We start from the raw sequence: 72,089 nt of genomic DNA, 5'->3' as shown, positions 1-72,089 counted from the left end.
TTTTGTTTGCATTGTACGCACTTCAATTCTTAAACAATTTTCTGCGCATTTTTTCCTAACACATTTTCAATTTGTTATGTTTTTACTGCGCGCAGTGTTTGGGCCATTTTTAAATCAAGAAAAAACATTGCTTTGACCGGTACGTGAAAACGTTTTCATTTTCTGCTTTGGTTATCCCAAGGCGCAAAAGCATGTGCTCGCGGCTAACAATTTCATCATTCCATCGTGGTACGTTGTGCCTTTTCGCTGGCCAGTGCATCATGCACCGGAATTTTTGAATTTTTTTTAGGAATATTTTTTTTAATTTCAAACCATTCAAGCTCGCAGGGGCAAAAAGCATCAGTAAAATTGAAATTTCCATAAAATGCGCACATTTGAAATATTTCTGCACTTAGTATTTGAACAGGATTGTTCCGCAGTTTTTTTTCCTCGTTCTGCTCTTCCTTCGTTGTTCTTCCGTTACACTGTTTGTGTGTAATTTTCCTTTTTGATACACACTTTTGCTCTCTGCACGTTGATTGCGCTAACCACGCTTTTGTGCTGCTTTTGGTATTTGCTTTTGTGCGTTTCTTCCTCTGCTATCAGAATGACCTATCCATCGACATTTGACGGGACAAGGACACTGTGAGCACACGAAATAAATAAATGAGTGTACGCCATTTTTTTTATATAGGTTTACCTTGCACTACAAATGAGCAAAGAAAGTGGAGCGTTAAGAATAAATTCTTCATTCATATAACATATGTTTGAGGCATCCAAAACTTCAGATAAACCCATATTGGAATATAGTTACGCCGATCATTTTCACTTCTTGAAGCATTCCCTACCTCTGAGAATAATCCAATCAGTCGGCTAAATTGAAGTATCATAAAATCTCTAAAAATTTATATTTTGAATGGATTCTGTTTACAATAAAACGCGCGACATAAATGGTTAAAAGTTTGAGCCTAAAGCGCGGTACCCATATCTGAAGAAAACACTCAAGATGATATATGAGCTAAAGTTGAAGCTGCTTTATTTGAAAAAATGTATTTTCCTTTATTATTATTCACATTGTTCACAAAAACTTGTTCAAACTGCGGTCTGCATGCATCAATTAAAACTTACAAGCCTTACTTGAGCGTTTCTTGATCAGTTCCTCAATAGTCCTAGAAATGATCAAGAAATACCTCCAGGCTTGCAGCACCCATCTCGGAAGCAATTTTGTAAAGAAAATGAATAATATATTCGGAAAATAAAGATTTTTAAAAAACAATTTCAAGTGTGTTCTACAAGGCTAAATTTTTAAAAATGCCCAAAATGACCAAACCAAATTTGGTTTAAAATTTAAACTTTTTAAAAAATAATCAAAATTTAACAGCTATATCCGGTTTCAGTTTAAGACTTCATGACTTGTAATTCAAACCAAAGTCATTTCACATTTGAAAACAAAAAAGTGTAGCGTAAAACCTATCTTCAATTAACTCAAAACCATATTGTACTGAAACAAGCCTTCTTATGTTACAAAACCCAATTATTTCTATAACTTTCATGAAAATGAAATGGTTTATTAAGTGTATCAGGAATCTCAAAATTGTAAGTCCTTAAAGGAGAAGTGATAGACCCACCATTAAATATACCGAATTGATCAGGGTGACAATCTGGTTTGATTTAGCCATGTCCGTCTGTTTGTTTGAACGTAAACTAGTCCCTCAATTTTTGAGATACGTTGAAGAAGTTTCGTCAGCGGTACATTTTGGAGTCCGGTTAGAGATTTTTTGAAACCGACCGGATCAGATCACTATAGTATAAATCCCCCAACAAACCGATGTTCCAGAGAAGAGGTTTCTTTGTAATAAAAAAATAAGACAGAAGCCATTAGTATAAGACAGAAGCCATTAGTATATGGCACATATTGTTATTAAAAAAAATCTTGTCGATCGGTCATTTAAATAGCGTATATCCCATGGAACCGATTATTCCAGGGACCCAAACTGTTAATGCTTTTATAATAAAAGTTCTTCAGAAAATATTATTTCCTAAAGAAATTATTCAATCCGGACCTGAAATTCATAAGTCCGAAAGTAAAACTTAAATCCGGACTTTTATTTTCTAAAGACAGAATAAAGGTCTGGCATTACAACTATGGAACGCCTCATCCAAATGAAACAAATTTAATTAGCTAGGTCCTAGGTACTAGTCATCACACTCCTCATCAATTTAGGGCGTTGATCAGACAATTAAAAAAAAAGCGCGTGAAATTTCTAAAAATGTGAGGCGTAGCATAAGCTGATTAAAGTTCATTTGGTCTTATTTATGACTATCAATAGAAATTTAACGGGTCGACGCTTTTATTTAATTGTGTGATCAACGCCCTAGATGGATGAGGAGTGTGAGAGGAGTAAGCGTGACTAGTACCTAGGACCTACCTAATTATTTTCTAGCTTTTAGTATGATTATTACTTAAGGTAAATATTGTTTTCAATAAAACCGTTTAATTTTTATACTCAGTTGAGCAGAGCTCACAGAGTATATTAAGTTTGATTGGATAACGGTTGGTTGTACATATATAAAGGAATCGAGATAGATATAGACTTCCATATATCAAAATAATCAGGATCGAAAAAAAATTTGATTGAGCCATGTCCGTCCGTCCGTCCGTCCGTTAACACGATAACTTGAGTAAATTTTGTGGTATCTTGATGAAATTTGGTATGTAGGTTCCTGAGCACTCATCTCAGATCGCTATTTAAAATGAACGATATCGGACTATAACCACGCCCACTTTTTCGATATCGAAAATTTCGAAAAACCGAAAAAGTGCGATAATTCATTACAAAAGACAGATAAAGCGACGAAACTTGGTAGATGAGTTGAACTTATGACGCAGAATAGAAAATTAGTAAAATTTTGGACAATGGGCGTGGAACCGCCCACTTTTAAAAGAAGGTAATTTAAAATTTTTGCAAGCTGTAATTTGGCAGTCGTTGAAGACATCATTATGAAATTTGGTAGGAACATTACTCCTATTACTATATGTACGCTTAATAAAAATTAGCAAAATCGGAGAAGGACCACGCCCACTTTAAAAAAAAAAATTTTTTTAAAGTAAAATTTTAACAAAAAATTTAATATCTTTACAGTATATAAGTAAATTATGTCAACATTCAACTACAGTAATGATGTGGTGCAACAAAATACAAAATTAAAAGAAAATTTCAAAATGGGCGTGGCTCCGCCCTTTTTCATTTAATTTGTCTAGGACACTTTTAACGCCATAAGTCGAAAAAAATTAACCAATCCTTTTGAAATTTGGTAGTGGCATAGATTTTATGACGTTAACTGTTTTCTGTGAAAACGGGCGGAATCGGTTGATGCCACGCCCAGTTTTTATACACAGTCGTCCGTCTCTCCTTCCGCATGGCCGTTAATACGATAACTTGAGCAAAAATCGACATATCTTTAATGAACTTAGTTCACGTGCTTACTTGAACTCACTTTATCTTGGTATACAAAATGAACGAAATCCGACTATGACCACGCCCACTTTTTCGATATCGAAAATTACGAAAAATGAAAAATATACCATAATTCTATACCAAATACGAAAAAAGGGATTAAACATGGTAAGGTAATTGGATTGTTCTATTGACGCGAAATATAACTTTAGAAAAAACTTTATAAAATGGTTGTGACACCTACCATATTAAGTAGAAGAAAATGAAAAATTTCTGCAGGGCGAAATAAAAAACCCTTAAAATCTTGGCAGGTATTACATATATAAATAAATTAGCGGTATCCAACAGATAATGTTCTGGGTCACCCTGGTCCACATTTTGGTCGATATCTGGAAAACGCCTTCACATATACAACTACCACCACTCCCTTTTAAAACTCTCATTAATACCTTTAATTTGATACCCATATCGTACAAACTCATTCTAGAGTCACCCCTGGTCCACCTTTATGGCGATATCTCGATAAGGCGTCCACCTATAGAACTAAGCCCCATGCCCTTTTAAAATTCTCATTAACACCTTTCTTTTGATACCCATATTGTACAAACAAATTCTAGGGTCACCCCTGGCCCACCTTTATGGCGATATCTCGATAAGGCGTCCACCTATAGAACTAAGCCCCATGCCCTTTTAAAATACTCATTAACACCTTTCTTTTGATACCCATATTGTACAAACAAATTCTAGGGTCACCCCTGCTCCACCTTTATGGCGATATCTCGAAACGGCGTCCACCTATTGAACTAAGGATTACTCCCTTTTAAAATACTCACTAACACCTTTCATTTGATACCCACATCGTACAAACGCATTCTAGAGTCACCCCTGGTCCACCTTTATGGCGATATCTCGAAAATGCGACCACCTATACAACAACCACCACTCCCTTTTAAAACCCTCATTAATACTTTTAATTTGATACCCATATCGTACAAACATATTCTAGAGTCACCCCTGGTCCACCCTTTTTCGCGTTATTTCGAAACGGCGTCCACCTATAGAACTAAGGCCCACTCCCTTTTAAAATACTCATTAACACTTTTCGTTTGATGCCCATATTGTACAAACAAATTCTAGGGTCACCCCTGATCCACCTTTATGGCGTTATCTGGAAACGGCGTCCACCTATGGCACTAGGGATTACTCCATTTTAAAATACTCATTAACACCTTTCGTTTGATGCCCATATTGTACAAACAAATTCTAGGGTCACCCCTGGTCCACTTTATGGCGATATCTCGAAACGGCGTCCACCTATGGAACTAAGGATTACTCCCTTTTAAAATACTCATTAACACCTTTCATTTGATACCCACATCGTACAAACGCATTCTAGAGTCACCCCTGGTCCACCTTTATGGCGATATCTCGAAAATGCGACCACCTATACAACAACCACCACTCCCTTTTAAAACCCTCATTAATACTTTTAATTTGATACCTATATCGTACAAACACATTCTAGAGTCACCCCTGGTCCACCCTTTTTCGCGTTATTTCGAAACGGCGTCCACCTATAGAACTAAGGCCCACTCCCTTTTAAAATACTCATTAACACCTTTCGTTTGATGCCCATATTGTACAAACAAATTCTAGAGTCAACCCTGATCCACCTTAATGGCTATATCCCTAAATGGCGTCCACCTATAGAATTATGGCCCACTCCCTCATAAAATACTCTTTAATGCCTTTCATTTGATACGCATGTCATACAAACACATTCCACGGTTTCCCTCGGTTCATTTTCCTACCTTGTTATTTTCCCTTATGTTGTCACCATAGCTCTCAACTGAGTATGTAATGTTCGGTTACACCCGAACTTAACCTTCCTTACTTGTTATAATTATTTTATTACAATTCCACTCTTCTTGTTACTGTATCCTTTTAAATCTCTCTCAATCCCCCTCTCTCGCTACGCCCTTCCATTTACCTTCACCTGTACTCCTCCCCAAACCCAACGAGAGGGGGGATTCCCCCGTGCACGAGGTGTCTCAGGGGTCCGCGATTTAGAGATACTAAAACATTTTTTTTTTTTAATTCAGGAGATTACTTAGTTGTTCCATGTGCAAATTTTAAGCCGAATTTGAAAAGCAACGAATATTGATAATGATTATTTGCCTGGGCCTGAGGAGACAATAAAAACATCAAACAAAAATGTATGTTTACATGAATGCGAAATCGTAAAGTTTTAGTGGTGACACTGGTGAAGGTTCATCTTCAAAAAGTATTCCAACAATACCACCAACTCTGTATGAAGTCCAGAATATTTAAGATCTGAAGATCTGAAGAAGTCAACGAAATAATTCGTCTACGTCATCAAAAGTGTCCTGTTATTTGTCCACGTGATTGTGATGACGAGGCATTTCCTACCTTTTTGTTAAACAGAATCTTGCCAAATGGAGAGAAAGTGGAGCGTGACTGGTTAGTGTGGAGTGCCAGTAGCAATGCTTTTTATTGCCTACCATGGCGTCTGTTAAGCACCAATACTTTAAATCGACCTAAAATTTGTTGTGCGGATATTCGGAATTCCAGGTATGGAACGCGCTATACGATAAACTCCCACCACACGAAAATGCTCCAGATCACATTAAATGTTATATTCAAATGGCGATCTTTACAAAATCTAATTCAAAAGGAGGCTACAATTGATACACTTATCAATGACCAGCTAATCACTGAAACTCAAAAGTGGAAAGAAATTTATATAGAATTTTGGATACTATTTTATTTTTGGGTGAAAGAGGTCTAGCTTTCAAGGCGAATGTATATATCTTGGTGAACGAAACGATGGACATTTTTTGTGCATCTAAGATCTCATAAGCCATTATGATCCGATACTTAGAGATCATTTGGAGAAATTTGCGATTTCACAACAGCAGCACAAACGTTTGCAAGTTCACTATCTTTCCCCAGACATTCAGAACGAAATAGAAATTTCTGCAAAGCATGTAAAGAAAACTATATTAGATCAAGGCGAGAAAGCCAAGTATTTGCTGTTATCGTTGGTGCTATTTATGCCTGATGCTAGTCACGTTGACTACGTTCATTTTTCGCTAACTCCGTTTCAATTCGAAAGCAACAAATTCTACAATTCAAGAACGGTTTTTAGCTTGCGGGAGATATCACTTGATATCAGCCTACCCCGTAGGATTCAAGTACAGTCTCGTCCCGATCTAGATGCTCCTACAAAGCGAAATTGAATTTTATTATGCTCAATGATCTGTTGGCTTCCCATGATTGGTCGGATCTCTATGCTTGCACTGATGTTGATTCGGCAATCTCTATATTTTACAGTACGCTTAATGGCTTCATTGATACGTGCATTCCTACTCGTTATACCCTATGTTCGAATAAGCCCCCTTGGTTTCAAGGCAACTTATCAGACTTAATAACATTAAATCTAGGCTTTATAAGAGATTCAAGAAATCTGGAGCATCTGCAGACCTCTCTAAATATCTAATAGCTCGTTCCAAATTTGACCGTCTTAATCAGCTTTGTTATAAAAATTACTTGAGTTGTTGTAAAGCCCAATTTTTTAAAAATCCAAAAAAGTTTTACAGTTTCGTAAATTCAAAGGGGAAAGCTTCTTGGTATCATTCCTCAATAACCTTTGGATGTTAAAAAGCTTGCACTGATGACGACGTTGCAGAATTGTTTTCTGAGTTCTTTAAGTCCACGTATTCATCCAGTGGTTTTCATTCCGGTTAATACCCCTATCGCTTATATAGCTCGAATTCCATTAGGAGTACTGCTATTGATGGTAATATTGTTTTTCAGAGTCTTCAATCTTTGAAGCCCACCTTTTCTCCGGGACCGGACGGTGTTCCTAGTTGCGTGCTTAGGTACTGCGCCGAAAACATGTATGAGCCTATTTTAAAATTATTTGAGCTATCTCTGGGATCTGCCTCATTCCCGCCACTTTGGAAACAGTCTTTTATTATACCCGTGCATAAAAAAGGTAGTAGGTCAAAAGTTGAAAGCTACAGGGGTATTGCTAAACTTTCAGTAATTCCTAAAGTCTTTGAACAGATTGTTACCAGTCAACTCCAATATCAGTGTTCTAGTCTTTAATCTCCATGCAAAACGGTTTCATTCGTCAAAGGTCAACCACTACAAATTTGCTTGTATTCACCTCTATAGTTATGGAAGGCGAACAAGCGAACAAGCAAACGGATGTCATCTACACGGACTTCAGCAAAGCATTTGATACCGCCAACCATGAGTTGCTTATTCATAAGCTTGAAGCCCAGTAACTTTCCGTTTCACCTATTAATGTGGCTGAGAAGCTATCTTTCTAACCGGACCCAAAAAGTCTTGTTCAAGGGCAATCTGTCGGAAACGTTCGCATTTTCCTCCGGTGTACCCCAGGGAAGTTATCTAGGCCCTTTGCTCTTTACCCTTTTCATTAATGATTTGCCACAGGCAATATTATATTCCCATACTATAATGTATGCGGATGATGTAAAACTTTGCTACACTTACTGTCCTACCAATTTGAATTCCTTGGATCTTCTTCAGGCCGACTTGGGCTCGCTCCAATGTTTGCAATTAGTTGAAGAGAAAGGTCGCCAAAAATTATAATTCAAATTTACTAGCTTTAAATTGCTCTAAATGTAAGCATATGACAATTCACCGAGTGAAGCCAGCATTGAAACCTCATGTAATAGATGGTACGCCTTTGGAGCGTATATATATTGCAAATGATCTAGGTGTCCTTTTTGATCCGAAATTGAATTTTAACATGCATATTTCATCTATAGCCAACAAAGCGTTGGGTTTACTTGGATTTGTTAAAAGATGGGCTAAAGAGTTCGATGATCCATACCTCACTAAGGTTCTTTACACATTGCTGGTTCGTCCAATACTAGAGTATTGCTCATGCGTTTGGTCCGCTGTTTCTCAAAAGCATATAAAGCGTCTTCAGTTAGTTCAAAAGCAATTTTTGATATTCGCATTGCGCGGCCTTAATTGGGACTCAAGTCTCCACCTTCCTCCATACAGAAGTCGACTTCTTCTTATTAACTTACCCACTCTGGAAAATCGGAGAATATTACTGGGGGTATTGTTCATCCATAAGCTCATTATTGGAGAAATTTATTCTGCGGAACTTCTCAGCCGCTTGTTTTTTGCGGTTCCCCCTAGAGTATCCAGACACTACGTTCCTTTTTATTTACCGCTTTGTCGACGAAACTTTGCTAAAAACAAGTAAGGAAGGTTAAGTTCGGGTGTAACCGAACTTTACATACTCAGTTGAGAGCTATGGTGACAACATAAGGGAAAATAACCATGTAGGAAAATGAACCGAGGGAAACCCTGGAATGTGTTTGTATGACATGTGTATCAAATGGAAGGCATTAAAGAGTATTTTATGATGGAGTGGGCCATAGTTCCATAGGTGGACGCCGTTTCGAGATATCGCCAAAAGGGTGGAACAGGGGTGACCCTAGAATTTGTTTGTACAATATGGGCATCAAACGAATGGTGTTAATGAGTATTTTAAAAGGGAGTGGGCCTTAGTTCTATAGGTGGATGCCTTTTCGAGATATCGCCATAAAGGTGGACCAGGGGTGACCCTAGAATTTGTTTGTACAATATGGGCATCAAACGAAAGGTGTTAATGAGTATTTTAAAAGCGAGTGGGCCTTAGATCTATAGGTGGACGCCGTTTCGAAATATCGCCATAAAGGTGGACCACGGTTGACTCTAGAATGCGTTTGTACGACATGGGTATCAAATTAAAGGTATTAATGAGGGTTTTAAAAGGAAGTAGTGGTTGTTGTATAGGTGGTCGCATTATCGAAATATCGCCATAAAGGTGGACCAGGGGTGACTCTAGAATTTGTTTGTACAATATGGGTATCAAAAGAAAGGTGTTAATGAGTATTTTAAAAGGGAGTAATCCTTAGTTCCATAGGTGGACGCCGTTTCGAGATATCGCCATAAAGGTGGGCCAGGGGTGACTCTAGAATTTGTTTGTACGATATGGGTATCAAATTAAAGGTATTAATGAGGGTTTTAAAAGGAAGTAGTGGTTGTTGTATAGGTGGTCGCATTATCGAAATATCGCCATAAAGGTGGGCCAGGGTTGACTCTAGAATGTGTTTGTACGATATGGGTATCAAATTAAAGGTATTAATGAGGGTTTTAAAACGAAGTAGTGGTTGTTGTATAGGTGGTCGCATTAACGAAATATCGCCATAAAGGTGGACCAGGGGTGACTCTAGAATTTGTTTGTACAATATGGGTATCAAAAGAAAGGTGTTAATGAGTACTTTAAAAGGGAGTAATCCTTAGTTCCATAGGTGGACGCCGGTTCGAGATATCGCCATAAAGGTGGGCCAGGGGTGACTCTAAAATTCGTTTGTACGATATGGGTATAAAATTAAAGGTATTAATGAGGGTTTTAAAGGGGAGTGGTGGTTGTTGTATAGGTGGTCGCATTTTCGAAATACAGCCATAAAGGTGGACCAGGGATGACTCTAGAATTTGTTTGTACAATATGGGTATCAAACGAAAGAAGTTAATGAGTATTTTAGTGGGCCTTAGTTATATAGGTGGACGCCTTTTCGAGGTATCGCAATAAAGGTGGACCAGGGGTGACACTAGAATTCGTTTGTACGATATGGGTATAAAATTAAAGGTATTAATGAGGGTTTTAAAGGGGAGTGGTGGTTGTTGTATAGGTGGTCGCATTTTCGAAATATAGCCATAAAGGTGGACCAGGGATGACTCTAGAATTTGTTTGTACAATATGGGTATCAAACGAAAGAAGTTAATGAGTATTTTAGTGGGCCTTAGTTATAGGTGGACGCCTTTTCGAGGTATCGCCATAAAGGTGGGCCAGGGGTGACTAGAATTCGTTTGTACGATATGGGTATAAAATTAAAGGTATTAATGAGGGTTTTAAAGGGGAGTGGTGGTTGTTGTATAGGTGGTCGCATATTCGAAATATAGCCATAAAGGTGGAACAGGGATGACTCTAGAATTTGTTTGTACAATATGGGTATCAAACGAAAGAAGTTAATGAGTATTTTAGTGGGCCTTAGTTATATAGGTGGACGCCTTTTCGAGGTATCGCAATAAAAGTGGACCAGGGGTGACTCTAGAATGTGTTTGTACGATATGGGTATTAAATTAAAGGTATTAATGAGGGCTTTAAAAGGGAGTAATCCTTAGTTCCATAGGTGGACGCCGTTTCGATATATCGCCATAAAGTTGGGCCAGGGGGGACTCTAGAATTCGTTTGTGCAATATGGGTATCAAACTAAAGGAGTTAATGAGTATTTTAAAACGGAGTGTGCCTTAGTTCTATAGGTGGACGCCTTTTTGAGGTATCGCAATAAGGGTGGACCAGGGGTGACTCTAGACTTTTTTAGTACGATATGGGTATCAAATGAAAGGTGTTAATGAGTATTTTTAAAAGGGAGTGGGCCTTCGTTCTATAGGTGTTCGCCTTTTCGAGACATCGCCATAAAAGTGGACCAGGGGTGACTTTAGAATATGTTTGTACGATATGGGTATCAAATGAAAGGTGTTAATGAGTATTTTAAAAGGGAGTAATCCTTAGTTCCATAGGTGGACGCCGTTTCGAGATATCGCCATAAATGTGGGCCAGGGTGACTCTAGAAATCGTTTGTACGATATGGGTATCAAATTAAAGGTATTAATGAGGGTTTTAAAAGGGAGTGGTGGTTGTTGTATAGGTGGTCGCATTATCGAAATATCGCCATAAAGGTGGACCAGGGGTGACTCTAGAATTTGTTTGTACAATATGGGTATCAAACGAAAGAAGTTAATGAGTATTTTAAAAGGGAGTGGGCCTTAGTTATATAGGAGGACGCCTTTTCGAGGTATCGCAATAAAGGTGGACCAGGGGTGACACTAGAATATGTTTGTACGATATGGGTATCAAATGAAAGGTTTTAATGAGTATTTTAAAAGGGAGTGGCCCTTAGTTCTATAGGTGGACGCCGTTTCGAGATATCGCCATAAAGGTGGACCAGGGGTGACTCTAGAATGCGTTTGTACGATATGGGTATCAAATGAAAGGTGTTGATGAGTATTTTAAAAGGGAGTAATACTTAGTTCCATAGGTGGACGGCGTTTCGAGATATCGCCATAAAGGTGGACCAGGGGTGCCCTAGAATTTGTTTGTACAATATGGGTATCAAGAGAAAGGTGTTAATAAATATTTTAAAAGGAGTAATCCTTAGACCCATAGGTGGACGCCGTTTCGAGATATCGCCATAAAGGTGGACCAGGGGTGACCCTAGAATTTGTTTGTACAATATGGGCATCAAACTAAAGGTGTTAGTGAGTATTTTAAAAGCGAGTGGGCCTTAGATCTATAGGTGGACGCCGTTTCGAAATATCGCCATAAAGGTGGACCAGGGTTGACTCTAGAATGTGTTTGTACGATATGGGTATCAAATTAAAGGTATTAATGAGGGTTTTAAAAGGAAGTAGTGGTTGTTGTATAGGTGGTCGCATTATCGAAATATCGCCATAAAGGTGGACCAGGGGTGACTCTAGAATTTGTTTGTACAATATGGGTATCAAAAGAAAGGTGTTAATGAGTATTTTAAAAGGGAGTAATCCTTAGTTCCATAGGTGGACGCCTTTTCGGGATATCGCCATAAAGGTGGGCCAGAGGTGACTCTAGAATTCGTTTGTGCAATATGGGTATCAAACGAAAGGAGTTAATGAGTATTTTAAAAGAGAGAGGGCCTTAGTTATATAGGTAAGACGCCTTTTCGAGATATCGCCATAAAGGTGGACCAGGGGTGACTCTAGAATGAGTTTTTACGATATGGGTATCAAATTAAAGGTATTAATGAGAGTTTTAAAAGGGAGTAGTGGTAGTTGTATATGTGAAGGCGTTTTCCAGATATCGACCAAAATGTGGACCAGGGTGACCCAGAACATCATCTGTTGGATACCGCTAATTTATTTATATATGTAATACCTGCCAAGATTTTAAGGGTTTTTTATTTCGCCCTGCAGAACTTTTTCATTTTCTTCTACTTAATATGGTAGGTGTCACAACCATTTTATAAAGTTTTTTCTAAAGTTATATTTCGCTTCAATAAAACAATCCAATTACCTTACCATGTGTCATCCCTTTTTTCGTATTTGGTATAGAATTATGGCATTATTTTCATTTTTCGTAATTTTCGATATCGAAGATTGGGCATGGTCATAGTCGGATTTCGTTCATTTTTCATACCAAGGTAAAGTGAGCTCAAGTAAGCACGTGAACTAAGTTCATTAAAGATATGTCGATTTTTGCTCAAGTTATCGTGTTAACGGCCATGCGGAAGGACAGAGCGACGACTGTGTGTAAAACTGGGCGTGGCATCAACCGATTTCGCCCATTTTCACAGAAAAGAGTTAACGTCATAGAATCTATGCCCCTACCAAATTTCAAAAGGATTGGTTAATTTTTGTTCAACTTATGGCGTTAAAAGTATCCTAGACAAATTAAATGAAAACGGCGGAGCCACGCCCATTTTGAAATTTTCTTTTATTTTTGTATTTTGTTGCACTATATCATTACTGGAGTTGAATGTTGACATAATTTACTTATATACTTATAATGTTGACATAATTTTACTTAAAAAAAATTTTTTTTTAAAAGTGGGCGTGGTCCTTCTCCGATTTTCCTAATTTTTATTAAGCATACATATAGTAATAGGAGTAACGTCTCTGCCAAATTTCATCATGATATATTGAACGACTGCCCAATTACAGCTTGAAAAATTTTAAATTACCTTCTTTTAAAAGTGGGCGGTGCCACGCCCATTGTCTAAAATTTTAACAATTTTCTATTCTGCATCATAAGTTCAACTCATCTACCAAGTTTCGCCGCCTTATCTGTCTTTGGTAATGAATTATCGCAATTTTTCCGTTTTTCGAAATTTTCGATATCGAAAAAGTGGGCGTGGTTATAGTCCGATATCGTTCATTTTAAATAGCGATCTGAGATGAATGCTCAGGAAGCTACATACCAAATTTCGTCAAGATACCTCAAAATTTACTCAAGTTATCGTGTTAACGGACGGACGGACGGACATGGCTCAATCAAATTTTTTTTCGATCCTGATTATTTTGATATATGGAAGTCTATATCTATCACGATTCCTTTATATATGTAGAACCAACCGTTATCCACTCATACTTAATATACTCTGTGAGCTCTGCTCAACTGAGTATAATAATCCTCTTCTTATCTGGTGCGCGCAATCCAATGACTTGTATAGCTGTATCAGTCTTGAATGTACTTTTGCCACTATACGTAATGCAGTACTTGCCTATCTAATTTAAGAGATACAATCTAATTTAATTTAATTTGCCGGCATTTATTTCTTCCGTAAAAAACAGGCAATATCTCGTTTAAGGATGGAGGAACATTTATCAACATGTATCATTAAGAAGGAACAAGACAGTGCTGTGTTGATTGGAATCTGGTGCATTCCAAAAACGTTAAAAACATGTTTTTTCATGAGTCGCTGACCGGAATTGTATGCATTCCGGCAGTATAATCTTATGTGTCAGGAATCGAGCTGATTGGAATCCGGTGCATTCCAACGACATAAGTCATGTTACTTTTTTATGGCTTGTGATGGCGTATCCTCATTACACTACTCTTAGCACTGCCGGATTCCGAAATCATGCTGAGCGGAATCTTATACATTCCGCCAGTATAAGATCTCGATATAAGATCTTATTTCTGCTCATATTTCTTATTATTATTATATTCTGAAATTAAAGTGCAATGTTCAATAATATATCTTTGTTTGTAATATAACATTTTTGAAATCTCGATATATCTTAAATTTTAAACTTTTGAGTTGTATATTTATATATCTTTTATATTATGCAGTCGACCATAATTTGTCGTCGACTTTAAATAATAAATAAATAAATACCATCACTGGAGTCAACATCCATGCCACGTTTAGGGGCTTTCTTAATTGTAGTACCAGCGTCACCATCATCACCGCTATCGTCGCTTGTGCTGCCACTGACATCGCCACCAGGTAGAGCTTTATCACTTATAATCAGTCTTCCATCTTCTTCGGGTAAATCAGAATCTGAATCTGCTAGTATGTCGTCAATGCTGCAAGGAGATTCAGAATCTTCATCATCGTTCTTATCCTTCTCATTCAACTGTTTTCTATTTTCAATTCGCATTTGCTTCCGTATTTTCTTGAGACGTCGTTGTGTTATTTTAACATCGCCTGGTACAAACGTTTGCAAGTTTTTTCAACACATAACCAATTTGTCTGCGACAAACAGCTGCTTCGGATTGTCCCCGCACTTTTTGTACCAAAAATATTAAAATCTGCTCCATAACAAATAATTGGAATGTAGCATCCCTGACGCCTTCACGCAACAACGGTAGCAACCAGGAACGTTCTAACAGCATTTCACACTTGCTATTTGTTAGTGGTATTATGCGCAAAACATTTTCCGGCCCCATTGATTGTATTGCTGCAATTATGGAGTGCCCAATTTGTATACGCATTGAGCTTTGAGTATCACGCAATTCACTCTGGTCATCCAAGAGAAGATATCCAATCTGAAAGATTACTACATCTTATTTCTTTATAATTTCTTTAATTAATTAGTAATTTACCAAATAGTTTTCCGGAGCACTCATTTTACTTTTTTATCAGCATTTTGCTCGGGGCAGCTTGAGCGCCGACCATATGGCCATAGTAGTATAGCGTCATCAGTCACAAGACGAACAGACTACATGATTCCCTACCTGCACTTTGAGGGAGATCTGAAGGCCACAATAGAGGTGGACGGTTGGCGCAAGGGTGCGCAAATGGCGGACGAGGCGATACATGTGTACACCGATGGTTCCAAAATAGTGGAAGGAGTGTGGTCTGCGGTATACTGTGCTGATTACGGTAGCGTTTTCCAAGCGGAAATATTAGCCGTAACCAAAGCAGTAGAAACCCTGGAAGAGAATAGCTTAAGCTGCAACCGTGTTAACTTTTATATTGACAGCCAAGCAGCAATTAAGGCAATAATCTCGCATAGCACAGCATCTAAATGCGTGTTAGAGTGTAAGCAGTCTCTGGAGAGAATCGGGACAGGGAGAAGCATACATCTATATTGGGTCCCAGGGCATATGGGAATAGATGGGAATGAAAAAGCGGACGAATTAGCTAAAAAGGGCGCATCCCTTGAAGCTTGCTCCGTAGACGTCCCAATTAGAATGGGCGAGATTAAGCGAAGGCGAGAGGTGCACATGATCGACCAAGCAGGTAAGGCGTGGGTTCAAGCGCGGGGCTGTAAAGTGTCGAAGATTATGTGTAGGTCTTACAACCTGAGACTAACACAGTTGCTTCTATCATTAAAAAGGGAGGACGGTAGACTCATGACGGGTATTCTGACTGGACACTGCCTTCTGACGTCACATGCCTTTAAATTAGGTTTGGTCAGTGATAGCAGGTGCAGGAAGTGCGGGTTGGAGGAGGAAACGATCGAGCACGTTCTGTGCTCGTGCCCTGCACTTGCCAGGCTAAGACTCCAGCTATTAGGAGTGATACAGCTGTCAGATCTAGAAGCAGCAAGTGGCTTAAGTCCTAGGAAGCTTCTAGTATTTACCAAGAGGACGGAGTTATTTTATAACATAGGTCCTGGTTTTTGATAGGGTTTTTCAGTTTGGTCGTTAAAACAAACTTCTGGTAACACTACGGACTCAATCAGTTTATGTGAGGTCCTCATGGACCGGCCAGTTCAACCTACCTATCTACCTTGCTCTTATTTATTGCCAGTAAGATTTCAAAAATGTTGTATTGCAAATACCACTAGTTTTACAACGAAAATACAAAAAGAAGCGCCAAGGCGTTCAAAAGACAACAAATATTGATAATTTACAAAAATGTTTTAATTTTCGCGCTTAAACAAACAAGGAAAACGTCAATTATAAACAACAGATGATTTTGACAGCTGAAATGTTACCAGTGTTTTTAAATACATGCAGGGAAATTTTAACCGAGTTGAGCGTTCTTTTCGTGCTCGCTTAGAATAGAACGCGGCTAATATAGAATCTACACAATGCATAACGATACGAATAACCAAGAGAACCTCGAAATGTCTGCAATCACATAGCTTAAACACATTACTACATACGGATATATGTATGTATAAACATTATTTTTCATAGGAGTAGCCCGATCCAAAATTGGGAGGGAAACTGCAAACAGTTTTCATCATAGTTGCCCAAAAAGGAGAAGAAGCTCGACCTATTATAATTTTTTTTTGGTTTAGGATAACGTGGAATACTTCATGCACTCTAGATGGGATAAACAATAGACCGGATCGATTTGTGGGGAGGCAAAAAAATCGCCCATTTCTCTGTGAAAATCATATTCTAGGGATCAAAATAAGAAACTTTTCCGAAGGAACCATACCTCTAAAACGAATTCTGATGTCCCCCCCTCCACCCCCCTTTGGGTCGTAGGGGCAAATTTTGAAAAATCCTACTTTTAAATGCCTATGTTTTTTTCTTTTTGGAGTTTATTTTTCTCTTTAGAAATTTATTTAGTCAGAACATATGTAAAGGAAAAAATGAATTTAACTTAGTAATAGAAAAGAAATTAAAAAAAATTATTAGAAATTAGCGTTTTTACAACCCCCTTTTAAAACCAAGGCATCACTGTGATACATTTGCATGTCGTAAGCATAGTTGTGTGGGGTTTTTTTTTTCAACCGTTTTAAAAAATGAAGGTATCACTGTGACACAATTGCAGATCGTAAAATTGCTTGTGTTGTTTCTTTTTAAGCCACCACAAGACACAGCCGGTAGAATTGAAATTGCCCCTACCCAAAAGTTCGACCCAAAGGGGGGGACATCAGAATTCGTTTTAGAGGTATGGTTCCTTCGGCAAAGTTTCTTATTTTGATCCCTAGAATACGATTTTCACAGAGCAATGAGCGATTTTTAAATCGACCCGCCCTAATAAACAATCATCCTCGCAAGGAGAATATTCCTCACGTATATGCTGACCATATCCCATCTGTCCATTTCTCAGGTCATCCAGGTCATCTTTTGGATGATATCGCTTATTGTTACATCAATCAATAAATTTCCTCTCCTCAGCGAAAAGGCTAATCGGTATATTTCAAAGACAAAGACTGCATCTGCGAAAAACGTGCGGTACCGAGGTACAAAAGTATAGAATCCGAAGCAGGTGCAAGCAGTCTTTGTTGCCATCAATCGACTTAGGTACCCTATGGTCTTCGTAGTCTTCTCGCAGGATGCTCAAAATTTTTTTGAGAAGGTTTTGTTAACTAGCCTCACCCCAGGTATATTTCGTAAAGCTGCGTTTTTATACTTGCTGGTCATATTGATTATCGTGGGAAGTCGCAAGCTGAAATCCATGACCATTGATAGATTTATTTTCACTGCGCAATACTTGGTTAATTTTAAGCCAGTTAGCAGTTCCCTGCATAGCTATGGTACCCACTTTGTCAGCGAAAGCAAAGTGCTTTCTAGGATGCGCAATCGAATGAGGCTGTTGTACGAAACATTCATGAGGCCGGTACCTAACACCGAACCCTGGGTAGCTCCGGCTGTTATCCTCACGATTTCTCTCGTACTTGAGCCAGCGATCTTTAGGCAGTCCCTTAATATGGCAAGTAGATAAGGGGTACCTTGAAAGAGTTTTTTAGTACGTCGGGCGTGCTGTTCCACCTGACAGAGTTGAAGGCGTTTTTCAAGTCAAGCGTGACCAGTAAGACAATAGGCCTTGCTTGGTGGCAAGCCGTTGCGACTTTTCTTATAACATTTTTTAACTCAGTCATGGCGTCTATTGTCGAGTGGCCGTTGCGTAAGCCATGCTGTTGATAAGACAGATCTCCTCCTCCTCCTTCAGTAGCTGCTATTAGTTGTCGTTTTTTATGAAGCTTTTCATCATTTTACCGGACTTAAAGATGAAGAAGAGTCGGCGTTTCCTGACCCTTGTGCTCTTCAGGGCTTCATACTGTGTAGGACCGTTTTTAGGTCTCCTTCACTGCACGGTTGCACGCCATGGTCTTCATGAGCGATGTGGTATTGTTTTCTGGAGTGAGCATCTATTATATTTGGCATCTTGCTCTCATACATCGTTTGATTCCGTGGTGGAGTTTTCCTATTACTACTTTGCACCTTTTTCCCCAAAGCTCCATTCTTTACAAAGCTTTCTCCAGCAATTAAACTTGCTTTGCTTTCTGCCTATATTCTCTTATGCGTAAGGCCTGCTGCTTTCACGGATTGTCAACCTTCACATTCTGAAGCATACCTTGCGTAGCTCGGCAGATATTGCAGCTTGTTTTCACACGGGGCGTTGTCCCTGTCTGACTTTGAGGGCAACCATTTCTAGCATTGATTTCCCTTTGGAGTTAGTCTGCGGCATTTTCCCATTGGACAACCCTCGCATTGGAATATCCAGCGACGACCAGGGAAACAATTTTATTACGCAGTTCGTCTTCAAGTAGTTCTAACTTATAATTAAGCCTTGAATCGGATCATTCGGGGGCAGCTAGCAGCTAACTATTATGGTGTGTGCCACACTTACCCGTACGCAGCCGTTTTTGACAGCACTTCTTACGTAGTTGTCAGCGTCTACGATTCAGACCGCAGCAGCACCGGTTACGTCTACGCATCAGTCACTTCTGACCCTATATGGTTCGCTAATGATCACATGGCTGGCTATATTATCAAGAATTAGTTAGTTCCGCATTATCATTTAAACTGCTTCGTTTAAGGTTATCTTGAATGAAGCTGGTCATTTGGTTGCCTGTTTGAACTTTGCAGCAGTAAGTGCCTCCCTGAAGGTTCTGCATGCTTCAGACCCGAAAACATGGTCAACGTGAAGTAACGATACACAACTTCCCTCTGCTTTAAACTGTATAGCAGCCAGCCGAAACAGAATTGCCCTTTGCTAATAGGGTAAAGCCATCACCTTCGTCCACTTCAACGGTCGCAATCTTCTGTTCGCGCTGGCTTGCCGAGAACATACAGATACAGAACTGTCCTACCATTTCTTCGCCAGAACCTTTCCGAACAGCCTCCTTCAGGCAGTCCAGGCCCAGCACTTCTATCCGCGTACGCGTGGAAGCTGCTCGGCTTCAACCGCTACTAAAAAGTGGTTCATATCGCTTGTATGAAAGCCGACCTATCGCCGCAGTGTGTTGTTTCGATAAGTACACTCCCTGGTTCTGTTGAATGGACGGGGTGTATGACGGTCCCTGTATTTTCACGCAGGAATTCTCTCCGGATTCCTTCTACGAACGCGGGTTGTTCTTATCTGGGTTAACCACGAAAGTTGTGGCACGTTTACTTATGGCTTCCTATTATTTTTCCAAGGACCGCTCCCTCCCTCCGCGAACGTTGCGAGAAGGCAGAAGATGGGGCTGCCTTCTCGCAACGTTCGCGATAATCTACATATATCTATATGCCAAAATCCTGCGAGCACAAAAAGGGAGATTCCATGAATGTAACAAAATATGTAGTACACATACACATTTGTATGCATGCGCATTAGGGTGGCTCTTATTTTCCAAAGTGTTCCGATTTTTGATCTCAGCCCCGATATATTGAAATTGCCTTAAAATTTCTAAGTGCAAAATTTTAGGTCAATCAAAAACTACTTGCGCTAGGAGCTTAGGTAGGTTGGGTTGAACTGGCCTGTCCATGAGGACCTCACATAGACTGAATAAGTCCGTGGTGTTGCCAGAAGTTTGTTTTAACGACAAAACTGAAAAACCCTATCATAAACCAGGACCAATGTAATAAAATAAGTCCTTCCTCTTGGCAAATACTAGAAGCTTCCTAGTATTTAAGCCACTTGCTGCTTCTAGATCTGACAGCTGTATCACTCCTAATATCTGGAGTCATAGCCTGGCAAGCGCAGGGCAAGAGCACAGAATGTGCTCGATCGTTTCCTACTCCAGCCCGCACTTCCTACATTTGCTATCACTGACCAAACCTAATTTAAAGCATGTGACGCCAGAAGGCGGTGTCCAGTCAGAATACCCGTCATGAGTCTACAGTCCTCCCTTTTTAATGATAGAAACAACTTTGTTAGTCTAAGGTTGTAAGACCTGCACATAATCTTCGACACTTTACAGAACTTCGCCTTCGCTTAATTTCGCCAGTCTAATTGGGACGTCTACGGAGCAAGCTTCAGGGGATGCGCCCTTTTTAGCTATTTCATCCGCCTTTTCATTCCCATCTATTTTCCTATGGCCTGGGGCCAATATATATGTATGCTTCTCCCTGTCCCGACTCTCTCCAGGGACTGCTTACACTCTAATACGCATTTAGATGCTGTGGTATGCGAGGTTATTGCCTTAATTGCTGCTTGACTGTCAATATAAAGGTTAACATGATTGCAGCTTGGACTATTTTCTTCCAGGGTTTCTACTGCTTTGGTTACGGCTACTATTTCCGCTTGGAAAACGCTACAGTAATCCGGCAGCCTGTAGGATATGTTTATTTCCGGATCAGCACAGTATACCGCAGACCCTACTCCTTCCACTAATTTGGAACCATCTTTGTACACATGTATCGCCTCGTCTGCCATTTGAGCACACTTGCGCCAACCGTCCACCTCTATTGTGGCCTTAAGATCGCCCTCGAAACGCAAATAGGGAATCAGGTAGTCTGTTCGTCTTGTGATTGATGACGCTATACTACTATGGCCGTTTGGTCGGCGCTCAAGCTGCCCCGAGGCACCGAGCCTGGTTGCAGTTGTTAACGCTATGTCTTTGCTACCAGGTCTACAGGTGGAATGTGCAGAATGGCATACAGTGCAGCCGTCGGGGTTGTTTTTAGGGCTCCCGTAATGCTAAGTATTGATAGTCTGCATACCCCCTCTAATTTTTTGAGGTAGGTTGCTTTTTGTGTAGCTTTCCACCAAACAAGAACTCCATAGGATAGGGCTTACAATCGCTGTAAAAACCCAATGAAAAACGGAGGGCGCTAAGCCCCACGTACACTCCAGCATTCTTTTACATGTATAAAGTGCCGTTGAAGCCTTCTTCACCCTCTCCTCCACGTTGAGCTTCCATGGCAGCTTACTGTCTACGATGATTACTAGATACCTGGTGCAAGGTTCCTCCTGTAGAGTCACCCCTACTAACCTAGGCCTGATCCAATTTGGGACCTTGTACCTCTTTGTAAACAAGACCATATCCGTCTTATCCGCGTTGACTTTCAACCCGACATTTGATGCCCAGGTATGAATATCCCGAAGCGCCCGATCCATCAAAGAGCTAATCGTTGGAAGGCACTTTCCACTTATGACAACGTCATCTGCGTAAGCCGTTAGTTTTACGGGTCAAATCGCCTGATCAGTTGGTTGAAGACCAGCGTCCACAGCAGAGGTGATGGCACCCCTCCCTGCGGCGTTCCCCTGTCCCTGTGATATAATCTTCCTGCAATGCAGCCGATCCATCTGGTTAAGGCTGGATGTACTTTAATGTAATGAAGACCATCCATAATCGTCCATTTAGAGACATTATTGAAAGCTCCGGCAATGTCTAAAAATACTCCTAGAGCATATTCCTTATATTCCAGGGCTTTCTCTACGCTTATTACCATCCTATGCAATGCGGTGTCGATAGAGATAAATCTATCGTCGCAAAATTACGTCGCATAAATTACGCTCTTCGCTTTCATGTAATTACGGGGATTCTATTTTTGCAAGGCGAAGTTCGTCGCTTTTATTTCGCGGCGTCAGGGCATTGTGTTTCAAGCATAAATTTAAGAAATTTTTTCTTGACGGGTATTGGTCATTGTCTTCTTTGCAATGAATGAAGAACAACTGTCTTCATTAATATCATATTTTATTCTGTAGCTCTGTTATTAATAGATTTCTAATATTGTAATCATTTTAAAAAAGCAAGATATTAATGACATAAAAATTGCTTTGAAAGGAGTAAACGTTTCTAGGATAAAGCAATATGAACAATTGAAATGTTTAAAATTCGTCCTTTTTCAGGACTTCAAGTTTCTTGCGAAACCTAAATATCTTTATAGATTGGAATAAAACTTTGTATATATTGGTTTTTGCGGTACTCGCATTTTTCTGTGAGGGGACATCGAAAATCCAAGCACTTTTTTTCCCCATGCAACTAAGGGCCACCTTAATGTTCATATATAAGTTTGTACCGCTGTATATGCTGAAGCACTAAATTTAAATAATAAAATGTAAACTTAAATTGATGTAATAGAAACACACATACGTTTACTACATAATTTATCAAGAGTGGTGAGAACAGTCTGCAAAAAAATAAAAAGTTTTCGAGATCCTTCCTCGCAAAGTACAAATTGTTTTATATTTTTACAAAAAAATTTTAAAAATCCGTAAAGATTTTTCGTTATCTTTGAATCTGCAGGTCCTGGTAAAAGATGTTGTATGCACAGTTTATCGGAAATTTTATTACCTTTTGAAAGCTTCAAACCAAATTCATAATGGCGTCTCTGGTGCAGAAAAAAAATTGGAATTTGTGATCCAGTGTAATTGACCGCGGAGCTGAAATACATGGAGCATATGACCGAAGAATGTAAGCAAAATTGTACTAAAACAATAGGAGCCTATGCTAACTTCATATGATATTTGTTAATTACCCCCAAGGAAAGTCAGTAACTAGTGATACAAAATTCTGGTTCAGAACTATACCTAGAGTGCCAAATAAGTATTGGTTCGTTAATAGCTAGATTTTCAGTTATACAATCGTCAAAAAACTGCTACCAGCTTTAACAAGCTGCGGCTACATATCAGTATGCCTCTTTCTCAGCACTATTCCACCAGTACGTAACTATTGAAAAATTACCAAAAAGAAATTTGTATATAGTTAGGAACTAGTGAAAGTTAAAGCAGCGGGGACAATTTCCACCGCATAGGTCATCGCCATGTTAAATTCGCCAGTTGAAGACATGTAAAAAAGATAGATGGCGAACTGTTAGTGGTTCAGAATGCAGTAGAAATGCACTCATTTTGAACTAGAGACTCTGTTTACGGGATAATTTCTGTGACTTTTTGCTTCAATTCGGTATATTATTTTTCTTGGTTATGAGACATTGTTTGACTGGAAGTCGGGGAACCGTAAAGTAACCATGCCTATCATTTACTTGTTAAACATTTTATTAAATTCAAATTGTATTTCAGCAGCTCAGTAATCCCTGTTGCTAATATATGTACACCAATTTGAACACAAATTTAAAACAAACCATGCGGATCCCTCTAATTAAGCATTTCAATTTCCAATGCAACATTCGCAGAAATCTCTACATTCACTTTTAGTATGATTATTGAAACCCAAATTCCGACGATATATGTACATATATAGAATATGTTCACACAAAACTTGAGGCTAGAGGTCAATGTAATTTTTCGCTCCCTTCAGAATTAAATATTTTGGCTCTTTTAGGTTGGTGATATAACAATTGCCGTAATATTTTAAGCAAATATTTTCTAACACGAAACCAAATATTCAACTTTTTCGGACCTCAAACAACTAACATTTTTTTAATATATTTTTTTAAATACAAAAAAGTTTCAGTGCACATACAATTTTGTACATGCATTGTGATTCGCACTTCCATATAAAACATTTTGAGCAGCTCTGATTAAATTTATTGACATTACATAAGTTCGTCCGTGAACACAATGACAATTTTGAATTTTTCATGGCAGAATAGAACTTGAAAAAATGTCTTCTCTGCATATCACGAGGAAGACTTAATTAAACGATTTTATTTAGCTTGGCTTGACAGGCTGGTTGGTTGGATGGCTGGTTGGCTGGCTGGTTGGCTGGCTGGCACGCATTTTGTAATTGAAATTTAAGTAACTTCCCGATAAGCTACAAGGTTGAAACTTGGAATATAGTTCAGGACCCGATAACAATGCAACAATAGAAAAAAATCGCCGCTAGGTGGCGCAAGGATCGAGATATTCACAAAAAGCGTGTTTGTGGTCCGATATGGCTCATATTTGGAACACATAATACATACAAGAATAGAAAGCGACCTATGAAAAAAATCGCCACTAGATGGCGTAAGGATCGAGATATTCACAAAACTTGTATTTGTGGTCCGTTTGGACTCATATTTCGAACACATAATAAATACATGAATAGAAAGCGACATATGAAAAAATCGACGCTAGGCGGCGCAAGGATCGAGATATTCAAAATAATCTTATTTGTGGGCTGATTTGGCTCATATTTGGAACACATAATACGCACGAGAATAGAAAGAGACCTATGAAAAAATTCGCCGCTAAGTGGCGCAGGGATCGAGATATTCACAAAAATCGTATTTTTGGTCCGATTTGGTCCATATGTGGAACACATAATACTTACATAAATAGAAAGCGACCTATGATGTCCGATTTGGCTCATATGAGCCGTTTATTTTGAAAGTGGCATAAGTCATTTCCAACTCATGGTCTTAAATGCATTGTTATTTTTGAACGAATGCATATATAGATTGTTCTACAATTATAAAATAATAATAAGAATTGCATCTTTTGGATATTGGACTCTAAAAAACTGGAGGCGAGGAGAGATACAAACAAATTACCACTGAACCTAAACGACATGAAATGACTTATGCCACTTTCAAAATAAACGGCTCATATTTGGAATAAATATTACATACTATGGTCCGGTAGAGGTAGAAGTGACATCAAAATATTTTGGAGTTGGTGGAGGAGGGATTATGTATTGAGGACTTACATTGTAACAAATTGTCAGGAAAGAGTCCTTGTAATAATGAGTCACTAAATGAACTAAATAGAATAAGAAATAATAGGCAATTAAATAAAGACTAAAAATTTGAAAATAAAATAATTAAAAAAAAAATGTTTACGTTAACCGCTTTTATTGAAAACAATACTAACATGAAGTAATAATAATATTAAAGCTAGAAAATAATTAGGTACGTCCAAGGTACTAATCATCACACTCCTCATCAATCTAGGGCGTTGATCAGACAATTAAATAAAAGTGTTGCAGGCGTGAAATTTTTATTTGTAGTCATACACAAGACCAACTGAACCCTAATCAGGTTATCCTACGCCTCACATTTTTGGAAATGTCACGCGCTCATCGCTTTTATTTAATTGTCTGATCAACGCCCGAGATTGATGAAGAGTGTGATTACTAGTACCTAGGACCTAACTAATTATTTTCTAGCTTTTAGTATTATTACTTCATGTAAATATTGTTTTACTCAGCGTGCTTTGCACACATAGTATATTAACTTTGATTGGAAAACGGTTGGTTGTAGAGGTATAAAGGAATCGATATAGATATAGACTTCCATATATCAAAATTATCAGGTCGAAAAAAAATTTCATTGAGCCATGTCCGTCCATCCGTCTGTCCGTTACTTGCGTAAATAATGAAATATCTTCACCAAATTTGGTACACGAGCTTATCTGGACCCAGAATAAATTGGTATTGCAAATGAGCGAAATCGGATGATAACCAACCAAGCCCACTTTTTATATATATAACAATTTGTAAAACACAAAAACCTAATTATTTAGTAAATAATACACCTAGAATGTTGAAATTTGACGTGTGGACTATAATTGTGACTCTTGATAAAAATTTGAAAAATTTTTTTAAAATGGACATGGCATCGCCGACTTGATAAAATCAATTTTACAAATATTACTAATCATAAATCAAAAATCGTTAAACCTATCGTAACAAAATTCGGCAGAGAGGTTTCCTTTACTACAAGGAATGCTTTGAAGAAAAATTAACGAAATCGGTTAAGGACCACGCCTACTTTTATATGAAAGATTTTTAAAAGGGTCGTGGACGAATAAAATAAGCTATATCTTTGCAAAAAAGAGCTTTATATCACTGGTATTTCATTTCCCATGTGGATTTATAACAATAAATAGGAAATACTTAAAATTTTTCAAGTTTTTATGACTAAGCAATTTTCTATGTTTCGGTGGCCATAACTCGAAGAAAAATTGACGGATTGTAATAAAATTGGGTACACAAGTTTTCCCTATTGCAGGAAACATTTCTAGAAAAACTGGACGAGATCGGTTAAAGACCATGCCCATTTTTATATAAAAGATTTTTAAAAGAGTCGTAGATGAAAATAATAAGCTATATCTTAGCGAAAAAGAGCTTTGTATCAATAGAATTTTACTTTTTAAATTAATTATAACAAGAAATTGGAAAAAATTCTAATTTTTGAAAATGGGCATGGCTCCGCCGATTTTATGACTAAGCGATTTTCTATGTTTCGGGAGCCATAAATCGAAGAAAAGTTAACGGACCGTAATAAAATTGGGTACACAAATTTTTCCTATAGTAGAAAATATTTCTGGTAAAAATGGACGAGATTGGTTAAAGACCACGGAAACTTGGATATAAAACAAGTTATTATTATTATTATTATAAAAGGGTCGTAGACTAGAATAATAAGCTATAACTTAGCAAAAAATAGTTTTGGATCAATGATATTTTACTTATCCAGTTTTATTGTAAGAAGAAATGGGGAGAATCTTTTTTTTAACGGGCGGTGCCACGTGTTATGTACAAAAGTAATTTTTCTGAAATGAAATGTGCAATTGAAGCTCACGCTGAGTATATAATGTTCGGTTACACCCGAACTTAGACACCTTTACTTGTTTTCAATAAAACCGTTTAACTTGAAAATTTTCTTTAATTATTTTATTTTCAAGTTTTTAGTCTTTATTTAATTCCCTATTATTTCTCATTCTATTTAGTTCATTTAGTGACTCGTTTTTACAAGGACTCTTTCCTGACTATTTGTTACAATCTAAGTCCTCCATACATACTCCTTCCAAAGACTTTACTCGACTCTGCGCCACGTATGCTTGTCCCTCCTCGAACTCTCAAATATTTTGATGTCACTTCTACCGGACTGTCTGTAATATTTGTTCCAAATATGAGCCAAATCGGACATCATAGGTTGCTTTCTATTCATGTATGTATTATGTGTTCCAAATATGAAGCAAATCCGACCACAAATACGATTTTTTGGATATCTTGATCCTTGCGCCACCTAGCGGCGAGTTTTTTTAAAAGGTCGGTTTCTATTTATGTATGTATTATGTGTTCCAAATATGAACCAAATCGGACCACAAATACAATTTTTTGAATTCATGCGCCACCTATCGGAGTTTTTTTCTTATTATTGAATTGTCATCGGATTCTGAACTATATTCCAAGTTTCAACTATATTCCAAGTCTCGGAAATTTACTTAAATTTCAATTACAAAATTCCTGCCGGCCAGCCAGCCAGCCTGTCAAGTCAAGCTAAATAAAACCGTTTAAAAAGGAGTTTACCTGCTTAAGGTTATTAAAAATAACCGTAACAAAAAAACTTATTTCACACGTAATATCAACTCGCGCACCAGGTACGCCATGGCTACCAGTTTCCGGCGGTACCAGTTTTAATAGACCATGGCAGGTCCCGCAAGAGGGCAGCTTGCGAAATGTGATAAACGTACCTTACTCTGGATGGGATATATTCGAAAACTCCATTATTCATGTATTGCTGAACTGCCAAACGAAGAACAAATCCATACCACATTTAAAATGATACATACATATGTACATGAATATCAAAGGAACAAGGACTACAAATTGCTTGTATCCTCAAATTACCTGTAGTATAGTTAGGTACAAGACCATATTTTCAGATGTTAGAGAAATTCGAAAATTTTATATATCTACAAGAACACATACATATGAGCATATATTTATATCAATGAATGTGTAAAAGCTTATAAATCAATAAACCTATCCAATTGCAAAATAAATTCTGTTAGAAGGAAATTTATCAAAATATTTTGAATTAAGAATTGCGGAAAACAAATATTGAAAACATTAACAACAAGTAAAGGTGTCTAAGTCGGGGGTGTAACCGAACATTATATACTCAGCGTGAGCTTCACTTGTACATTTCATTTCAGATAAATTACTTTTCTACATAACACGTGGCACCGCCCGTTTAAAAGAAAAATGTCTCCCCATTTCCTCTTACAGTAAAACTTGATAAGTGAAATATAATTGATTCAAAACTATTTTTTGCTAAGTTATAGCTTATTATTCTAGTCTACGACCCTTTTAAACTTATTTTATATCTAAGTTGCCGTGGTCTTTAGCCGATCCTGTTCATTTTTACTAGAAATATTTTCTGAAATAAGGAAATTATGTGTACACAATTTCATTACGATATGTTAATTTTTCTTCGAGTTATGGCTCCCGAAACATAGAGAATTGCTTAGTCATAAAAGGGGCGGTGCCACACCCATTTTTAAAATTTTTAGTGTTTTCCAATTTAATGTTATAATTCAATTTAAAAAGTAAAATTCTATTGATACAAAGCTCTTTTTCGCTAAGATATAGCTTGTTATTTTCGTCTACGACCCTTTTAAAAATCTTTTATATAAAAGTGGGCGTGGTCTTTAACAGATCTCGTCCATTTTTTCTAGAATTATTTCATGCTATAGGGAAAACCTGTAAAAATTGTTTAGTCATAAAAGGGGCGGTGCTACGCCAATTTTTTAAAATTTTAAATTTTTCCTATTTATTGTTATAAATCCACTGGGAAATGAAATACTATTGATATAAAGCTCTTTTTTTGCAAAGATATAGCTTATTTTATTCGTCCATGACCGTTTACAAATCTTTTATATAAAAGTGGGCGTGGTCCTTAACCGATTTCGTTAATTTTTCTTCAAGGCATTCCTAATAGTAAAGGCGCCTCTGTGCCGAATTTTGTTACGATAGGTTTAACGATTTTTGATTTATGATAATAATATTTGTAAAATTGATTTTATCACAAGAGGCGGTGCCACGCCCATTTTTTTAATTTTTTTCAAATTTTTATCAAGAGTCTCAATATCAGTCCACATGTAAAATTTTAACATTCTAGGTGTATTATTTACTAAATTATCAGGTTTTTTGTGTTTTTCAAAACGTTATATATATATATGCAAAGCACGCTGAGTATAAAAATATAGTGGCAAAGGCCAAACTGCAAAAATAGAAAGAGGCGCATGCTTGCATTTTGCAAAATTTTGCAAAATTTAACCGTAAATATTTGTATTTAGTCAAAACAATGCTGTGAAAATATATATACTCGTACACATAAATTTGTTGAAAAAAATTATGGTGCAAATACTTATGTAAAAGGAAAAAATTTACATATGAATGTATGTGTGTATTAGACTGGGTCGATTTATTAACCGATATCGCGCCATCGAGTTTTCGATAGGATTTGGGCTCAGGAAAAACAGTTCCACTACGCATACCCAAAAAAATAATTTTCGAGCCTGCGAAATTTCATCGATTTTTTATGCATTTGTTTTATTTTCAAGGCTCCAAATCATTATTCATGTATTTTTTTCGTGTCAATTGGCAAATACAAAATTGGTAATTGCAGTTTTTAAAAAAAAAAAATTATTTTGTGGAGATTTAGAAGAATTTTGGTCGAAAAATCGATTTTTTTCGCAGGCTCGAAAATTATTTTTTTTTTTGGTATGCGTAGTGGAACTTTTTTTCCTGTGCCCAAATCCTATCGGAAACTCGATGGTAATGATATAAAATATTGTAACGAATTTACTGCAATTCCCCTTATTTGCAATCGTCTGCCAACGTTCGTATCGCTAAACTGTTGAATAAATAAATCCAATATTGAGGAATGGAAAAATGGCCTTTATTAAAGTACTTCACAATAACACTTATACTTTGCAACGAATAGCTTGCTTAATAACCAAACTGATTGATAGCTCAAATGAAACTGATTCCTCGCCTCCACTGTTGTCGCCCTTTTATACTGTCCGACCTCCTCGTTGCATATTTCTAGGCTTTTCTAATTCCAGAAATTACTAGTTAGTTATAAATTTCTCGGCTGCAACTACAGATGTATAATTTTTATAGCTTCTCTCATACCCCATGCGCTTGTATGTGTGAGCGACACTTCCACAATCACAATTGCATACCTTTATACTGTTTTCACACAGACGGCTTATTGAATAATAAAGGCAGTTTTCTACATTAAGACGCTTATTGAGCTCAATCTTCCCTACAAAATTCGAATCTATAATTATTTCATTAGTAGCTAATCGAATGCCTAATGAAGTCAAAAGAACAATGCAAATCTGGTGGGAGCGTTCAGTTTCTTAGTTTTTGGTGTGTTCAGTGCTTAAAAATGTCATTTGTCAAAATAAATGTCATTGTCTGTCATATAGCATTGTCATTTTATTCGCTTGACATTTCATCCTTCATACTAATCGAGCAGTTACTTCTGTGTGAAAGCAAAAAATTTACGATTTCATTAGAAGGTGAAATGAGATCATTAAATTTCTGTGTGAAAACAGTACTAGGAGCATTTCAGATAAGATATCTGCATGTGCTTGTGCGTTGCTTCTCCGCCGGGTGCACGCGTATGTGTAGACATAATGATTGAATTATTGATGTGAATTCACGTCACTGCTTAGCATCGGCCTAGAGATGGCAGTACCCCTTAGTGTTGCTAATATTCGTAACAATATGAGTAAGTTGCACCAATAACTTAGGTTTCTATTTTTTCCAGTAAGCAACCATTTTTCACTTTTTACAATTTTTCAAAATCGAATGCATATTATGTAGGTCACAGCTGCAACACCCATTTTTTTCGGGACCAAACGTCGTGAGTTACGGTTCATAATATACAATCCATCGGACTAAAGAAATATGCGAACTAGTTACCACAGATATTCACTAGATTAATAATTTATTTTTATTGTAATAAGCTATTTGATAGATCCATAATTAGGGTTCGAGTGAAATTGATTTTGGATTCGTCGTCGTATATCCCGACTACGGACCGAAGGTTGTAGAAGATTGCTCACATATGCGAATTAAATCAGTTGAAAACACATTCAATGACTTAAAGTTTGAATGCATTTAATGACTAGCTTTTCGACAAACGACTTAACTCAAGGTACATAAAGTCATTGACCTTATGACCCCTTAAAATGGCCATAAGTTTCATTGAAACTTTACACTGAAAGAAAAGGACTAGTAAAATCAACTGAAATACGGGTCAATTCAACCGAAATTTCTGTAAATTTTTACCCATCGCAACAAGATGTTGAATCAACTGCGCACAATTCGTTAATTCGTAGTAGTAGTACAAATGAACAAAAAAAGTTGTTGCGACAGCTTTGTACAAAAGTACCTATGTTGCTATATACATTCATACGTAAATATGTGAGTACATAAATATGCATGCTTGCTACATATACACATATGTACGCACTTACTAAAAAAAAACAATAAATGGAAGGCGCGATAACCTCCGAAGAGATCGAAGGCCGAGCTTCTCTGATGTACGGCAATTTATACATGAATACCGCTTTTATAAAAAAAAAAACAAAATTTATGAAACTTTTTGATACCATTTTAACAAGTGGCACCATCGTCATAAGTACAAAGTAGAGAGCGCAGTTAGCGTAAAATTCTCTTTGAAATTTGCTCATGTATTGACTGTTGATCGCTGTTGAAATGACCAGTGAAATCAGTTATATTAACAAAAAAATCAGTTAGATTGATTAGGAATCTCTCAATTTTACAGAATTTTGCTAACTTAAGAGCGACAATTTCTCTTCTGTTGAAATGACTAAACTAATTTGTTCGCTTGACAGAGAACTCGGTCGAATCAACCGTAATTCGATCAATTTCACCGAATCTCTGTTAAGTCAAGAACAACAGAACATATTTGTTGATTTTACTAACACCATTTCTTTCAGTGTGGTATAGGAAAATTAGTGCCCTGTTCATCACTCATATCACCGCATTTAGGAGGAAAACAATCGAGGTGAGAATCACGAAAGTGAATTTTTAGGAACATATTGCAGCTGATACTTTTGTAGAAGATTGTTCACAAGCTCGTCTCATTTTCGATGCCCTGTGAATCAACGTTTTGGTCTTTAAGAATCTGTTGACTTTGAGATCCGAGGAAAATTCTATCTTTTATTTTGACATCACTTACATGTAGAAATTTACTTCGCAGGTATTTGACGAGTATTTGTTGAGACCCTTAACAAAATTTTTCATTTATCCCAATTTTGTACGCAATGGAAAGAGAAGGATTTTATGAGGATCGACTAGAGGAGGATATTTAACGTTATCCTCTCCAGCACACAAACTTTGTCTTAAAGTCCAAACTTTCATTATTTAATTTAGGTTATCCATATGAGATTGCAAGACTAAAACTTTAGGATGGTAGCTGTTACGCGGGCTCCCTCACTAAATTATTTGAAATCTCATAATATAAAGTGACATCTATTAAATTACCTGGTAGTGTCTTAAATAAAACCTAATAATATATAATATTGTGACGAATATTAGTATCACTAAGCGATACTACCATCACTAAGCCGATAATAAGCAGTATGTACGTAAAAAAATCAATCATCATGAATACACAAGGCAGCAGAGAGACACTCACCATCAGCTGAAGTAGTACTCATATATACACACGCATATGGCTATGCGAGAGACTATAAACTACAAACATACATGTACATAAATGGTTGATAACCAGGCGTGAAGTTCACGAAGTTACTAGAACTTAGTAGAAATGGGTGAACGAGGCAAAATAGAGTATAAAAGCAGCGAAAGCTGAGTAGACAGGAATCAGTTTGATTTAAACACGCAATTGGTTGCGAAGTACCCTCAAGGTAGTCTAATAAAGACCATTTTGCATTATTGAATATTGGAGTTATTTATTCAACAGTTTAGCGATTCGAACATTAGCAGAAGGTTGCAAATAAGCAGAATTTCCTGAAATTCGTTAAAATTGGTGCCGGAAGAGGAATTGTTGAATTGAATAAATTCCTGAGTTGCAGAGTAAAACAAGGATATGGCAAAGTGGAGTGAATTGAAGATCCAGCAACTAAAGAAGCAGTTGGAGAACTGTGGGTTGAACACAACCGGCAATAATTCCGAACTACAAACACGACTACGAGAGGCAATGGAATCAGAAGGAATTTACGTAGAAGAGTATGTCTTTCATTTTGATGGTGATTAGACAACAAGATTTGAGGAGAAAAATGAAACGCCACAGATAATGGCGAAGAGAGGCTAGAACATGATATTGGCTGCAATATCGGCACAAATGTCTGAAATGTCATCACAAATATCCACCAACATGTCATCTCAACTGGAAGAACAGAAGGCACAAATAACATCCAGGATTGAAACACAGGAGGCACGTATATCCGAAATGTCAGGACAAATTTCAGCACAAGTATCATCGCAGATCTCTGCACAACTGGAAGCCCGTATGGATGGAAAAATAATGGAATTTGAGAACAAAATCGAGGCCGAGGTAGATGCTTTAAAAGGTCGTATACAGGAGCTGCCACCAAATCGCCCAGCTGTTTCAGCAAGCAATCCAAAGGTAAAAACACTATCTTTTGACGGTTTTGTTCCTTTCCAGGTGTTTAAGCTTCAATTTGAGAAGACCGCAACAGTGAATAACTGGAATGCTGAAGATGAAGGTGCTGCACTATTCATACAATTGAAAGGACCAGCTGCAGAAACCTTACAGACTATTCCAGAGTACGAACGGAACAGTTATGACGCATTGATGGCCGCTGTCGAGAGCCGTTACGGAAGCGAACATAGGAAACAGATATATCAAATAGAGTTGCAAAACCGTTATCAAAAACTAATGAGACTTTGCAAGAGTTTGCTTCGGATGTTAAAAGGTTGGCTCATCTCGCAAATGCGGACGCACCCGTGGAATACACCGAGAGGGTAAAAATCCAGAGTTTTAAAAATGGCATACCGGACGTGGAAACGAAGCGAGCTACATACGCAAACCCAAAGCTGACATTTGTTGAAGCACTGACTCAGGAGACAGCGTCACTTTTGAGTAAGCCCGCATACAAAGCTCATCGTGTGGAAGTGGAAAGGCCAGACTGGGTGGACACAATTTTGGATGAAATGGGTGAACGAGGCAACAGAGAGTATAAATGCAGCGAAAGCTTAGTAGTCAGGAATCAGTTTGATTTAAACACGCAATTGGTTGTGAAATATAAGTGTTATTGTGAAGTACTCTAATAAAGACCATTTTGCATTATTGAATATTGGAGGTATTTATTCAAAAGTTTAGCGATTCGAACGTTAGCAGAAGGTTGCAAATAAGCAGAATTTCCCGAACTCGTTACAATATATATGTGACCTTTACTTACTTATTTAATTGGCGCTTAACCGTCTAAACGGTTATGGCCGTCCAACAAGGCGCGCCAGTCGCTACTTCGCTCCGCCAACCGGCGCCAATTGGTCACATCAAGGGAGTTTAAATCGTTTTCCACCTGGTCCTTCCAACGGAGTGGGGGCCGCCCTCTACCTCTGCTTCCATAGGCGGGTTCCGATAGAATATGTGACCCGGTCTATGAAAAGGTGGCTTATGACTCAAAAAAGAATTTGAGAGAAACAGCTGTTTTTTTTTTGCGAGTCATAAGCCACCTTTTCATAGACCGGGTCACATATAATAATAATATAACTTAAAATTCTATATATAGATTAAGGGAGTTAAGTACTAAAGACATCATGCAATTTCAAGTAAAATGCAATTCTTATTTTTACCAATGTAATCTAAGACAAACAATCAATCAAATTTCCTGACTGATATATGTAGTTCCTTTGGTCATTTGTTCACACGTCTTTCTACACTAGGGTATTCAAATCTTCCGAATGGCTGGAAGAAAATATTAAAAAATCATAGATTCTATTTATAACTTCTCGCTGAAATTCGGCATACGTATGTATGTAGCTATGTACGTATAGGACACCACATTTTCAACTTTAGTCCTTACATCATAATTTCTGTTTTTCTTAATTTTGCTACTATTGCTCCATTGAAATTATGTATTTCTCACAGTTAACAAGCTTTGTAATGTTTGGTTTTCTCTTTGTTAAAGTTTTATTGATAAACATTTTTTCTTTTTCTTTTTATATCATTAAAAAATCTCTCTTCAAATCTAATTTTAGCGCCTTTTCACTTTCCAGCCAATTTCTAACACATCACTTTTTTCATATTCTTATTTCATCTGTTCTTAGTACTTTACTTTTATAAGTTATTTTCACAGCGGGCGTTAACAATTGCCACGACCCGCTAGATTGAAAAGAAAATCTACAACAATAACGACACCTTAGACGGTGTCAGCGTCACATCATTTGTCAGTTTTAATTAATTAGTGCTTAGCCTTTGTTTGTAAAGAAAATGCACACTTTTTATTGCTGGTAATTCGACGAATTTGCACCATTTTCCTTCAATTTTCTTGTAATGGTAACCCGCATATTTAAAGTAGTTAAAGGAAGGAAGCAAAAACATGAGTCTCATAGATTTGACAGAGCTTTATTATAACCACTTTTGATTTACTTTTGTACACCTTTTTTCGAAAAAGGTAACCTTTGCTTTTCGTATATTTTTTCAAGTTATTATGGTATGGAAGACTCAAGCTTCCCGGACATGTTCTGCATGTCATTCATCGAGGGTAATTTCATTGGGCGCAGTTTTTGGAAGTTTGGTAAATTCCCCTCTTTTTATTTAAAATCTCAATCGACTTTACTTTGCGATTCCGCTGCGGATCAGATGAAACATATATGAATCTAAATGGGCCAAATAAAGCAGACATACTGCCGTTATTTAGAACCGTCCTCATTTATTATTATTATTTCTGGATATAGTGGAAGGTTTAATTTCACATCAATTGGCTTAATGCAAAACTGGAAACAACCATTATAATTATATATATAATACCCAGCGTGCTTTGCACACTGAGTATATTAACTTCGATTGGATAACGGTTGGTTGTACAGGTCGAAAAAAAATTTGATTGAGCCATGTCCGTCCGTCCGTCCGTCTGCCCGTTAACACGATAACATGCGTAAATATTGAGATATCTTCGCCAAATTTGGTGCACGAGCTTATCTGGACCCAGAACAGATCGGTATTGCAAATGAGCGAAATCAAATGATAACCACCCCCACTTTTTATATATATAACATTTTGGAAAACACAAAAAACCTGATTATTTAGAAAATAAAATAAATAAAAAAAAGTTTTTTAAGTTAAACGGTTTTATTGAAAACAATACTTACATGAAATAATAATAATATGAAAAGCTAGAAAATAATTAGGTAGGTCCTAGGTACTAGTCAGCACACTCCTTATCAATCTAGGGCGTTGATCAGACAATTAAATAAAAGCGTTGGGCGCGTGAAATTTCTAAAAATGTGAGGCGTAGCATAACCTGATTAAGGTTCAGTTGGTTTTACTTATGACTATCAATAGAAATATGACGCGTCCAACGCTTTTATTTAATTGCCTATTATTTCTCATTCTATTTAGTTCATTTAGTGACTCATTATTACAAGGACTCTTTCCTGACAATTTGTTACAACCTAAGTCCTCAATACATAATCCTTCCAAAGGCTTTCTCGACTCTGCGCCACGTATGCTTGTCCCTCCTCCAACTCCAAAATATTTTGATGTCAATTCTACTGGACTGTATGCAATATTTGTTCCAAATATGAGTCAAATCGGCCATCATAGGTCGCTTTCAATTCATGTATGTATTATGTGTTTCAAATATGGACCAAATCAAATCGGACCACAAATACGATTTTTGTGAATATCTCGATCCTTGCGCCACCTAGCGGAGATTTTTTTGATAGGTCGCTTTCTATTCTTGTATGTATTATGTGTTCCAAGCATGAACCAAGTCGGACCACAAATACGATTTTTGTGAATATCTCGATCCTTGCGCCACCTAGCGGCGAATTTTTTCATAAGTCGCTTTTTATTCTTGCATGTATTATGTGTTCCAAATATGAGCCAAATCGGACCACAAATACGATTTTTGTGAATATCTCGATCCATGCGCCACCTAGCGGTGATTTTTTTCACAGGTCGATTTCTATTCTTGCGTGTATTATGTGTTCCAAATATGAGCCAAATCGGACCACAAATGCGAATTTTGCGAATATCTCGATCCATGCGCCACCCAGCGGCAATTTTTTTTCACAGGTCCATTTCTATTCTTACATGTATTATGTGTTCCAAATATGAGCCAAATCGGACCATAAATGCGAATTTTGCGAATATCTCGATCCTTGCGCCACCTAGCGGCGATTTATTATTGCATTGTCATCGGGTTCTGAACTATATTCCAAGTTTCAAGATTGTAGCTTATCGGGAAGTTACTTAAATTTCAATTACAAGATTCGTTCACAACGGCCGTGCAGCCTGTCAACTCAAGCTAAATAAAACCGTTTAATAATACACCTAGAATGTTGAAATTTGACGTGTGAACTGATATTGAGACTCTTGATAAAAATTTGAAAACATTTTTTAAACTGGGCGTGGCACCGCCCACTTGTGATAAAATCAATTTTACAAATATTTTTAATCAAAATCAAAAATCGTTAAACCTATCGTAACAAAATTCGGCAGAGTGGTTGCCTTTACTATAAGGAATGCTTTGAAGAAAAATTAACTAAATCGGTGAAGGAACATGTCCACTTTTATATAAAAGATTTTAAAAGGGTCGTGGACGAATAAAATAAGATATATCTCTGCAAAAAAGAGCTTTATATCAATGCTATTTCATTTCCCAAGTGGATTTATAACAATAAATAGGAAAAACTTCAAATTTAAAAAAATTGGGCGTGGCACCGCCCCTTTTATGACTAAGCAATTTTCTATGTTTCGGTGGCCATAACTCGAAGAAAAATTAACGAATTGTAATAAAATTGGGTGCACAGGTTTTCCTTATAGCAGGAAATATTTCTAGAAAAAATGGACGAGATCGGTTAAAGACCACGCCCACTTTTATATAAAAGATTTTTAAAAGGGTCGTAGACGAAAAGAATAAGCTATATCTTAGCGAAAAAGAGTTTTGTATCAATAGAATTTTACTTTTTAAATAGAGTTATAACAAGATTTTGGAAAAAATTCAAATTTTTGAAAATGGGCATGGCTACGCCGATTTATGACTAAGCAATTTTCTATGTTTCGGGAGCCATAACTCGAAGAAATATTACCGGATCGTAATAATTGGGTACACAAATTTTCCCTATAGTAGAAAATAGTTCTGGTAAAAATGGTCGAGATCGGTTGAAGCCCACGGCAACATAGATATAATACAATTTTAAAAGGGTCGTGGACTAGAATAATAAGCTATAACTTAGCAAAAAATAGTTTTGGATCTAGGATATTTCACTTATCAAGTTTTATTTTAAGAGGAAATGGGAAGATTTTTTTTTAACGGGCGGTGCCACGTGTTATGTAGAAAAGTAATTTATCTCAAATGAAATGTGCAATTGAAGCTCACGCTGAGTATACAATATTCGGTTACACCCGAACTTAGACAAATTTACTTGTTTTTTCATTCATTTTAACGTAGGTTTAACTATCTGTTCTAATTCGCTAACCATTTTACTATCAAATTAGTTTTTTTGTGATCACTGTTTTCCGAAAAACATTTTTTCCTTTTTTGGAAAAAGTTTGAAAAAACTACGCTTTTATAGCTAGGCGAACTAAAAATTAGAGAATAATTTTAAGCTAATGCATAGATTTTATCGCGGCCTTGGCGACTAAATTCAAAAAAAACGTAACGGACATTTGTCAAAAAAGGTTCGAAAAGGTTCGGCGTTAGCAACAGGGCAAATACATAAAATTGGATCTCTATCATAAAGTTAAAGTTAAAGTTAAAGTAAAAGTTAAAGTTAAAGTTAAAGTTAAAGTTAAAGTTAAAGTTAAAGTTAAAGTTAAAGTTAAAGTTAAAGTTAAAGTTAAAGTTAAAGTTAAAGTTAAAGTTAAAGTTAAAGTTAAAGTTAAAGTTAAAGTTAAAGTTAAAGTTAAAGTTAAAGTTAAAGTTAAAGTTAAAGTTAAAGTTAAAGTTAAAGTTAAAGTTAACGTTAAAGTTAAAGTTAAAGTTAAAGTTAAAGTTAAAATTAAAGTTAAAGTTAAAGTTAAAGTTAAAGTTAAATTTAAAGTTAAAGTTAAAGTTAAAGTTAAAGTTAAAGTTAAAGTTAAAGTTAAAGTTAAATTTACAGCTAAAGTTAAAGTTAAAGTTAAAGTTAAAGTTAAAGTTAAAGTTAAAGTTAAAGTTAAAGTTAAAGTTAAAGTTAAAGTTAACGTTAAAGTTAAAGTTAAAGTTAAAGTTAAAGTTAAAGTTAACGTTAAAGTTAAAGTTAAAGTTAAAGTTAAAGTTAAAGTTAAAGTTAAAGTTAAAGTTAAAGTTAAAGTTAAAGTTAAAGTTAAAGTTAAAGTTAAAGTTAAAGTTAAAGTTAAATTTAAAGTTAAAGTTAAAGTTAAAGTTAAAGTTAAAGTTAAAGTTAAAGTTAAAGTTAAAGTTAAAGTTAAAGTTAACGTTAACGTTAACGTTAAAGTTAAAGTTAAAGTTAAAATTAAAGTTAAAGTTAAATTTAAAGTTAAAGTTAAAGATAAAGTTAAAGTTAAAGTTAAAGTAACAGTTAAAGTTAAAGTTAAAGTTAAAGTTAAAGTTAAAGTTAAAGTTAAAGTTAAAGTTAAAGTTAAAGTTAAAGCTAAAGTTAAAGTTAAAGTTAATGTTAAAGTTAAAGTTAAAGTTAAAGTTAAAGTTAAAGTTAAAGTTAAAGTTAAAGTTAAAGTTAAAGTTAAAGTTAAAGTTAAAGTTAAAGTTAAAGTTAACGTTAAAGTTAAAGTTAACGTTAAAGCTAAAGTTAAAGTTAAAGTTAAAGTTAAAGTTAAAGTTAAAGTTAAAGTTAAAGTTAAAGTTTAAGTTAAAGTTTAAGTTAAAGTTAAAGTTAAAGTTAAAGTTAAAGTTAAAGTTAAAGTTAAAGTTAAAGTTAAAGTTAAAGTTAAAGTTAAAGTTAAAGTTAAAGTTAAAGTTAAAGTTAAAGTTAAAGTTAAAGTTAAAGTTAAAGTTAAAGTTAAAGTTAAAGTTAAAGTTAAAGTTAAAGTTACAGTTAAAGTTAAAGTTAAAGTAAAATTTAAAGTTAAAGTTAAAGTTGAAGTTAAAGTTAAAGTTAAAGTTAAAGATAAGGTTAAAGTGAAAGTTAAAGTTAAAGTTAAAGTTAAAGTTAAAGTTAAAGTTAAAGTTAAAGTTAAAGTTAAAGTTAAAGTTAAAGTTAAAGTTAAAGTTAAAGTTAAAGTTAAAGTTAAAGTTAAAGTTAAAGTTAAAGTTAAAGTTAAAGTTAAAGTTAAAGTTAAAGTTACAGCTAAAGTTAAAGTTAAAGTTAAAGTTAAAGTTAAAGTTAAAGTTAAATTTAAAGTTAAAGTTAACGTTAAAGTTAAAGTTAAAGTTAAAGTTAAAGTTAAAGTTAACGTTAAAGTTAAAGTTAAAGTTAAAATTAAAGTTAAAGTTAAAGTTAAAGTTAAAGTTAAAGTTAAAGTTAAAGTTAAAGTTAAAGTTAAAGTTAAAGTTAAAGTTAAAGTTAAAGTTAAAGTTAATGTTAAAGTTAAAGTTAAAGTTAAAGTTAAAGTTAAAGTTAAAGTTAAAGTTAACGTTAAAGTTAAAGTTAACGTTAAAGCTAAAGTTAAAGTTAAAGTTAAAGTTAAAGTTAAAGTTAAAGTTAAAGTTTAAGTTAAAGTTTAAGTTAAAGTTAAAGTTAAAGTTAAAGTTAAAGTTAAAGTTAAAGTTAAAGTTAAAGTTAAAGTTAAAGTTAAAGTTAAAGTTAAAGTTAAAGTTAAAGTTAAAGTTAAAGTTAAATTTAAAGTTAAAGTTAAAGTTAAAGTTAAAGTTAAAGTTAAAGTTAAAGTTAAAGTTAAAGTTAAAGTTAACGTTAACGTTAACGTTAACGTTAAAGTTAAAGTTAAAGTTAAAATTAAAGTTAAAGTTAAATTTAAAGTTAAAGTTAAAGATAAAGTTAAAGTTAAAGTTAAAGTTACAGTTAAAGTTAAAGTTAAAGTTAAAGTTTTTTTTTTTTTTTTTTTTTGTGTTTCGTGGAAGGAGGAAATGCTTTATGCACTGACCGGGATATTTAAGCCTCACTGCGAGACTCTCCGAGTGTAGGACTCCCTTCTTCCATGAAGGCCTACCCACTAAAACCTAACCTCCCACGGCCCGCGCAAATCCCCGTACCTGGGACCGCGTTTAGCATTACTTCGGGTACGGGTGCGCGCTACGTGAGCTCTATGGCTACTCTCACGCTAATGGGCTAGGCATCCGTCTTCTCGTTTACTGGTAAGTATATGCCTCACATATGTGCTGACCGTATCCCATCTGTCTCTTCGACAGGTCATGTTATTAATGACACTGCCCGGGGATAGGTCGCCAAGTACCTCTTCTACCCTCCTTCGCTGATGGGAGAAGTGCCTGCATTCGAAGAAGGTGTGGCGTACGTCGTCTATTTCCCCACAGTACAGACAGCTCGGGCTATCAACCTTACCCATTCTGTGTAGGTATTTGCGGAAGTAACCATGTCCCGTTAGAAACTGGGTCAGGTAAAAGTCTACCTCTCCGTGCGGTCGCTTCAACCATGGATCAAGTTCAGGGATTAGTTCCCTAGTCCACTTTCCTACGATGCTGTTGCTCCACTGGTCTTGCCAACGTCGGATCGATTCTTCTCGCGCCTGCATGGCAACAGCAGCTCTACTTGCTTGCGATCCGTTGTCATATATTGTTTTTCTTTCCTCAACGAGAAGATATATCGGTATGGTTCCCGCAACGACCAGGACAGCTTCAGCTGATACCGTGCGGTAAGCCGAAGATATTCGCAGCGCCCCTCTGCGTTGGACCGAGGTGAGGGCGACTCGGTTCTTCCGGTATTTCATTGCGTCCGCCCAGATTTCTGCACCATATAAGAGTATAGAATCCGAGGCTGATGCAAGCAACTTCCTTGTGCATGGCTTTGGGCCACCTGTGTTTGCCATTAATCTACTCAACTGCGCTATTATGCGCGCAGCTCTTTCGCAGGTCCCTCGTATGTGATCCGAGAAGTTGAGTTTGCTGTCTAACCTCACTCCCAGATATTTCGTTGAAGCGAGTGTTTCTATTGGCTGGTCCCCAACCATCATGTTCCTGGTAGTGGGAATACGTCTCTTTGTGAGGATGACGATCTCCGTTTTGGCTGTTGCTAACTGGAGACCGTGCTCAGCCATCCACCTATTTACATTACGCATGACCTGGTTTAATTTTAGCTGTGCCAGCTCGCAGCTTGGTGCTGTTATCACAGCTGCCACGTCGTCTGCAAATGCAACGAGGAAGGTGCTTTCTGGCATGTCTAATCGAAGAAGACTGTCGTAAGTTATATTCCAGAGATCGGGACCTAGTACCGAACCCTGGGCTGCTCCACCTGTTATTTTTACCCTTTTTTGACCGTGAGTACTTTCATATATTAGATACCTCTCTCTTAGGTAGTCCCTTAAAATTTCTAACAAATATTGCGGTACTTTGAAAGTGCTTTCTAGTGCCTCAAGCATGTCCTCCCACCTAGCTGAGTTAAAAGCGTTTTTGACGTCCAGCGTGACCAGCAACACTATAGGTCTTGCTCTGTGGCACGCTGTCTCGGCTTTCTTGACTGCGTCTATAACTTCTGCTATGGCACCTATTGTAGAGTGCCCCCTCCGAAAACCATGCTGTCTGGGCGACAGTCCTCCGGCGTCCTGTAACGCTCTGGTGAGGCGTTGCTTCAGGAGACTCTCCATCAATTTCCCTGCTGTGTCCAACATACATAGGGGACGGTAGGATGATGGAGAGTTGGGATCTCCTTTCCCTTTTGGAATGAGAACCAGTCGTGCTGTCTTCCATATGGTGGGGAATATTCTTTCTTCGAGACATTTGTTGTACATGTGCAACATAAGTTCTGGGCAGTCGTTTGCAGCTAGTCTAATTGCCTCCGCGGGTATTCCGTCGGGCCCAGATGCTTTCCTAGGTTTCATAGTTCGCACGGCAGTTTTAAGCTCTTCTTCTTGGAATGGTTCCACGTTGCGATCTTCATGGGTAACGTACCCGCCCTCCCTAGGCAGTTGGGTGGGAAACAGGCCATCCACAATGTTCCTTATTTGGTTCTCGTCCATCAGCTGGTTTGGCGGACGGAACTTCTTCATTACTATCTTATATCCCTGCCCCCATGGGTCTCGATCCACTTCCTCGCAAAGCGCTTTCCAGCACTTAAGCTTGCTTTGCTTAATGGCAGCACTAAGAGCTTTCTTCGCTCCTTTGTACGCTTCCGACTTTTCTAGAGCCTCAGGCCTGCCGCGCGCGCGAGTTGCTAGCCTTCGCATCCTGTGGCATATTTTCCGCAGCTCCGCGATTTCGCTATTCCACCAGTATACCTGCTTTTTACCCCTGCCACGGAGGGGACATAGAGAGGTTGCAAGCGTGGCGAAGACAGCTCATTGTCTTTTCAACCGTCTCTTCCGTCGGACTGGAGTTGTTGATTATCCGTCGGGCATCCCCCAGTACTGATGCGGAGAACGTGGCAGAGTCGACCTTGGATGCGTCCCATGCTTTTGTTCTGCGTGGCCCGTTCGGAATCTGCCTCTGACCGGGATCGTTTAGGTGGAAAGTGATGTAGTTGTGATCGCTGCCAGTCAGATCCTCTATGACTCTCCATCCAGCAGCGGTCAGGAGCAGGCTTTCTGACACTAGTGTTACATCGGGGATCGAGTATCCAAAGCCTGGCCGTCGGTATGTAGGGGTCGTACCAGTGTTAAGCACGTTCAAACCGAGCCTGGCTGCCATCTCAAGGACTAACCTTCCACGGGTGTTAGTCTGCGGCATTCCCCATTCGACGGCTCTTGCGTTAAAGTCTCCCGCCACAACCAGGTTACTAGTTAAGTCCCTCAGGTCGTCTTCAATAAGTTCAAGCTTCTCCCTGAACGTTTGAATGGGATCATTCGGGGACAAGTAGCAGCTTACTATTGTGGTATTATTCGTAGTTAGGCGGACGTAGCCTTGTCCGGCAACACGGTTCACAATATTGGCGTTTGCATCTGTCATCCAGATTGCGGCGGTGCCGGTGTTGTCTATATGCCAATCATTTCGGGCTCTATAGGGTTCGCTGATGATAACGCTGTTAGCTTTATGGTCTAAGACCAACTGTTGTAGTAGCTCATCAGCAAGTCTGCTCCGGTTTAGGTTGCCTTGGATAAAACTAATCACTATTGAATTGAGACTTTGGCCTTTGCAACAGCGAGTGCCGCTCTGAAGATGCTGCATGCTCCAGATCCAGGGACATGATCGAGCTTCTGTGTATTACACAGGTAACATTTTGGAGCTGCGGTACAGGCCGAAGCTTTGTGGCCGCTTTGCCCACACTTCCAGCAGGCGTTACTCCTGTCTGGACCCTTGCATTCTGCCTTCCGGTGTCCGTAGCCGAGACACCTAAAGCAGCGTTGTACTTCTGCTCGCTGTCTGATTCGGCACTGTATCCATCCGATCGGAATTTTACCTTTTTTGAGTAGGGCGTTGCCAATATTCTCGTCCACTTCGACGACCGCCATTTTCTGTTCTCTTTGGTTTGCTGCGAACACAGAGACCCGGAGAGGTCTAGTGATTTCTTCTTTTCCGACCTCCCTCCTTATTGCGTCTTGGATTTCTGTTTCGGTTGTGAGACAGTCCATGCCAAGTACTTCCAACTTCATCCGCTTGGAGAGAGATTTGGTTTTTCGTACTGACCGTACCACCGTACCTGTGTCATTAGGGCGGAGCTGGCCGCGTATGGCCCCTAGTACCTGGGCATAGCTTTTGCCTTCCACAGGTTTTACCACAAAAGTTGCTGCTTGTCTCCTCTTTCTCGCCCGTTTTTGAGCTTTAGGAGCTTGGACGGGGGTTGCCTGCTTGGCTGGCTGGGCCCGCTGTTTCAGCCTCCGGCGCGCTACATTGGACCAAGACTCACCTTGTGAAAGCGTATTTGTTCTTTCATCTCGTTTCTTTTTGGCTTCCAAGTCCTCCGAGTGGGAATCTGAGCTCGTTCGTGCCCTCTTGCTTTTTCGGCCCGATTCTCTGTTCTCATCTACCTTTTGGGCCCTTAACGATCCCATGCAGCTTAACGCTTCCTCGAGAAGAGCCATACCGGTTTTTATGTCCTTGGACACGGTCTTCTGCTTGAGAGCGGTTTCCTGCATCTCGCGCAGCACTGATACCGCATACTCCAGCAGTTCGTCTTGGCTCTTCCCTTCGAGGCTTGTGTATGAGAGTGAGCCTCTTGGCGGAGTCGCACGTTTCTCCTTCCCAACAGCGCGCTGTGCAACGACATTGGGTGAGCTGACCAACGCTTTTTCCCTTGCAGTAGCAGGTGTGGACTGGCTGGGGTTATTACGCAGCTGTGCTTTCGCTGCCTTTGTCTTTTCCGCCGATTCGGTGCCTTGTGTGGGCATTACCGACAAGGTCGCTTTAGCGGGGGTTGTTAAAACCGGCGATCTCAGCACTTTAGTGCTCTTCTTGAACACCGCTTCATCGCCCCTTTCTTTCTCGCTTTCTCTACTTTTATCTTCCTTTGTTGTTTTTATTTTGTTGCTCATTTGTTCTATTGGGTCTCCGCTTCAAGCCGCTATCTCCGCACGATGTGCAGTCGCCGTCTTCAATTCCCGTGGTTATCTTTGCAGAAGCAGGGAGGCCACGCGTGGGTTGACACAGGTCCTTATGGGAGTCTGTGTTCAGAGCCAGAATACAGCGTTAGTCAGGAGTCGTCTCAACTGAGCCTGCACCACCAACTTAATGGCGACGTGCTTCGAACGTACTTGAAGACCTGCCAAGGTTTTAACGAGACGGAGACGATGCCGATATTAACCTACCAGCCGTTTCGGCAAGGTGTCACCCTTGCTTATTAAGCACTAAAGTTAAAGTTAAAGTTAAAGTTAAAGTTAAAGTTAAAGTTAAAGTTAAAGTTAAAGTTAAAGTTAAAGTTAATGTTAAAGTTAAAGTTAAAGTTAAAGTTAAAGTTAAAGTTAAAGTTAAAGTTAAAGTTAAAGTTAAAGTTAAAGTTAAAGTTAAAGTTAAAGTTAAAGTTAAAGTTAAAGTTAAAGTTAAAGTTAAAGTTAAAGTTAACGTTAAAGTTAAAGTTAAAGTTTAAGTTAAAGTTTAAGTTTTTTTTTTTTTTTTTTTTTTTGTGTTTCGTGGAAGAAGGAAATGTTAATTCCTTTTTGTGTTTAAGTTAAAGTTAAAGTTAAAGTTAAAGTTAAAGTTAAAGTTAAAGTTAAAGTTAAAGTTAAAGTTAAAGTTAAAGTTAAAGTTAAATTTAAAGTTAAAGTTAAAGTTAAAGTTAAAGTTAAAGTTAAAGTTAAAGTTAATGTTAAAGTTAAAGTTAAAGTTAAAGTTAAAGTTAAAATTAAAGTTAAAGTTAAAGTTAAAGTTAAATTTAAAGTTAAAGTTAAAGTTAAAGTTAAAGTTAAAGTTAAAGTTAACGTTTTTTTTTTTTTTTTTTTTTTTTTTTTTGTGTTTCGTGGAAGAAGGAAATGCTTTATGCACTGACCGGGATATTTAAGCCTCACTGCGAGACTCTCCGAGTGTAGGACTCCCTTCTGCCATGAAGACCTACCCACTAAAACCTTACCTCCCACGGCCCGCGCAAATCCCGGACCTGGGACCGCGTTTAGCATTACTTCGGGTACGGGTGCGCGCTACGTGAGCTCTATGGCTACTCTCACGCTAATGGGCTAGGCATCCGTCTTCTCGTTTACTGGTAAGTATATGCCTCACATATGTGCTGACCGTATCCCATCTGTCTCTTCGACAGGTCATGTTATTAATGACACTGCCCGGGGATAGGTCGCCAAGTACCTCTTCTACCCTCCTTCGCTGATGGGAGAAGTGCCTGCATTCGAAGAAGGTGTGGCGTACATCGTCTATTTCCCCACAGTACAGACAGCTCGGGCTATCAACCTTACCCATTCTGTGTAGGTATTTGCGGAAGTAACCATGTCCCGTTAGAAACTGGGTCAGGTAAAAGTCTACCTCTCCGTGCGGTCGCTTCAACCATGGATCAAGTTCAGGGATCAGTTCCCTAGTCCACTTTCCTACGATGCTGTTGCTCCACTGATCTTGCCAACGTCGGATCGATTCTTCTCGCGCCTGCATGGCAACAGCAGCTCTACTTGCTTGCGATCCGTTGTCATATATTGTTTTTCTTTCCTCAACGAGAAGATATATCGGTATGGTTCCCGCAACGACCAGGACAGCTTCAGCTGATGCCGTGCGGTAAGCCGAAGATATTCGCAGCGCCCCTCTGCGTTGGACCGAGGTGAGGGCGACTCGGTTCTTCCGGTATTTCATTGCGTCCGCCCAGATTTCTGCACCATATAAGAGTATAGAATCCGAGGCTGATGCAAGCAACTTCCTTGTGCATGGCTTTGGGCCACCTGTGTTTGCCATTAATCTACTCAACTGCGCTATTATGCGCGCAGCTCTTTCGCAGGTCCCTCGTATGTGATCCGAGAAGTTGAGTTTGCTGTCTAACCTCACTCCCAGATATTTCGCTGAAGCGAGTGTTTCTATTGGCTGGTCCCCAACCATCATGTTCCTGGTAGTGGGAATACGTCTCTTTGCGAGGATGACGATCTCCGTTTTGGCTGTTGCTAACTGGAGACCGTGCTCTGCCATCCACCTATTTACATTACGCATGACCTGGTTTAATTTTAGCTGTGCCAGCTCGCAGCTTGGTGCTGTTATCACAGCTGCCACGTCGTCTGCAAATGCAACGAGGAAGGTGCTTTCTGGCATGTCTAATCGAAGAAGACTGTCGTAAGTTATATTCCAGAGATCGGGACCTAGTACCGAACCCTGGGCTGCTCCAACTGTTATTTTTACCTTTTTTTGACCGTGAGTACTTTCATATATTAGATACCTCTCTCTTAGGTAGTCCCTTAAAATTTCTAACAAATATTGCGGTACTTTGAAAGTGCTTTCTAGTGCCCCAAGCATGTCCTCCCACCTAGCTGAGTTAAAAGCGTTTTTGACGTCCAGCGTGACCAGCAACACTATAGGTCTTGCTCTGTGGCACGCTGTCTCGGCTTTCTTGACTGCCTCTATAACTTCTGCTATGGCATCCATTGTAGAGTGCCCCCTCCGAAAACCATGCTGTCTGGGCGACAGTCCTCCGGCGTCCTGTAACGCTCTGGTGAGGCGTTGCTTCAGGAGACTCTCCATCAATTTCCCTGCTGTGTCCAACATACATAGGGGACGGTAGGATGATGGAGAGTTGGGATCTCCTTTCCCTTTTGGAATGAGAACCAGTCGTGCTGTCTTCCATATGGTGGGGAAAATTCTTTCTTCGAGACATTTGTTGTACATGTGCAACATAAGTTCTGGGCAGTCGTTTGCAGCTAGTCTAATTGCCTCCGCGGGTATTCCGTCGGGCCCAGATGCTTTCCTAGGTTTCATAGTTCGCACGGCAGTTTTAAGCTCTTCTTCTTGGAATGGTTCCACGTTGCGATCTTCATGGGTAACGTACCCGCCCTCCCTAGGCAGTTGGGTGGGAAACAGGCCATCCACAGTGTTCCTTATTTGGTTCTCGTCCATCAGCTGGTTTGGCGGACGGAACTTCTTCATTACTATCTTATATCCCTGCCCCCATGGGTCTCGATCCACTTCCTCGCAAAGGGCTTTCCAGCACTTAAGCTTGCTTTGCTTAATGGCAGCACTAAGAGCTTTCTTCGCTCCTTTGTACGCTTCCGACTTTTCTAGAGCCTCAGGCCTGCCGCGCGCGCGAGTTGCTAGCCTTCGCATCCTGTGGCATATTTTCCGCAGCTCCGCGATTTCGCTATTCCACCAGTATACCTGCTTTTTACCCCTCCACACTCCCCTCCGTGGCATAAAGAGGTTGCAAGCGTGGCGAAGACAGCCCATTGTCTTTTCAACCGTCTCTTCCGTCGGACTGGAGTTGTTGATTATCCGTCGGGCATCCCCCAGTACTGATGCGGAGAACGTGGCAGAGTCGACCTTGGATGCGTCCCATGCTTTTGTTCTGCGTGGCCCGTTCGGAATCTGCCTCTGACCGGGATCGTTTAGGTGGAAAGTGATGTAGTTGTGATCGCTGCCAGTCAGATCCTCTATGACTCTCCATCCAGCAGCGGTCAGCAGCAGGCTTTCTGACACTAGTGTTACATCGGGGATCGAGTATCCAAAGCCTGGCCGTCGGTATGTAGGGGTCGTACCAGTGTTAAGCACGTTCAAACCAAGCCTGGCTGCCATCTCAAGGACTAACCTTCCACGGGTGTTAGTCTGCGGCATTCCCCATTCGACGGCTCTTGCGTTAAAGTCTCCCGCCACAACCAGGTTACTAGTTAAGTCCCTCAGGTCGTCTTCAATAAGTTCAAGCTTCTCCCTGAACGTTTGAATGGGATCATTCGGGGACAAGTAGCAGCTTACTATTGTGGTATTATTCGTAGTTAGGCGGACGTAGCCTTGTCCGGCAACACGGTTCACAATATTGGCGTTTGCATCTGTCATCCAGATTGCGGCGGTGCCGGTGTTGTCTATATGCCAATCATTTCGGGCTCTATAGGGTTCGCTGATGATAACGCTGTTAGCTTTATGGTCTAAGACCAACTGTTGTAGTAGCTCATCAGCAAGTCTGCTCCGGTTTAGGTTGCCTTGGATAAAACTAATCACTATTGAATTGAGACTTTGGCCTTTGCAACAGCGAGTGCCTCTCTGAAAATGCTGCATGCTCCAGATCCAGGGACATGATCGAGCTTCTGTGTATTACACAGGTAACATTTTGGAGCTGCGGTACAGGCCGAAGCTTTGTGGCCGCTTTGCCCACACTTCCAGCAGGCGTTACTCCTGTCTGGACCCTTGCATTCTGCCTTCCGGTGTCCATAGCCGAGACACCTAAAGCAGCGTTGTACTTCTGCTCGCTGTCTGATTCGGCACTGTATCCATCCGATCGGAATTTTACCTTTTTTGAGTAGGGCGTTGCCAATATTCTCGTCCACTTCGACGACCGCCATTTTCTGTTCTCTTTGGTTTGCTGCGAACACAGAGACACGGAGAGGTCTAGTGATTTCTTCTTTTCCGACCTCCCTCCTTATTGCGTCTTGGATTTCTGTTTCAGTTGTGAGACAGTCCATGCCAAGTACTTCCAACTTCATCCGCTTGGAGAGCTGTTGTGCTTCACCGACCTCTCCTACTGCACTACCTATAGCTGCTCTGAAGGCCGTCTGGTCACTGCAGCGCGCCGTTTAAATCAGTACGTTACCAGATTTGGTTTTTCGTACTGACCGTACCACCGTACCTGTGTCATTAGGGCGGAGCTGGCCGCGTATGGCCCCTAGTACCTGTATGGCCCCTAGTACCTGGGCATAGCTTTTGCCTTCCACAGGTTTTACCACAAAAGTTGCTGCTTGTCTCCTCTTTCTCGCCCGTTTTTGAGCTTTAGGAGCTTGGACGGGGGTTGCCTGCTTGGCTGGCTGGGCCCGCTGTTTCAGCCTCCGGCGCGCTACATTGGACCAAGACTCACCTTGTGAAAGCGTATTTGTTCTTTCATCTCGTTTCTTTTTGGCTTCCAAGTCCTCCGAGTGGGAATCTGAGCTCGTTCGTGCCCTCTTGCTTTTTCGGCCCGATTCTCTGCTCTCATCTACCTTTTGGGCCCTTAACGATCCCATGCAGCTTAACGCTTCCTCGAGAAGAGCCATACCGGTTTTTATGTCCTTGGACACGGTCTTCTGCTTGAGAGCGGTTTCCTGCATCTCGCGCAGCACTGATACCGCGTACTCCAGCAGTTCGTCTTGGCTCTTCCCTTCGAGGCTTGTGTATGAGAGTGAGCCTCTTGGCGGAGTCGCACGTTTCTCCTTCCCAACAGCGCGCTGTGCAACGACATTGGGTGAGCTGACCGACGCTTTTTCCCTTGCAGTAGCAGGTGTTGACTGGCTGGGGTTATTGCGCAGCTGTGCTTTCGCTGCCTTTGTCTTTTCCGCCGATTCGGTGCCTTGTGTGGGCATTACCGACAAGGTCGCTTTAGCGGGGGTTGTTAAAACCGGCGATCTCAGCACTTTAGTGCTCTTCTTGAACACCGCTTCATCGCCCCTTTCTTTCTCGCTTTCTCTACTTTTATCTTCCTTTGTTGTTTTTATTTTGTTGCTCATTTGTTCTATTGGGTCTCCTCTTCAAGCCGCTATCTCCGCACGATGTGCAGTCGCCGTCTTCAATTCCCTTGGTTATCTTTGCAGAAGCAGGGAGGCCACGCGTGGGTTGAAACAGGTCCTTATGGGAGTCTGTGTTCAGAGCCAGAATACAGCGTTAGTCAGGAGTCGTCTCAACTGAGCCTGCACCACCAACTTAATGGCGACGTGCTTCGAACGTACTTGAAGACCTGCCAAGGTTTTAACGAGACGGAGACGATGCCGATATTAACCTACCAGCCGTTTCGGCAAGGTGTCACCCTTGCTTATTAAGGTAGTAGCCTATCGTCATCGCCAGCCCGTAGCAATCAGTTCATAATAATATTTCCAGTTTTGGTCAACAGGATCTTACTGGTCTCGATCCTGTGGATGCTTGATGGGGTATTTTAGGGCGGCATCCTATCGCCCTTCCACCGGAACTTTGGGATGTGTTGCCCTTAGAGCAACACATTCCCATTTTTCCACTGGATTGCTCGTTTTGGTTCGCCCTGAGTACTTAATTCACTCAGTACCTCCCGTCTTGTGGGAAGCGTTCCTCTATCCACCACCTGAGGAGGCGCCCGGTAGGGGACCGATACCCCGCGGGTATCGTTAAAGTTAAAGTTAAAGTTAAAGTTAAAATTAAAGTTAAAGTTAAAGTTAAAGTTAAAGTTAAATTTAAAGTTAAAGTTAAAGTTAAAGTTAAAGTTAAAGTTAAAGTTAAAGTTAAAGTTAAAGTTAAAGTTAAAGTTAAAGTTAAAGTTAAAGTTAAAGTTACAGCTAAAGTTAAAGTTAAAGTTAAAGTTAAAGTTAAATTTAAAGTTAAAGTTAACGTTAAAGTTAAAGTTAAAGTTAAAGTTAAAGTTAACGTTAAAGTTAAAGTTAAAGTTAAAATTAAAGTTAAAGTTAAAGTTAAAGTTAAAGTTAAAGTTAAAGTTAAAGTTAAAGTTAAAGTTAAAGTTAAAGTTAAAGTTAAAGTTAAAGTTAAAGTTAAAGTTAAAGTTAAAGTTAAAGTTAAAGTTAAAGTTAAAGTTAAAGTTAAATTTAAAGTTAAAGTTAAAGTTAAAGTTAAAGTTAAAGTTAAAGTTAAAGTTAAAGTTAAAGTTAACGTTAACGTTAAAGTTAAAATTAAAGTTAAAGTTAAAATTAAAGTTAAAGTTAAATTTAAAGTTAAAGTTAAAGTTAAAGTTAAAGTTAAAGTTAAATTTAAAGTTAAAGTTAACGTTAAAGTTAAAGTTAAAGTTAAAGTTAAAGTTAAAGTTAAAGTTAACGTTAAAGTTAAAGTTAAAATTAAAGTTAAAGTTAAAGTTAAAGTTAAAGTTAAAGTTAAAGTTAAAGTTAAAGTTAAAGTTAAAGTTAAAGTTAAAGTTAAAGTTAAAGTTAAAGTTAAAGTTAAAGTTAAAGTTAAAGTTAAAGTTAAAGTTAAAGTTAAAGTTAAAGTTAAAGTTAAAGTTAAAGTTAAAGTTAAAGTTAAAGTTAAAGTTAAAGTTAAAGTTAAAGTTAAAGTTAAAGTTAAAGTTAAAGTTAAAGTTAAAGTTAAAGTTAAAGTTAAATTTAAAGTTAAAGTTAAAGTTAAAGTTAAAGTTAAAGTTAAAGTTAAAATTAAAGTTAAAGTTAAAATTAAAGTTAAAGTTAAATTTAAAGTTAAAGTTAAAGATAAAGTTAAAGTTAAAGTTAAAGTTACAGTTAAAGTTAAAGTTAAAGTTAAAGTTAAAGTTAAAGTTAAAGTTAAAGTTAAAGTTAAAGTTAAAGTTAAAGTTAAAGTTAAAGTTAAAGTTAAAGTTAAAGTTAAAGTTAAAGTTAAAGTTAAAGTTAAAGTTAAAGTTAAAGTTAAAGTTAAAGTTAAAGTTAAAGTTAAAGTTAAAGTTAAAGTTAAAGTTAAAGTTAAAGTTAAAGTTAAAGTTAAAGTTAAAGTTAAAGTTAAAGTTAAAGTTAAAGTTAAAGTTAAAGTTAAAGTTAAAGTTAAAGTTAAAGTTAAAGTTAAAGTTAAAGTTAAAGTTAAAGTTAAAGTTAAAGTTAAAGTTAAAGTTAAAGTTAAAGTTAAAGTTAAAGTTAAAGTTAAAGTTAAAGTTAAAGTTAAAGTTAAAGTTAAAGTTAAAGTTAAAGTTAAAGTTAAAGTTAAAGTTAAAGTTAAAGTTAAAGTTAAAGTTAAAGTTAACGTTAAAGTTAAAGTTAAAGTTAAAGTTAAAGTTAAAGTTAAAGTTAAAGTTAAAGTTAAAGTTAAAGTTAAAGTTAAAGTTAAAGTTAAAGTTAAATTTAAAGTTAAAGTTAAAGTTTAAGTTTAAGTTTAAGTTAAAATTAAAGTTAAAATTAAATTTAAAGTTAAAGTTAAAGTTAAAAATAAAGTTAAACTTAAAGCTAAAGTCAATATTAACTTCTCATTTATTCAATAAAAGTAAGTAATTTGTTTTCTTATCGGTCACCACGCTTAAAAAGTGTAACTTGAATTAATATCAAAGACAAAATTTTAATTAATATCAAAGAAAACAAAATGTTGCATAAATATTACAATTGCATAAGTTGATAATATGCAATAGCTTTACCGCGGCAGTCCTCGAGTGCCACACGTCCTTTTTAATTACAAAGGGTTTATGTTATATTAGAAGAAGGAGACATAATTTACCATAAATAATTTAGTCAACATAAAATTAGCTTGTTTTCGTATTTGTTGCAAATGGAGTAACACTGTGGTATGAGAGTGAGGGGTGAAAGTAGAGGCTAAATTAGAAGACCCGTATCGCGGCGTTTGTTTATGTTAGTTCGAATTTCTTTTTATCGACCTTTGAACTTTGCAGTCAAATGCCGATTATCAGCATATAGTTTGTATGGTTTTTTTGGCTATAACTGTTCGACTAATTGATATATTTTCAATCTATTAAAGCCAAATTATTGCCAGAGTCCAGTGCAATATACTCTAAGCCCCCTAACCTGCTGGGCAGTACATACACCAGGGTGGGTCGATTTGTATGGACGAAAGTTAACCGATACCGAGCCATCGATTTTTCGGTAGGATTTGGGCTCAGGAAAAAAAGTTCCACAACGCATACCCAAAAAAATAATTTTCGAGCCTGCGAAATTTAATTTTTTCGCCTTTTTTTCGACTTTGATTTTTAAGGTCCCTCCTTATTGCGTCTTGGATTTCTGTTTCAGTTGTGAGACAGTCCATGCCAAGTACTTCCAACTTCATCCGCTTGGAGAGCTGTTGTGCTTCACCGACCTCTCCTACTGCACTACCTATAGCTGCTCTGAAGGCCGTCTGGTCACTGCAGCGCGCCGTTTAAATCAGTACGTTACCAGATTTGGTTTTTCGTACTGACCGTACCACCGTACCTGTGTCATTAGGGCGGAGCTGGCCGCGTATGGCCCCTAGTACCTGGGCATAGCTTTTGCCTTCCACAGGTTTTACCACAAAAGTTGCTGCTTGTCTCCTCTTTCTCGCCCGTTTTTGAGCTTTAGGAGCTTGGACGGGGGTTGCCTGCTTGGCTGGCTGGGCCCGCTGTTTCAGCCTCCGGCGCGCTACATTGGACCAAGACTCACCTTGTGAAAGCGTATTTGTTCTTTCATCTCGTTTCTTTTTGGCTTCCAAGTCCTCCGAGTGGGAATCTGAGCTCGTTCGTGCCCTCTTGCTTTTTCGGCCCGATTCTCTGCTCTCATCTACCTTTTGGGCCCTTAACGATCCCATGCAGCTTAACGCTTCCTCGAGAAGAGCCATACCGGTTTTTATGTCCTTGGACACGGTCTTCTGCTTGAGAGCGGTTTCCTGCATCTCGCGCAGCACTGATACCGCGTACTCCAGCAGTTCGTCTTGGCTCTTCCCTTCGAGGCTTGTGTATGAGAGTGAGCCTCTTGGCGGAGTCGCACGTTTCTCCTTCCCAACAGCGCGCTGTGCAACGACATTGGGTGAGCTGACCGACGCTTTTTCCCTTGCAGTAGCAGGTGTTGACTGGCTGGGGTTATTGCGCAGCTGTGCTTTCGCTGCCTTTGTCTTTTCCGCCGATTCGGTGCCTTGTGTGGGCATTACCGACAAGGTCGCTTTAGCGGGGGTTGTTAAAACCGGCGATCTCAGCACTTTAGTGCTCTTCTTGAACACCGCTTCATCGCCCCTTTCTTTCTCGCTTTCTCTACTTTTATCTTCCTTTGTTGTTTTTATTTTGTTGCTCATTTGTTCTATTGGGTCTCCGCTTCAAGCCGCTATCTCCGCACGATGTGCAGTCGCCGTCTTCAATTCCCTTGGTTATCTTTGCAGAAGCAGGGAGGCCACGCGTGGGTTGAAACAGGTCCTTATGGGAGTCTGTGTTCAGAGCCAGAATACAGCGTTAGTCAGGAGTCGTCTCAACTGAGCCTGCACCACCAACTTAATGGCGACGTGCTTCGAACGTACTTGAAGACCTGCCAAGGTTTTAACGAGACGGAGACGATGCCGATATTAACCTACCAGCCGTTTCGGCAAGGTGTCACCCTTGCTTATTAAGGTAGTAGCCTATCGTCATCGCCAGCCCGTAGCAATCAGTTCATAATAATATTTCCAGTTTTGGTCAACAGGATCTTACTGGTCTCGATCCTGTGGATGCTTGATGGGGTATTTTAGGGCGGCATCCTATCGCCCTTCCACCGGAACTTTGGGATGTGTTGCCCTTAGAGCAACACATTCCCATTTTTCCACTGGATTGCTCGTTTTGGTTAAGTTAAAGTTAAAGTTAAAGTTAAAGTTAAAGTTAAATTTAAAGTTAAAGTTAAAGTTAAAGTTAAAGTTAAAGTTAAAGTTAAAGTTAAAGTTAACGTTAACGTTAAAGTTAAAATTAAAGTTAAAGTTAAAATTAAAGTTAAAGTTAAATTTAAAGTTAAAGTTAAAGTTAAAGTTAAAGTTAAATTTAAAGTTAAAGTTAACGTTAAAGTTAAAGTTAAAGTTAAAGTTAAAGTTAAAGTTAAAGTTAACGTTAAAGTTAAAGTTAAAATTAAAGTTAAAGTTAAAGTTAAAGTTAAAGTTAAAGTTAAAGTTAAAGTTAAAGTTAAAGTTAAAGTTAAAGTTAAAGTTAAAGTTAAAGTTAAAGTTAAAGTTAAAGTTAAAGTTAAAGTTAAAGTTAAAGTTAAAGTTAAAGTTAAAGTTAAAGTTAAAGTTAAAGTTAAAGTTAAAGTTAAAGTTAAAGTTAAAGTTAAAGTTAAAGTTAAAGTTAAAGTTAAAGTTAAAGTTAAAGTTAAAGTTAAAGTTAAAGTTAAAGTTAAAGTTAAAGTTAAAGTTAAAGTTAAAGTTAAATTTAAAGTTAAAGTTAAAGTTAAAGTTAAAGTTAAAGTTAAAGTTAAAATTAAAGTTAAAGTTAAAATTAAAGTTAAAGTTAAATTTAAAGTTAAAGTTAAAGATAAAGTTAAAGTTAAAGTTAAAGTTACAGTTAAAGTTAAAGTTAAAGTTAAAGTTAAAGTTAAAGTTAAAGTTAAAGTTAAAGTTAAAGTTAAAGTTAAAGTTAAAGTTAAAGTTAAAGTTAAAGTTAAAGTTAAAGTTAAAGTTAAAGTTAAAGTTAAAGTTAAAGTTAAAGTTAAAGTTAAAGTTAAAGTTAAAGTTAAAGTTAAAGTTAAAGTTAAAGTTAAAGTTAAAGTTAAAGTTAAAGTTAAAGTTAAAGTTAAAGTTAAAGTTAAAGTTAAAGTTAAAGTTAAAGTTAAAGTTAAAGTTAAAGTTAAAGTTAAAGTTAAAGTTAAAGTTAAAGTTAAAGTTAAAGTTAAAGTTAAAGTTAAAGTTAAAGTTAAAGTTAAAGTTAAAGTTAAAGTTAAAGTTAAAGTTAAAGTTAAAGTTAAAGTTAAAGTTAAAGTTAAAGTTAAAGTTAAAGTTAAAGTTAAAGTTAACGTTAAAGTTAAAGTTAAAGTTAAAGTTAAAGTTAAAGTTAAAGTTAAAGTTAAAGTTAAAGTTAAAGTTAAAGTTAAATTTAAAGTTAAAGTTAAAGTTTAAGTTTAAGTTTAAGTTAAAATTAAAGTTAAAATTAAATTTAAAGTTAAAGTTAAAGTTAAAAATAAAGTTAAACTTAAAGCTAAAGTCAATATTAACTTCTCATTTATTCAATAAAAGTAAGTAATTTGTTTTCTTATCGGTCACCACGCTTAAAAAGTGTAACTTGAATTAATATCAAAGACAAAATTTTAATTAATATCAAAGAAAACAAAATGTTGCATAAATATTACAATTGCATAAGTTGATAATATGCAATAGCTTTACCGCGGCAGTCCTCGAGTGCCACACGTCCTTTTTAATTACAAAGGGTTTATGTTATATTAGAAGAAGGAGACATAATTTACCATAAATAATTTACTCAACATAAAATTAGCTTGTTTTCGTATTTGTTGCAAATGGAGTAACACTGTGGTATGAGAGTGAGGGGTGAAAGTAGAGGCTAAATTAGAAGACCCGTATCGCGGCGTTTGTTTATGTTAGTTCGAATTTCTTTTTATCGACCTTTGAACTTTGCAGTCAAATGCCGATTATCAGCATATAGTTTGTATGGTTTTTTTGGCTATAACTGTTCGACTAATTGATATATTTTCAATCTATTAAAGCCAAATTATTGCCAGAGTCCAGTGCAATATACTCTAAGCCCCCTAACCTGCTGGGCGGTACATACACCAGGGTGGGTCGATTTGTATGGACGAAAGTTAACCGATACCGAGCCATCGATTTTTCGGTAGGATTTGGGCTCAGGAAAAAAAGTTCCACAACGCATACCCAAAAAAATAATTTTCGAGCCTGCGAAATTTAATTTTTTCGCCTTTTTTTCGACTTTGATTTTTAAGGTTTTTTTAATGACCTACTACTCGCCAACGTTTTTAGCGGACATTTTTGGGTCGGACAGTGTATACATATCAAAATTTTTTTAGTAGGTCATTAAAAAAACCTTAAAAATCAAAGTCGAAAAAAAGGCGAAAAAATTAAATTTCGCAGGCTCGAAAATTATTTTTTTGGGTATGCGTTGTGGAACTTTTTTTCCTGAGCCCAAATCCTACCGAAAAATCGATGGCTCGATATCGGTTAACTTTCGTCCATACAAATCGACCCACCCTGGTGTATGTACCGCCCAGCAGGTTAGGGGGCTTAGAGTATATTGCACTGGACTCTGGCAATAATTTGGCTTTAATAGATTGAAAATATATCAATTAGTCGAACAGTTATAGCCAAAAAAACCATACAAACTATATGCTGATAATCGGCATTTGACTGCAAAGTTCAAAGGTCGATAAAATGAAATTCGAACTAACATAAACAAACGCCGCGATACGGGTTTTCTAATTTAGCCTCTACTTTCACCCCTCACTCTCATACCACAGTGTTACTCCATTTGCAACAAATACGAAAACAAGCTAATTTTATGTTGAGTAAATTATTTATGGTAAATTGTGGTGTATGTACTGCCCAGCGGGTTAGGGGGCTTAGAATATATTGCGCAGGTCTCTAGCAATAATTTGGCTTTAACAGATTGAAAATATATCAATTAGTCGACCAGTTATAGCCAAAAGAACCATACAAACAATATGCTGAAAATCGGCATTTGACTGCAAAGTTCGAAGATCGATTAAAAAAAAATTCGGACTAACATAAATAAATGCCGCGGTACGGGTCTTCTAGATTAGCCTCTATTTTCACCCCTCACTCTCAGAATCGACCTAACTTTTGCTAACCTGACTTTGTTCCACAGTGTAATTGTAACATTTAATACATCAAGCACCCCACGTTTTTTCCTCCAAATGTAATTATTATGTAAATAACTAGAGCTTACGATTTCTCGAACTTGTTCGAGAAGAGATTTCTCGCGAGATTCTCGAATCTCGAATTACTTGTAAGCCTCGCGAGCTTCTTGGCATTCAATTTAATCGATTCATTGGCTGTTTTATATAGAGATAAAGGTTTCTTCTGAAGCACAAGCGAAAATGTCCACAAAACCACAAGTAAAAAGCACCTGCCAATGCAACGACTGAATTGAAAGTCGAGAAGCTCGCGAGAAGCCGTGTTCTTGATGTCGATAAAAATGATTGTGAACAAAATTATATATATGTGACCTGGAATTATGAAACGACCCTATTGTGCGAAAACAAGTTTTCGAGAAAAGCGCGTTTAAAATTTTTGTTTAGCTTGACTCTGTGTAGCGGCTGGCCGTTGTAAACGAATTTTGTAAATAAAATTTAATTAACTTCCCGATAAGCTACAAGCTTGAAGTTTTAAATATAGTTCAGAACCCGATGGCAATGTAATAATAAGAAAAAAAACTCCGATAGTTGGCGCATGGATCGAAATATTTAAAAAAATCGTATTTGTGGTCCAATTTGGCTTTAAATGCGATTTGTGAAAAAGCGGTATTTTCGCACAATAGGGCCGTTTCATGATTCCAGGTCACACATGTATAAATATGTTTTGAGTGAAGTGTCATTGGAAAGCAATACATATATGTAATAAACAAAAAAGTCACAAGTAAAGAAAACTAAGTATATAAATACTATCCATACAGCGATTAAGTTTATGCAGAGAAGCTCGCGAGATTTGCGAGTACTTCGAGACACGAGTCGAGTTCTCGATTTCTCGGGTCTCGCAAATCTCGCTTGTGTTCGAGAAGAAATCGCTCGAAGAAGCTCTATAAATAACTAAAACTTTATTATGGATAATTTTATTTTGCGTGAATTACTTAAGGTAAATGATTCGACCTTTTACTAGTGTAACATAAACCCTTCGTGATTAAAAACTATTTTATAATTCTTTGTTTGGTTAGCTATGGAAGTGTAGTTTTTAGTTGTTTCAAATTATAATTAATTTTAAATTTTTTAGCTTGGTGTATTTTGTTTGTAGATTTCCAAGTTTCCCATGTTTGTACGTGCAGGACCCTGACTGATTGAGCAACAGCAAGCCATGCGGATGAAATAGAGAAGTGGCACACTTCATGTACACAGCAGTAAAGAGTGCATACTACTCAGGTAAATAGACATATATCCATAGAAGACAATAGAGAATAACAGATACAGAAAATATAAATAAATACCCAACTTTTCGAGATAGCTGTTCGCGAAAAGTCTAGTCCCTCGGAGAAATAGCCAAACGAGGCAACTGAGAGTATAAAAGCAGCGCAAGCTAGGGAGTAGGAATCAGTTTGATTTTAATATTCTGCTATATAAGTGTTGTAAATAAAGAAAATTTTGCTACACTGTGTGTTTGAGTTATTTATTTGAAAGTTCAGCGATTCAAAAAATAACAAAACCTGCAGAATAATAAGGAAGTGCCCAAAATTCGCTACAATATGCCATCGTAGCCTAGCGGTTGGCCTGCACGATAACGACTCGAGTGGAATCTTATTTCGAGGGGATAAATTTCTAATTAAAAAATTGTAAGATGTCCGAAGAGATCTTTGGCAGGATCGATATAGCTACCACATCAGTCAGTATGTTTAATCCATTTCAAGCAGAAAAGTTATCACAACAGCAAATCATTTATTTTCTTTAAATTTACAATTTTTTTATGCTCTTAAGTGTGCTACTATCCAAATAACATTTATACATATTTAGATACATAATTTATAATTTCCACACTAACCTAGTTGCAATATTTTTTTATTCAGACAACTTGCACTTTATGTTTGGGTTTACTTGCTGACTACTTGATTGGTAACATAAGCATGCATGTGTGTGCTTCTATGTAGGAGTACATCCGAAAGCAACTACAAAAATCAGGTTGTAAAAACCGGATAACAAAGTCCGCTTTCGAACTCTACTCCACACAATCCAGGTGTATTAAAGCAACAACTGCTTGATTTTTCCCCAATTCAAAAGCGTAAACATGAAGTAAGGTATTGAAACACGGTATTCAAAAGTGGGGCGTAGAATTCACCTCCAATTCGTATTTTATTTTTTTAGCAAATCGCCTTTTTTATATTGTATGCTATATGTCATGTACTCGTATATGATACGCTGTTATATGCGTGCTAGAATTTTAAGCATCAACCGCTGTATGGGTGAAACTCATAAATCTCAAAAGGGAAGTGCCTGATTGTTAGCTCACTTCTTCCTTTACAGTAACGATTTCACCTGCGTACAGAGTTGTAGCCCTACGCTTTTACTAGCTTGTAAAATAGAAAATTGTTCATGTATGGTTATGTGTGTATTAATTCATATTCCTTTGTTATACAATACCAATAAATATGGGCCATCAGTTGGTTGAATTGAGATTGTATTGTGTTACCTAGTACCATACTTTTTGATGCTGCAGATACTAGGAGCTTTGTTCCTATGCTCACATTTCCATACTCACATGTCCTTCCTGGACGGTAAACAAGCTCGTATGCACTTCCATTCATATGTGTTTGTCTGCAGGTTTATGTGTACGTACATTTGTAAGTATGTATATATAATTTATAAATTCCAACATGCTGTATCTGATTTACATACTTACATCTACGATGTACCCACTGAAATAATGGCATACCTATGTTTTTGCGTAGGTAAGTAAATCTGTTCTCTCGAATTCCAATTTTTTTACTATTATTCTCTTATATGAACACTCCGGCGTAGATTCTGAAATATGGAACAAGATATGGAAATAAATGGGAGCATCTTACTGATATGGGTGTTTCCAATGTTACGGACGTTCGTTATATCCTGGCACACTTTTGTGGATATTAAAATTATAGTAGGCTTTCAATCAGAAAACTCTCTTTTCGTATTCCCAATCATCTGCCCAAACAGCTACAAATATTTTTTTAGGTCCGAGTTTACAAACGAATACATATTTTGGTTGCTGATTATAGGCAATATCTCTTTTGGTGTTACGCATTCCATTTACACATGGCAACTATCTGACATTCCGTTAAAAAAGTTTTCTAACAAAATTATTTATACACTAAAAGTTTCAAAATTGAACATGAAATAATAAATTGTATTCAGTATATCGGCGGCCGCCGTGGTGTGATGGTAGTGTGCTCAGCCTACGCAAAGCAACATCAAAATTTTAGAAACAATTTTTTTCAATTGGAAGAAAATGTTTCTAAGCGGGGTTGCTCCTCGGCAGTGTTTGGCAAGCACTCCGATTGTATTTCTGCCATGAAAAGCTCTCAGTGAAAACTCATCTGCAATCTGCCTTACAGATGCCGTTCGGAGTAGGAAAATTAAAAGGAGCACGACGCAAATTGGAAGATAAGCTCGGCCACAAATCTCTTCGGAGGTTATCGCCCCTTTCATTTTTTTTTTTTTATTCAATACTTCAAAAAATTGAAAAGATTAAAAAAAATTCAAATAATCATTATTAAAATGCAAAAGGTAGCACTAAAGAAATACTGAAGTTAAAATTATTTATAAAAAAGGATAAAGACAGCGTATTGCCGAGCACAAGCGACTCGGTGCCAGTCAGCTTTCATCATCACCCCTCTTCTTCAAGTAACGAGCTCCAGCCACAAAAGTATTTGTTTGTAAATTTTGTATTTCTGTGTGTAATATTTTTGAGATTTTTTAAAAGAGATGTCTAAAGATATAATCAATCATAATATAGATGTCTTAACTTATTTTAAACTATCAGAAACGAGCCGTCAAACTTTTAATTAACCATTTTAACTTTATACTTTATCATAAAATCCATCAAAAAGCAATGCACCTAAAGAATACCACAATATGGTTGGTATTGAGGAACCGCAGCTAAAATTGCATCTTCATGCCCAAAAATGGAAGAGAGTAATACCATACTCGCATTAGGTACTCCCTCGCTATTCAACCAAAGCCAATTTTTTCTACGGAGTTGAGGGGCACTTTGTGTGGTTGTTTCAATTTAACAAAAATTTTTTAGAAAATTATTTTTCAACATTTTGAACCAAGTTAGTTCAAAAATACTTCATTGGATAATTATACAATATTTTCATTAGTTAGCTCAGTGAGAAAGACACCGTCTGTGAAGTTGAGCGCTACGGCTACATAGAAATAAGGAGCTCCATACCAAACAGCAATAAATGCACCCACCCAGATGGAATTTAAATAAATTTTCTAAAACTTATGTTGTAGTTTCTACGAGAAGTAACTATCAGAAAATGGCACATTCCAAAATATAAGTTTCATATCAAAACTCAATAATTTCTTCTTCTTCACAAAATACTCAATATCAAAGTCGAACCAATAGAGACCAAATTTAATGAGATTTGGATTTTCATATCATTTAATGTCCTTGACATTTCTTTTTAAACGTATCCTTTATATATATTTGAGACCACACGCTGGGTATAAAATGCTCGTTTGTCTGTTTCTTAAGTTGATACAAATTTTCAGTTCTTCTTCGATTCATTGAAGTGTGATATTTTTTAAATATATTGGCTTTCCAAAATCAGCTAAAATCTGCGATATTCCGTGGAATACTCGTTTAATCAAAAGTCCTTATATTTTCTCATTTGAGATTTTGGTGGGGGCGAATCTTATTCTGCGTTAGGTATCTAAAAAATGTGTATTAAATGTACTCTTCTATTACTCTTTATTAGTAAACCCATATTTTCTGGGTAGGTACCTTTAAGATCATCATTAACATCCCACATACACATCGGTCTATGCAGTTAGACATATGTATGTATAAATGTTATGCATAAATTTAGCTTCGATTCTTTTCTTGATTCGAGTTGTTCTGTAGCTTTCCTGCCAACTGACAGTTAATAGAACAAGAAAAATATATGTAGGTACTTATTGTTTATCGGCAATATTACTTTACAATGAAGCAAGACTGACTTAGTTTTTTTTTTTTTTATTTGGAGTTTGGCAATATTTTTCGAATTTACGCCACTGATTTTGCATTTATTGGTTCTAAGCTACACACCTTTTGTGTTACTTTACAGCAAAACAGAGTGCCGATGCAAAGGAGCAAGGTTAAGTGCGTTTGAGTGTTTCAAATATGTACATATGTGTAAGTACATTCACACATATGTACACATGTATGCATGTAGGAGCATTTTAACTTCACCTTTTGTCTGCAGTACGTCGAACTATAAAATAGTACTTATTTGTTCTTTTGTAACTGTGTGCTTCACTATACCAACAACCGAAAATTTGTATTTTCGAAAATAAGAAAACCAATTTGACATGGTCCGACAAATTATCTCATAATTGCAATTGTTTTGAAAAAAATATCTATGATTTAAAATCATTCTTCTGGTGTATCTCATATTATGAAAAGTTGAAATAAACTTTAACTATTTCAGCAACTATTGCAGATTGATTAGTTTCCAAAAGTTGAATGTCTTCGTTCTTAATGACAGGTAGGTACATAGTTAGATGTATTGGCTGCAAACTAGGTCGCCCAAGTAGCTAGTGAAAAGCTGTTTTGATGCCAATAAACTTGTTTAAACCTACTGAGTGCTACAAACAGCCCGAACTGTTTATAAAATCACGAATATTTGGAGTCCCAATTTCCCGTAATCTATCCACATTTTCCTTAAGGGGCTTCCAAAAGATCTTAAACGTGTTCTAGCTAGAAATGGTCATTTACACAGAAAACGTTCTCTTCTGCAGTTACGTCTTTACAATTTCTGCAGTGATCATTATGCGGAATATCCATATATTCCGCAAGCGTGTCTAAAGACAAATGTTCACTATAAGTATATAGGTGCTGTATATAAGTATATAAGCTGTTTACATTGAGCTAGTGTATAGTGCAACTAGCGCCTTTATTGCTGTCTGGCTGTCAGAAAATGAATATACTTTTCCAGTAGTATTCCGGCCTCGAGTGATTTGCAGGCCTATCCAATCACGAGGACTTCTGCTTTAAGCACATACAATATGACGACGGTTTGAATGGCGTGGAAATCCTGGCAGAAGTAAATTAAATTAATACAATGCCCTTTCTGAGTATCCTTACCGCACCTAGTTTTTCTGAGTGTTAATGTTGTTGTTCTAACGATAAAGATACTCCCCGAAGGTTTTGGAGAGTGTTATCGATGTTGATGGTCCTTTGCCGAATAAAGATCCGATACGTTCCGTAAACAAGCACCATTAAGGTACTATCCGGGACCATCTCGTACACGTATAATATGTCCACATTCAACCTTTAGGATATCCCGCCTAGTTCCATGAATAACTTGGGATCGCCAAAATGTCGCCTTCTTAATATGTATATGATACATTCATATTTGTAACAGGATTCCCCTCGCGTAAGGTGAGGTTGATATTGGTTGCGAAAGCTCTGAAGCTATAAAGCTTGCATTGTGCTTATCAACCCCTTGAATCCCATTTTCATAGTCACAGTGTGGTTTCGGCAGACGTACACAACATGTGCAAGGAAATCGGAAGTAGTTTTAAGATGGGTTCTAAGGCCACCGGGGGCGGGTGCGGCAGGATCCGGTGGCAAACAACGTACGCAGTGCGCTGAACTTTCTGCAGCCTGGTGAGATTTTAGTTCTTACTATGAGCTTCCCACCACACTACCTAATACAGCCATAGCACCATGTTTAGCCTGAGAAGCCATTTATTAGCAAACATTGGCTTTTGCCACAAACAGTAGGCATCTGCTTGTCTTCGTTTACCCAGAAAAGCTCATCAACTACATATATGTAAATAAATATATATAAGGTGCGATGAACTCCGAAGAGATTTTAGGCCGAGCTTCTCTTCCAATTTCCGTCCTGCTCCTTATAGTTTTTGCCACAAATTGGCGAGACGGGCCTCCTTATTTTATGCCGACTCCGAGCGGCACCTGCAAGGCAAATGAGTTTTCACTGAGAAACTTTGCATGGCAGAAATACACGCGGAGTGCTTGTCAAACACTACCGAGAGGCGACCCCGATTATAATTACTTTCTTTTAATTGAAAAAAGTTGTTTATAAAATTTTGATGTTGCTTTTCCCGGGTGCGAACCTATGATTTTCATTGTGGATCGAAGATCCAAGTGATCTTAAACTAAAAAACTGTGACTTCTATAAGTTAATCCAAAGAAAACATAAAAATTGTTATCTTAGTTGAGCAGTATAAGAATTTAAACGTATGTATGAAATATTTCAACAAAAATCCCCAGTATGAAAATTCCGTTACAGGCAAAGTTGTGGGGATAAAAATTAATTGTGAAAATAAATATTTTGTTGCAGCTACTTTACAACGAACATATTTGTTAAGTCCATCCACTTTGTCCGTTTGTAAGTGGTGCGATATGTTTAATGACATCGTAAAACTCTCATACTGATGGCGGTATCATGTGAACGTTCATGCATTTTGATAGCGTACACGCAATAAATACGCACTCATACTGACAATGCTATTAGCGGAAAAGACCCAAGAAAAAATTGTATAAGCATTGTAACCAATAAGGAATACGCGGATGGAGCTGCCTGCTTCGATGATAAATGAATAAACCCGAGATGAAATTCAGAAACAAATTTTAGTCACCATCGCCGTATGCAAATTATGTAATTATAATCAGCTGGGCAGAGCGGTAATCCGTAACGGCATAAACTAATCGAGACAGATATAGACCTCTATATATCAAAATGATATGGGCGAAAAAAGAAATTCATTTAGCCATGTCCGCCCGTCCGTCCGTCCGCTTGTAAACACGATAACTTGAGTAAACTTTGAGGTATCTTAATGAAATTTGGTATTTAAGTTTCTGGGCACTCATCTCAGATCCCTATTTAAAATGAACGAAATCTGTCTAAAACCACGATCACGAAAGTTCGATATCGAAAATTTCGAAAAACCGAAAAAGTGCGATAATTCATTACCAAATACGGATAAAGCGATGAAACTTGGTAGGCAGGTTGACCTTATGGCGCAGAATAGAAAATTTGTAAAATTTTGGACAATGGGCGTGGCACAGCCCACTTATAAAATAAGGTAATTTAAAAGTTTTGCAAGCCGTAATTTGGCAGCCTATGAAGATATCATGATGAAATTTGGCAGGAACGTTACACCTATTACTGTATGTGCACTAGATAAAAATTAGCAAAATCGGATGACGAACACGCCACTTGAAAAAAAAATTTCTTAAAGTCAAAGACGAAAGAAAAAATCCAATAACTTTACCGTATATAAGTAAATTATGTCAACATTCAACCCCAGTAATGGCATGGTGCAACAAAAAAGCCAAAAATAAAAGAAAATTTCAAAATGGGCGTGGCTCCGCCCTTTTTCATTTAATTTGTCTTGAATACTTTTAATGCCTTAAGTCGAACAAAAATTTACCAATCCCTATGAAATTTGGTAATTTCTATGCCGATAACTGTTTTCTGTGCAAATGGGCGAAATCGGTTGAAACCACGCCTAGTTTTATACACAGTCGACCGTCTGCCCTTCCTCTTGGCCGTTAACACGATAACTTGAGCAAAATCGATATATCTTTACCCAACTTAGTTCACGTACTTATCTCGACCCACTTTATCTTCTTACTAAAAATGGGCGAAATCCGACCATGACCACTCCCACTTTTTCGATATCGAAAATTTCGAAAAATGAAAAAATTCCATAATTCTATACCAAATACGAAAAAAGGGATGAAATAAATTGATTCTAGGTCACCCTGGTACACATTTCGGTCGATATCTCGAAAACGCCTTCACATATACTACTAAGGGCCACTCCCTTTTAAAACCCTCATTAATACCTTTAATTTGATACCCATATCGTACAAATACCTTCTGGAGTCACCTTATGGCGATATCTCGAAAAGGCGTCCACCTATTGTACTACGGCCCGCTCCCTTCTAAAATACTGTTTAGTACCTTCCATTTGATATCAATGTCATACAAACACATTCCAGGGTTACCCTAGGTTCATTTTCCTACATGGTGATTTTCCCTTATTTTGTCTTCAAAGCTCTCAGCTGAGTATGTAATGTTCGGCTACACCCGAACTTAACCTTCCTGACTTGTTATACTCAGTTGAGCAGAGCTCACAGAGTATATTAAGTTTGATTGGATAACGGTTGGTTATACATATATAAAGGAATCGAGATAGATATAGACTTCCATATATCAAAATAATCAGGATCGAAAAAAAATTTGATTGAGCCATGTCCGTCCGTCCGTCCGTCCGTCCGTCCGTTAACACGATAACTTGAGTAAATTTTGAGGTATCGTGATGAAATTTGGTATGTAGGCTCCTGAGCACTCATCTCAGATCGCTATTTAAAATGAACGATATCGGACTATAACCACGCCCACTTTTTCGATATCGAAAATTTCGAAAAACCGAAAAAGTGCGATAATTCATTACAAAAGACAGCTAAAGCGACGAAACTTGGTAGATGAGTTGAACTTATGACGCAGAATTAAAAATTAGAAAAATTTTGTACAATGGGCGTGGCACCGCCCACTTTTAAAAGAAGGTAATTTAAAATTTTTGCAAGCTGTAATTTGGCAGTCGTTGAAGATATCATGATGAAATTTGGCACGAACGTTACTTCTATTACTATATTTACGCTTAATAAAAATTTGCAAAATCGGAGAAGGACCACGCCCACTTTTAAAAAAAATTTTTTTTAAAGTAAAATTTTAACAAAAAATTTAATATCTTTACAGTATATAAGTAAATTATGTCAACATTCAACTCCAGTAATGATATGGTGCAACAAAATACAAAAATAAAAGAAAATTTCAAAATGGGCGTGGCTCCGCCCTTTTTCATTTAATTTGTCTAGGATAATTTTAATGCCATAAGTCGAACAAAAATTTACCAATCCTTGTGAAATTTGGTAGAGGCTTAGATTCTAGGAAGATAACTATTTTCTGTGAAAAAGAGCGAAATCGGTTGAAGCCACGCCCAGTTTTTATACATAGCCGACCGTCTGTCCTTCCGCTCGGCCGTTAACTCGATAACTTGAGCAAAAATCGATATATCTTTACTAAACTCAGTTCACGTACTTATCTGAACTCACTTTGTATTGGTATAAAAAATGGTCGAAATCCAACTATGACACCCGCCCACTTTTTCGATATCGAAAATTACCAAAAACGAAAAAATGCCATAATTCTATACCAAATACGAAAAAAGGGATGAAACATGGTATTTGGATTGGTTTATTGACGCAAAATATAACTTTAGAAAAAAAATTTGTAAAATGGGTGTGACACCTACCATATTAAGTAGAAGAAAATGACAAAGATTTGCAGGGCGAAATCAGAAGCCCTTGAAATCTTGGCAGGAATACTGTTCGTGGTATTATATAAATAAATAAATGTAAGGCGCGATAACCTCCGAAGAGATCTAAGGCCGAGCTTCTCTTCCAATTTGCGTCGTGCTCCTCTTGATTTTCCCTACAATTTGGCCGGACGGGACCTACATGTTTTATGCCGACTCCGAACGGCATCTGCAAAGCAGATGAGTTTTCACTGAGAGCTTTTCATGGCAGAAATACACCCGGAGTGCTTGCCAAACACTGCCGAGGGGCGACCCCGCTTAGAAAAATTTTCTTCTAATTGAAAAATCGTATTTCCAAAATTTTGATGTTGCTTTGCCCGGGAGTTGAACCCAGGCCATACGGTGTGATAGGCGGAGCACGCTACCATCACACCACGGTGGCCGCCATATGGTGGTATTATATATATAAATAAATTAGCGGTATCCAACAGATTATGTTCTGGGTCACCCTGGTCCACAATTTGGTCGATATCTGAAAAACGTCTTCACATATAAAACTACCACCACTCCCTTTTAAAAGCCTCATTAAAACCTTTAATTTGATACCCATATCGTACAAACACATTCTCGAGTCACCCCTGGTCCACCTTTATGGCGATATATCGAAAAGGCGTCCACCTATAGAACTACCACCACTTCCTTTTAAAACCCTCATTAATACCGTTAATTTGGTACCCATATCGTACAAACACATTCTAGAGTCACCCCTGGTTCACCTTTATTGCGATATCTCGAAAAGGCGTCCCCCTATAGAACTAAGCCCCACGCCCTTTTGAAATACTCATTAACACCTTTCGTTTGATACCCATATTGTACAAACGCATTCTAGAGTCACCCCTGGTCCACCTTTATGGCGATATCTCGAAAAGGCGTCCCCCTATAGAACTAAGCCCCACGCTCTTTTGAAATACTCATTAACACCTTTCGATTGATACCCATATTGTACAAACGCATTCTAGAGTCACCCCTGGTCCACCTTTATTGCGATACCTCGAAAAGGCGTCCACCTATAGAACTAAGGCCCACTCCCTTTTAAAATACTCATTAACTCCTTTCGTTTGATACCCATATTGCACAAACGAATTCTAGAGTCACCCCTGGCCCACTTTTATGGCGATATCTCGAAACGGCGTCCACCTATGGAACTAAGGATTACTCCCTTTTAAAATACTCATTAACACCTTTCTTTTGATGCCCATATTGTACAAACAAATGCTAGGGTCAACCCTGCTCCACCTTTATGGCGATATCTCGAAACGGCGTCCACCTATGGAACTAAGGATTACTCCCTTTTAAAATACTCATTAACACCTTTCGTTTGATGCACATATTGTACAAACAAATTCTAGGGTCACCCCTGGTCCACCTTTATGGCGATATCTCGAAACGGCGTCCACCTATGGAACTAAGGATTACTCCCTTTTAAAATACTCATTAACACCTTTCTTTTGATACCCATATTTTACAAACAAATTCTAGGGTCACCCCTGGTCCACCTTTATGGCGATATATCGAAAAGGCGTCCACCTATAGAACTAAGCCCCACGCCCTTTTAAAATACTCATTAACACCTTTCATTTGATACCCATATCGTACAAACAAAGTCTAGAGTCACCCCTGGTCCACTTTTATGGCGATATCTCGAAAAGGCGACCACATATACAACTACCACCACTTCCTTTTAAAACCCTCATTAATACCTTTAATTTGATACCCATATCGTACAAACACATTCTAGAGTCACCCCTGGTTCACCTTTATGGCGATATCTCGAAAGTGCGTCCCCCTATAGAACTAAGCCCCACGCCCTTTTTAAATACTCATTAACACCTTTCGTTTGATACCCATATTGTACAAACGCATTCTAGAGTCACCCTGGTCCACCTTTATTGCGATATCTCGAAAAGGCGTCCCCCTATAGAACTAAGCCCCACGCTCTTTTGAAATACTCATTAACACCTTTCGTTTGATACCCATATTGTACAAACGCATTCTAGAGTCACCCCTGGTCCACCTTTATTGCGATACCTCGAAAAGGCGTCCACCTATAGAACTAAGGCCCACTCCCTTTTAAAATACTCATTAACTCCTTTCGTTTGATACCCATATTGCACAAACGAATTCTAGAGTCACCCCTGGCCCACTTTTATGGCGATATCTTGAAACGACGTCCACCTATGGAACTAAGGATTAATTCCTTTTAAAATACTCATTAACACCTTTCTTTTGATACCCATATTGTACAAACAAATTCTAGGGTAAACCCTGCTCCACCTTTATGGCGATATCTCGAAACGGCGTCCACCTATGGAACTAAGGATTACTCCCTTTTAAAATACTCATTAACACCTTTCTTTTGATACCCATATTGTACAAACAAATTCTAG

This window comes from Eurosta solidaginis, chromosome 5 (genome assembly GCF_040869045.1).
Source record: "Eurosta solidaginis isolate ZX-2024a chromosome 5, ASM4086904v1, whole genome shotgun sequence".
Taxonomy (NCBI): domain Eukaryota; kingdom Metazoa; phylum Arthropoda; class Insecta; order Diptera; family Tephritidae; genus Eurosta; species Eurosta solidaginis.
This window is presented reverse-complemented; position numbering follows the sequence as displayed.